At 31.6% G+C, this 51,108-nt stretch overlaps 4 protein-coding genes across 4 annotated transcripts; 2 read left to right on the forward strand and 2 right to left on the reverse strand.

Annotated features, from left to right (window-relative positions):
* Positions 1–498: 498 nt before the first annotated feature.
* On the reverse strand, positions 499–5,512 carry LOC129896717 (boron transporter 4-like). The gene is made up of 14 exons (XM_055972670.1): positions 5,225–5,512; positions 4,723–4,831; positions 4,115–4,197; positions 3,830–4,022; positions 3,599–3,737; positions 3,136–3,301; positions 2,882–3,048; positions 2,627–2,800; positions 2,430–2,525; positions 2,212–2,328; positions 1,697–2,025; positions 1,098–1,377; positions 858–992; positions 499–706 (listed from the first exon to the last, which is right to left on the reverse strand). Exons 2-14 carry the CDS (start codon positions 4,827–4,829, stop codon positions 671–673), a joined length of 2,022 nt encoding a protein of 673 aa, XP_055828645.1. The 5' UTR covers positions 4,830–4,831; positions 5,225–5,512; the 3' UTR covers positions 499–670.
* A 6,777-nt stretch (positions 5,513–12,289) lies between these two features.
* On the forward strand, positions 12,290–17,590 carry LOC129894139 (uncharacterized). The gene is made up of 7 exons (XM_055969681.1): positions 12,290–12,924; positions 14,398–14,533; positions 15,138–15,219; positions 15,865–16,040; positions 16,387–16,524; positions 16,624–16,763; positions 16,942–17,590. The coding sequence occupies exons 1-7, from the start codon at positions 12,807–12,809 to the stop codon at positions 17,220–17,222; spliced, it is 1,071 nt and encodes a 356-aa protein (XP_055825656.1). The 5' UTR covers positions 12,290–12,806; the 3' UTR covers positions 17,223–17,590.
* A 1,381-nt stretch (positions 17,591–18,971) lies between these two features.
* Positions 18,972–24,919, forward strand: LOC129894009 (BRAP2 RING ZnF UBP domain-containing protein 2). Its single transcript, XM_055969493.1, has 12 exons — positions 18,972–19,242; positions 19,841–19,956; positions 20,046–20,154; positions 20,268–20,382; positions 20,854–20,951; positions 21,787–21,893; positions 22,692–22,941; positions 23,076–23,129; positions 23,299–23,448; positions 23,588–23,652; positions 24,433–24,487; positions 24,590–24,919. The coding sequence occupies exons 1-12, from the start codon at positions 19,099–19,101 to the stop codon at positions 24,620–24,622; spliced, it is 1,296 nt and encodes a 431-aa protein (XP_055825468.1). The 5' UTR covers positions 18,972–19,098; the 3' UTR covers positions 24,623–24,919.
* Positions 24,920–25,249: 330 nt separating this feature from the next.
* On the reverse strand, positions 25,250–30,828 carry LOC129894008 (uncharacterized). Its single transcript, XM_055969492.1, has 7 exons — positions 30,175–30,828; positions 29,269–29,576; positions 28,306–28,983; positions 27,699–27,827; positions 27,209–27,412; positions 26,344–26,544; positions 25,250–25,629 (listed from the first exon to the last, which is right to left on the reverse strand). Exons 1-7 carry the CDS (start codon positions 30,440–30,442, stop codon positions 25,510–25,512), a joined length of 1,908 nt encoding a protein of 635 aa, XP_055825467.1. The 5' UTR covers positions 30,443–30,828; the 3' UTR covers positions 25,250–25,509.
* Between the last annotated feature and the right edge of the window lie 20,280 nt (positions 30,829–51,108).

A 51,108-nucleotide genomic window follows, 5' to 3' on the forward strand; every position in this document is an offset into this window, starting at 1 on the left:
CTATCACTAGATCCCACTTAAAAATGGTTTCATTGCAGTTTTGTTTGCTAATTTTACTACTCCCTAATTTAGTTGAAACAAACTTGTAGAACTTCAGCATAGTGAAACATAGTACATCCTATTTTTAAATAAGGATCTTGAGTTCAAACTCTACAAATTAAAAAAAATATTGTTGGGAACGCTCTTTCGGTATATGTGCAGAATAAGAGACGTTTTCTTATTAAGCGATAACTCATTATTGACAACACAAGATGTGATCAGACGAGAAACCAACTTTACAGATCGGTGGGGGAAGCATCAAATGCTATGCAACCTTTAAAATCTAGGCAATGATACATCAAAAATATTTTCGCATTAACATCCATCAAAGGATTATTTTTTTTTTACTTTTGTGCATGCGTACATTTTAGCTCGGAATTCTGACTTACAGCGGTCAGTCTGCGCAGAAATGACAAAGAATATCCATATTTGCTTATAATCAAAATCATCAAAGATCAATTCGACTATCAAACACTACACATTCTCAACCCAACGTCTGCTTACAATTGTAAAACACTTCTATAAAATCCATCCTACATTATAGTAGAGTACGAACTAGACCTACAATTTGTAATATTATACACTCTACATGTATGGATACAATACACTCTAGAACCAATGGAAATTTTGTTCACTCAGATTCTGTGTCTGCAGTTGGATGAATAACCTGCAAATTGGCATCATTAACATCCGTCAGCAGTTAAGACTCAACCAAAATAATTGGTTATAATTAATTTGTTTTAAAATATTGACCTCGCATTGCACAGGATCTAATAGTACTAGTAGTAGTAATCATGAAATTCAATGTCAAGGAGTACCTGTGGGCGCTTATCCTCACTAAAGCTGATTGTCCGGACTTTGAACTCTCCTCTGCTTGTTGTAAGTTCATCCAAAATCTCAGCATCACAAATTTCTATCTCACCTTCAATTCTAGGAACAGTTGCATCCGTTTCCTAATCACATTATTTGACAGTTCATTAGCTAAGTGTGCGTTGTGGACTTAACAAATGAAAATCTGAAAATTAAATGGACTTGACAAATGACAATTTAAGGATTACCCTGAAAGAGAAGCTAAGTGCTCGTTGTGGAGCACCAGCTATTTCCTCATACTCGACTGCATCAAGCTCTTGCAAATCACGAGGGTGTAACAACTTGGGAAGCAAATGTTGCCTTATGCTTATGAGGAGAAAAAAGGGCAAGGGGAAGAGAATGCCAGCTATAGGAATCCAAGTAACTCCAAAGACAACAAGTAAGTACACAAATTGGAATATTGTGAAAATTGCAATGTATCTGAACGGTACTGATTCCACAAAAGATGCATGAACCCCTTCAAGGACCCTGCCATAATGATCACTCTGGTTAGTTGAACAAGTCACAAGATATTGCCATATATGTAAAAAGTCAACAAGCATGTGATTGCGTTTGTGTCTATTAATTTGAAATCAAATTTGTGTCAAGGAGCCCTTTGGGTTAAAGTCCAAGGGGACAAAACCATGAGACTCCAACAGTTTGATCAGAGAGGACAATACCTTAGACAATTGAGCTTAAACCGTTAGAATAAGTTCCTCATTATTTGTAAATGCTAGTCAAAAGGAGCAAGACTTGATGATCTATTTACTTAATTACTTCAATGATCATATGGCACAAATGAACTTACTTAAATCTCCTGCCAGGGGCGATGAATAGAAGCAGCATTCTTTCCCACAGTTGATTTCCTGGAAGGCTGTCAATAGCCATGTAGGCAAAATATCCCCAAAGAAGTGAGGTTGGTATCTTTTTTATCACTGGCATAGCACCTACTGATGCTGCTACTAGTAGTGACTGCAATAGATTGCTGACTCTTTGTTCATTTACTCGAACGGGCAAGTAAGCATCAATGTGCTTCTCAGGATCAAATATACCATTAGACTTTTCACCATTTGCATTTTCACTTTCACGTTTCAATATTGCCTCTTTCAAGTGTTCCAACTCTTTAGCTACTGTACTCTACATAGTCAAGAATGATTGGTTTCATAAAGCTCAATATTACTCTAGATATCTCCAAAACAACACGTAAGATGTTCAATCTCGACGATGAAGTATTGTAAAAATTGACTCTGACTTAGCTTTATCCAACTCAAAAACAATGGTGCGATTTTGGAAGTGCTAAAGAAACTAAGAAAATGGACTTACAATAGGTGAACTATCTATCTCTATGAATGCAGCTTGCATGTTGCCGTAGATTTCAGAGTTGCTAACTTTTAGCCTGATACTCTCCTTTGCACTTTCAACCATCTTCTTCCGGATAAGCTAGTTAGCAATACATAAGTGTTTAGAATTCAATGTAGCAGCAGCAGAGGCAACACAGTAATAAGTATCATAACAATCATCGACAAGTAAATTATATTTACCTGTTTCTTAAGAACTGCCAAACTTTTAGTATGCATTGGGGACTGTGGCAGGACACCATTTGAAGGAGGCAATCCAATTAAACCACATAGCAAAGTCTGTGGACAGAAGTATCAACCCACATTGGTCTTGATTGTAGAAACATCTACATACATTATTAGAAAAAGTAGAAGAAATCCACAGATTATGGATATCATACCATAAATCCCAAGAGTAAGATATCATAATGATAAGCAGAAGGATTCTTTAAATTGAAATCTTTTTGTTGTGCCATCTGTGAAGCAACACTGTGATCGAAGAAATAGAGTCCGGCTATCATAGCAGCTGGTATTATGGCAGCAAATATGTATGCTGGAGGAACCTTTCCCATATCCTGCAGTTGAGGTATGTATTAAAGTTCCAAGATTTCTCATTAACTAATTAAAGAAAGGAACCTTGAACCAATTTTTTACACCTTAATTACAGTCCAGTGATATAAAGATGTAGATTCCCAAGGAAGGGGACTATAGAGCGTTCTTGGAACTCCAGATGGAACTTTGCTTGGCACGATAAATGGGAGAGCTGACCACACGAGAACCATTAAAGGAACTCCATAGTCGGCGATGAAACTTCTAATCCAGCCTGATATATGTAAAACGAAAGTTGTGAGACATATACTTTGATGAAGTGACAACCTATTGACACCATCGAAATGTTTGGATTACAAACCTGTGCCGTACCACCATGACCTTGCTTTCCTGCTCTTTAAGGCTGTGTAGAGAAGGCCAAAGGTGAATATGATTCCAAGAAGCCCGTTCGTGCAAAGCCAATGGAATTGATATTTCTCCGAACTTGGGTCCTCGGCTTTAGGAATGCCAAACTCACGCACTAATCCCTACAAAGTTACAATACAAATCCATTCTGATCAAGACTCTTTTCTTTCAGATGTCACCAGGAGATTTAGAGGAAAAATCAGGATTTTTTGTTTATGAGTTCTGGACCACAATTTGATTTGCTTACAGCTAGGTTCTAGCTAAGGTTTGTACATATCGAACAAATTTCATAACACAAATACAGGGTTTGAACCAGAGTTAATGCATTTTGACGACTCATAACTACTATTGTTGCTCTGCCCCTGCCAAGAGTTGAATATCTTATAAAAAGAATTTTTGTTTCTGCAGCTTAAGTGTACCTTAATTGCCTCTTGAATGAAAAGCACCGCGATAAGCATGCCAAAAGTTTCCCCAGCAATCCTTGTAAATTTACTTATGATAGAGCAGGCATTAAATATTGCTAGAAGAAGCAACATGAGAGCTGTCCAGACACAAACCCTGCAGTAAAATTTTATCATAGACATAAGATATCATGAATATTGTCTATCATCAAACTACCTTATACGAAAATTGAGCATAGTCTAACATACCATCCGGCCCAAGCCAAGTAAAGGGTCTGTCCTAAATCTTCTCTCCCTTTAGCAAACTTGTACAAGTAACTGTACATAATAATAGTAGGTTCTGCAACTCCTAGTATCATAAGAGGTTGCCCCCCGAGTATCGAGTGAATGATACCACAAATTGCTGTAGAAGCTAAAGTTTCCACAGTGCTGAGGCTTCCATCTAAAATGCAAATTCAAGTTATATAATAGGAAAACTAATGATCAGAAATGCCTTTAGAAAGCGTTCATCAAAAGTTTGAAATGCAAAAGAACCTGTTTCTCTGCTCAATTGTTCTCCAAAAGCAATCACTGGAAGAACAGATGCGAAAAATACGTAGGTAGTTGGAGCTAATATCCTGGCATATACATACAGAAGTAGCCGTTAGAATCTAAGTTGTGTGGACTCTTCACTTCCGATGTTGCACCCGTGTCAGATTCTCCAAAAATGCACTACTTTTGAAGAATCCAAAATGCACCCGTTGACATTTTTTAAGAGTCCAAGCAACATAGATTAGAATACAATCAAAAAACATATAACTTTAACTCATTTACAAAAATTGTTCAAAAACAACTAAGAAAAATGGCATATCGATAGACACATTAACTTAGCCTTTACTGACAACTGAACACACCAACTTTGAGGATGCACATCTAGATATCTCTATTTGTCTCTATTGTGTAAGTTGAACATTCCAACTTATAAAATAATCATCTAGACACCTCCAAAATTTATGTGTCAATTCATCATTGGGTGTCCATGAGATACGGTGGAGATGAGTTGAGGTATCTAGATGTCCATTGTCAAAATTGGAGTGTTTGATTGTCCGTTGGGGCCAAATTAAGATGTCTATCTATCTATTATGCAAGAAAAATTATATTACCCTATTCCAGATCTAATTCCAGCAATCCAATCCTGCTTGTAGCAAGATACTCGTCCTCGAATATCCTTTGAAATGCCTTCGAATGGGGCTCCGGGACGACTCTTCATATCTGGTGAACCACAAAAAATAATAACAGAAAATGTAGAATTTTAGAACTGTTACTACATACTATTAGTAGTATTCATTCATTTATCATGGGATTTCTTGACAGTATACAGGGAATGTATCACTTACTAAACTCTACAAGAATCGAAAACACGACATGCGTTAATCCTGTTCTTCACCGAGAGACTTGCTTTTGTTGTTTCGGACCAGAATTTAAATTTGATGGTTTCAACATTTACGTTCTTACCATTAATTAAATCCATATTCCGTGTCGAAAATGTGCTTAAAATGGAAAATAGCAGAACAAGAAGAATAAGAGCACTAGGGGGATGTATCTCAATAAATTCTAGTTCTATACAGGATTCAATGGAAGCCATATGAAAGAACCATTAGTTACCTGATATTTGGTCTCACTTTCCCAAGAAAATGGCTTGAAATGAGACTTATTTGTTGCTCAAACAAAAGTTCTCATTGGCTACTTATATAGGAATAGAGAGTAACTGTTGCTTGCTAGTAGGGCCTTAAAACAACCTTACCAAAACTTGTACTCTTGTGCCTGACCTGAGCTTTTCTGGGACAGAAAATCTATGCATCAATCGGCTAGCTGGCCACGTCTCTGAGAAGAAGAGAATTAAATTACTTTAAATTGAAAATTCAATTATTATTTTTAATCTAAAACAAAAATAATATATATCGGTATAGAACTCAAAGGCCAGACATGACTGTCTGAGCAAATTATTTTAAGTTTTCTCACAGATTAAGATAATGTTATGTATTTCTTTAATCTAATGCAATTGTTCGATAAAATTTGTAATAGAAAATCACATATGTATCAAGAAGTGAGGTTTTTTTGGAGGGAAATATTGCGGGTTTGGACAAAATGGGATAATATTTTATTAAGAATATCATTGAATTGATTTAGGTACGTAGCCCAACAACTAGTATCAAATTCACTGATATGGTATTATGGTTGGACAAATATGGTGATAGTAGAGCAATGGCGTGAAGCTCAATAGTTTACTACAACCTTTTAGCAAAAGTGAATCTCAACTAATGACAGGACCAGGCCACCAGGGATATTTGAATATTTATTAATATCATGTCGAATAATAAATACAGTACAATTTTATTTATAAGTACATACTTGATAAATTAAAAATACTTTTATGATTTATCTATTTTCTGGTCAACAACATACTAATGGCATAAATTGAAGCTGTTTTAAGAAAATATTATCTGAACATATGATTGGCCGGTTATTAATTCTAGAGCATTCTAAAATGACACAAGTATTAATACACATATAATATTCCATATGGTGACGAACAAGATCTTATTTATATCACCATGGATATTTCGTTCATTTGTTATTTATGAGTTGTACTTGCATGAAATTTATTTCCAAGTACTTGTGACTAGCACAACCGTACATAATACAACTTCTATTATTCTCCAAAAATTCTTGTTTTCTCTAGTTTGGTCAAACGTTTCCTTCTCTTTTTAAATAACCACCTTTTGCCTCCCAAAAATTTGGCCAACAAGCTATTCAATTTTTCGAAAAAGAAGGAAATATTAGCGTGACAATAGACAGTGAAGTTTTATTGATAAATTTATATTAAATTTTGAATTAAATCTTAAATTTATGATATGTTGATTGAGTCAAATTATTAATAAATAAAGTTGGATTGATATTTTAGTTAAAATTATATAACTTAAATAAAGTTCTAATTATATTTAAGTTAGTATGTTAAGTTCAAAGACGAGACCAACTCATGTTCTTCAACTCCAAGGTCCTTTAAATTACTTGGAGATCAAAATACCCCCAAAATCCTAACTCACGCCTATATAAAGGGGTTTTCATAAAACCAGAAACAGACACTGAAATACATAAAGAATCTTTGTTCTTCAATGATGAGACGCAAGTATTTCACCGATTCAAAAACAAAGCAAAGCTCTTGAGGTAACAATCGTGAGGAGAAGAATAAAAAGATTACATTGTAACCTTCATATAAATTATTGAAATCAAACTATAACTACTTGCCGCTATTTTTTCTTTCTTAATAGCTACTTTTCAGGAACGAAATGTAGAGCGATACATATGTTATCTTCTAATTTAAAACTTTTACAGCCGGGGACTTTGCTATCAGTTAATTAAATCAAATTCCAAATATATAAACGAAATAACAAGAGAATCAAATGTGAGCAACTTGAATGTTGATCGCTCCGGGGACCAGTTTCCTTTTTCAACTTAAGTCAAAAAACAAATTAAGGAGGGCCTGTTGATTCTTGTTCGAGACTATTAAGATTTTTTCTTATTAGTATTATTTTAAGAGACTCTAAGGGTTGATACTTGTTCTCTATTTTGCCAACCAAATTGGATAGACTAATTAGTGTGGATGGGAAAATTAGTTCTACATATGATTCTCCAGTTATGATAAGGAAGGCACAAGCATTTGCTTCCTCTCGTTTCTTGTTATTTATCATTATTGATGAAGACGAGGATTGAGTTATGATGAATGAAAACAGACAGAGTGTAGACTCGTTGGACTAGGACCCCTAATAATACTAGGAAGTAGGGGTGTTTACGGGTAGGTTTAGGTCGATCGGTTATTGGTCAAAATCGAAATCAAACAATTTAATCGATTTTTAAATTTCAAAATCAAACCAAATATATTATATATGCTTGGTTGTTGGCGATTTTGGTTCGGTTATTAATCATACATAAAAATAAATTAAATGATTCATTCAAAAGAAAAAAAGAAAATAACGATTCATTCAAAAGGAGATGAATTGTCTATGTGTCATTTTGGATCTTATTGTTATACAAGAACTCCAATTATGTTTAACTTCTTGCTTATATTGTTAGCTAATTCAATATACTAAACAACATAAATTGATTAATTAATGCATAAGATACCGATATTATCGGTTCGGTTTGTTATTTCTTCGAATTTTTTGAACAAAATCAAATCAAATTAAATATTATCAATTTTTGAAAATTTAAACCAAAAAAAATAATTTATTTAATTATTTTGGTTTGATTTTTTTATTTAGAACCATTTTTATCCAAACTGTGAATATTCTTACTAATTAGGAAGATGCATATTAGCACTTCAATTGTAAATTTATGTGGCAGTATTTGACTTACAAAAAATTATGAACTTCTGAAATTTATAGTTTAAAACAAGTTTTAGGCTAGTTGGCTATATAAAACTCATCGCATTGCTAAGAATAAAACAATCTGTATGATCGTACACACATGCACTCTTCAATTTTAAACTATTGTATCATCGCTGCATTTTGATTTGAATACTGAAAATTTAAATTCAAGAAGAAAAGATATCATTGAATAGAGGAATTAGTGTTGTTTAAAATGTTCTAATCTAAACTAAAAAGGTATGTAATACATCAAAAGTCTAGAATATTATCTCCATTTAGTGATGTTAAAAATAAAATGTAGTATATTTTAATTAAAAAATTATTAAATATAAGAATATGCATATATTTAAAAATAGAATAGAAAGAATAAGTGTAATGATTAGAAAACATATTTGAAATAACAAGTATTTGAAAAAACAATTTTCAATTATATTGATAAATGAATTAAAATACAAGCGACGCTAATAACGAAGATAACTGAAAAATGAAAAAACTGAAGAGTAACTCCTAAGCTAATAACAAAAATAACATAAAATGAAAAAATTGAATAGTAGATCTTTTACTCAATACATTTGCATAAATGGAAGAATAAGCAGAGAAACGATTGAGAATGAAAAAAATGGGAAGAATGAAAAGAATATATCAGTGCAAATTTGATGTCTCTTCTCCTCTATAATCTATTAGCCTGTCCGTATATTGTGTAATTGTATTGGTTGAACTGTAAAGCTATTTAATTTTAATTGTTGAAGCTCAATAACTCGTCATTAATCTTGATATTTCATGTGATAATTATTGTAACTAGATTTTGAATAATTCCTAACTCATTTTATATCAAAATTATCAGAACTTTGTCAACAAATAACTTTCAAGGCGAAAAACAAATCATTCAAAATAATGAGATGTATATTTATTACACGATTACTTTAAATCATATTAATTTACTATATTCGGGTGATAAATTAAGGCTCAAAGCAACATGAATTTACGATCTTAAACCAAAGAGGTATGTAATGCATCAAAAATCTAAAAATATTCGTTCAATTTAGATATCTTAAGAATGACATACAATATATTTTAATTTAAAAAATTACTAAAATAAAAGGATACATTTATGTAAAAAGAAAATAAATAGAAAGAAACCCATAATGATCTCAAAATAGATTTGAAATAACAAGTATATTTTGGGACAATTTTCAATCATATTGATAATTGAATTGAAGTACAAGATAAGCTACGGAAAATGAAAAACTTAAACAATAATTTTTAAGTTAAATAATGAAAATGACTGAAAATGAAAAAAAAAATTATACACTAACTCCTAAACTAATAACGAAAATAACTGAATGAAAATTGACTAACAACTCCTAAGCTAAAAATGAAAATAGCTGAAAATGTGAAAATTGAACAGTAACTTTGAAGTTAATAACAAAAATAATCAAAAATGAAAAATTGAACAGTAACTCAATAATCAAGAAAGAGAAGAGATTGAGAATGAAAAAATTGCGAAAAAATGAGAAGAATATATCAGTGAAAATTTAATGCCTTCTTTTCCCTACTAATATGTTACGTATATTAAGAAATTAGCTGAACTGTCAATCATAACTAATTTCAATCCTCGAATTTCAATAACTAGCCATTAATCTCTACCTTCCACGTGATAAATATTGTAACTAAATTTTTAATGACTCCCAACTCACTATATACCTAAACTAGCGAAATTTTCTCTCCAAATAACTTTCAAAATGAAATAAGAAATCATCCAAAATAATAATATATGGATTTTTTATACACGATTACTTTAAATCCTATTAATTTACTATATTCCGGTGATAAATTAAGGTGAAAAGCAATATTAATTTATAATATTCGAGTGACATATTAAGGCTAATATGAATATGATTTTAAACCAAAAGGGTACATAATGCATTAAAAGTTTAAAATATTCGCTCAAATTAGTGATCTTAAGAATGAAATATTAGTATATTTTAATTAAAGAAGTATTAAATATAAAATAATACATCTATTAAAAATAAACTAGAAAGAAAGGTGTAATGATCTTGAAGTAGATTTGTATTTCGGGACAATTTTCAATTATATGGATAATTGAATTGAGATACAAGTTAAGCTAACAACGAAAATAACTGAAAATAGAAAACTTGAACAATAACTCATAAGCTAATAACGAAAATAACTGAAAATGGAAAACTTGAACATTAAGCTAATAACAAAAATAACCGAAAATGTGAAAATTGAATAGCAACTCATAAGCTAATAACAGAAATAACTGAAAATAAGAAAATTGAACAGTAATTCTAAGCTCGATACATAAACGGAAGAAGAAGATACAAGATTTGAAAGAGATTGAGAATAAAGGATTTGGGGAGAAGAGAAGAATTTTGGGAAAGAAGATATTAATGCAAATACAATTTCTCTTCTTCCCTGTCATCTGTTGTGTATACCATGTAATTGAAATGACTGGACTAGTAAAACTAACTTCTCCCAATTCCTAAAAGCTCAAAAACTCATCTTCAATCTCGACCCTCCACGTGACAGTTATTCTAACAATAATAATAACTAAATTTTGAATAAATCCCAACTCATTATATATCTAAATTAACAAAACTTTCTCAACAAATTATTTTCAAGATAAAATAACATATCATTTCAAATAAGAAAGACGTCTATTTCTTACATGATTACTTCAAATTATATTAATTTATTATATTTGAGTAATAAATCGGGCTAAAATCAATATTAATAAATTATAAGTCAACAACAAATAATGTACAACTAGAAGGAAAAGTGCAATGATCTTGAAACATATTTGTATTTCGGGTCAATTTTCAATTATATTGATAATTGAATTGAAATACAAGATAAACTAATAACGAAAATAACTGAAAATGGGAAACTTGAATAGTAACTCATAAGCTAAATAATTGAAAATGTGAAAATTGAAAAGCAACTTGTAAGCTAATAATAGAAATAACTAAAAATGAAAAAATTGAACAATAATTCCCAAGCATGATGGAACTACGAAAATGGAAGAAGAAGATACAAGATTTGAAAGAGATTGAAAATGAAGAATTTGTGAAGAAGGAGAAGAATTTTGAAAAAGATAATATTAGTGCAAATTCATGTCTCTTCTTCCCTGTTATCTGTTGCGTATAATGTGTAATCGAAATGACTAGCAAATTAACTTCTCCCAATTCCTAAAAGCTCAATAACTCATCTTCAATCTCGCCCCTCCACGTGATAATTATTCTGGCAGTAATTATAACTAAATTTTGAATAAACTCCCAACTTATTATATACCTAAAATTAAGAGAACTTTCTCAACAACTAACTTTCAGGATAAAATAACAGATCATTCCAAATAATAAGATGTGTATTTCTTACACGATTACTTCAAATCATATTAACTTACTATATCACTAGGGCTAAAATCAATATTAATAAATTATAATTCTACAACAAATAATGTACATCTAGAAAGAAAAGTGTAATGATCTTGAAACAAATTTGTATTTCGGGACAATTTTCAATTATATTGATAATTGAATTGAAATACAAGCTAAGCTAATAATGAAAATAACTGAAAAATGAGAAACTTGAATAGTAACTCATAAGATAATGACAAAAATAACTGAAAATGTGAAAATTGAACAGTAACTCGTAAGCTAATAACAGAAATAACTGAAAATGGGAAAATTGAACAGTAACTCGTAAGCTCGATAGATCTACAGAAACGGAAGAAGAAGATACAAGATTTGAAAGAGATTGAGAATGACGACTTTGGAAAGAAGGAGACGAATTTGGGAAAGAAGATATTAGTGCAAATTCAATGTCTCTTCTCCCCTGTTATCTATTGCGTATACTGTGTAATCGAAATGACTGAACTAACAAAATTAACTTGTCTCAATTCCTAAAAGCTCAATAACTCGTCTTCAACCTCGACCCTCCACATGACAGTTATTCTGACAGTAATTTTAATTGAATTTTGAATAAACTCCAAACTCATTATATACATAAATTAACGGAATTTTCTCAACAAATAACTTTCAGGATAAAATAACAGATCATTTTAAATAATAAGATGTGTATTTCTTACACGATTACTTCAAATGATATTAATTTTTTACATCCGAGTGATAAAATTGAGCTAAAATCAATATTAATAAATTATAGTTCTAACAACAAATAATGTATATTAAACTATATGATTAATCTAAAAACAGTAGACATGACGAGGTGGGAGTAGGGGCGGGGGTGTGTGAAGAGACTATATTACATCCTTGTTGCCGCACTGTCTTCCCTGCGCTAAGCCCTATAGTTTCAGTATATTTTTATTTTTCTATGTTTTTTTTTTTAATTTATATTTCTTAATTTTGGCAATAATTCCGAGTTCTGATCTATCCTTAGGGCTTCTTTTGTGAGTTGATAGGGTTAGAAAGGTGTGGATCCATCAAAGAAACATCAAATCTCAAAATTAGGGTTTCCCACCTTTTACAGTCGCGCCAGTTCCCCATCTATACACATCTATCTATACATACATATATTTCTATATATCTGATTGTGATTTTGTAGATCTTTTGAAATTTCTGTTTTATTTCTATGTTTGTTTGATCCTTTTGATATCACAACTCTGTAAAGACAATTGTGCTTCAATTTTTGTTTCATCGGTCAATTGTCAGTTTCTTTCATTTGGGGGGACTTTTTTTTGTTGATCAATTTTCGTTCGGCGCTGGGTTGGGTTTCTCGTAGATATCATCATAATCTTAGTATTTTCTTGGATTTGATTTAGATTAGTATTGGGAGTAATGGATAAGAAGAAGGTTGTGGCACCGCTTGTTTGCCATGGGCATTCTCGTCCTGTTGTTGATCTGTCCTACAGTCCAATCACTCCTGATGGATTCTTCCTCATCAGTGCCAGCAAGGGTAATTTCTTTCCATTGATAAATGTTGTGCCTTTTTGATAGTTTTGATAATCCATTGAGTGAATTTGATACAGCTATGTTACATTCCGATTGTCATGAATGATCTTGTTCTAAATTATGGAACTTTTTTTTTTGTTAGTCCCTACTCCAGTATTTAAAGGTCATGCTAGTTACTTATTGCAAACTCCCTTAGATTGCCTGTGGTATTTACATCCTTAGAACCCCCACTCAACGTCATTTCTAGCATTTGATCTTTACCATATAAGTATGAGCTAGTCACAACCTTAATTATGTGAGATATTCTTCGCATAGTGGTGGTAACATTTAACTATAGTTTACCATTGCCTCTGTGCGTTCGTGTGTATTTTGGAGCAAATAGAGTAGCATCGTAGTTTCAATTGTAGGTGCTGCTGTTGAGCTTTAGGATTCATGCATTTGCTTAGAGATTGTGAAAAATACCGAGAAGTAGTAATCTAAGAAAGCCAAAGAAGATTGTTCTTCAATGTGAAGGGATTTCTATTCTCATAGAACTGAGGAAGACAATTGGAAAATGTTTCTGTATTTTTTAAAGTCTAAGTTGTTGGTGTGAAATGCATACTTCATTTACGTGCAGATGTTATCATACATTGTTAAAGCAAACCTTAATTCTTTTATCTGCATTCAATTCCATCAAATATATTACCAAGTTCAATGCATTTTATGGTAGGTGTGGGCATATATTATCGACTTAAGTATTTTTATGCCTAGTGTTTTCACCAAATGCTCTAATTGGTTGTAAATAGAACGATTGGCATGCTGCCGCACATGGTATATTTGTTGTCAGTAGCCATTGGGGTTTATTACTATGTTATCGGTGTTCAGGCAAGTTATCACACGTATGCTAACTGTTCTCACCTTATTCTCTAGCTTACGATGGCCTGAATGATAGGAGAAATCTCATTTGATTTCTCATTAGCCTCAGATATTTCACCACCATGCCACAAGAGCCTGGTAGCAGAAAATGATATAAACTAGGATGTTCTTTAGTGTATTACACCATTGTCGTTGCTCTTTTTCGCCTAATATTTGTTGATATAATGCTTTTGTTTTTCCGCCAAGTCCGCGCAGACTCAGTGAATGATAATGCACAATTAAAGAAAAAGATTTGTGTAGGCAATACCAATTAGTTGGGAGTATGTTTTAGTCATGTTAATATTCTTACTTTAGGTCTTATGCTTTTTAGGAGTCGGCCATACCAAAGATTCTTATGCAAGTAGAAAATATAGAGACCTTTAGTACTTCTATTTTTATTTTTGTTTTGTATATGTTGTCTCGAGATGAATTTAAATGGTGAAATATGGTCAGTGAGGATTCTTGTAGCCTTACATAACTTGTTTGGGACTTAGGCGTAGTAGTTGTGGTGTTTGTTCATTCGTTGCAATAAGTTGCATGTCATTACTTGTTCTTAATTTCTGAATTGTTTTCATCTTGTAAGATTCTACACCAATGCTGAGAAATGGAGAGACCGGAGATTGGATTGGAACTTTTGAAGGGCATAAAGGAGCCGTGTGGAGTTGTTGTCTGGATAAACATGCTCTTCGTGCTGCATCTGCATCTGCTGATTTCAGCGCGTATGTTATCTAACGACTTCACTTCACTACTTTGAAAATAAGAATTTAAGTGACTCTAGGCGTGCCTTTATAGTTGTGTTGCTATTGCCTTTGATTATCGCAGTACTTTGCTATAATTATAGCTATAGTTATTGATCGTGTCTTGTAAATTTTGCATTGCATTTATTTTTATTTATTTATTTATTTATTTTATGTTTTTTTTTTGCATTATGCTATATAGATTGTTTTTTTCTTGTACTTGGAACTGTGACTTTTGAGCCGAGGGTCTTTCGGAAACAGCTTTTCTACCTCCATGAGGTAGTGGTAAGGTCTACGTACATCCTACCCTCCCCAGACCCCACTTGTGGGATTTCATTGGGTATGTTGTTGTTGTTTTCTTATATGGTGACATCAGTCTATAAAAAAGTGATTTAGAACAATAGACATACTTTTTGGCATGTCTATTGCTGGTCGACTTGCATGTCATTAGCTACATATATTTATTAATAACTATCTTATAGAATATGGTTAGCAGCTTCATCATCCTTTTTTTAGAATTTTCCATGGCTTAATTTTGTCCCTTTTTTTTTCTTTCTATATTTTGTTTTGTGTTGGTTGTTTTCAGGAAATTGTGGGATGCATTGACCGGGGATGTATTACACTCATTTGACCACAAGCACATAGTTCGAGCATGTGCCTTTTCAGAGGTACCTTTACAACCCTATTTCCTTTACTTCTATTAAAGTTCCATTAGGTTAGAGCTTTATAACTTCACTTCAGTTGTAGTAACCAAGTTATGTGTTAATTTTTTTGAAACTGGGTTATGATGTTGATTTAATAAAATACCATTGCACTGACCATTTTTTTGACTTTGTTTGACACATTGTAAAGGGGCTAACAAATACACTTTTGTTCTTTTATAACTTTTCTTCTCCTTGATGCCTTAATAATAAAATACCTTCATAAAACAATAGAATACTGTGAATGTATATGCCCATCAAGGCTTATGCATATTGACTGAAATCACACTTCATTGACCAGCAGGCCACACTCTTGGGTGCTTATGTAATGTCCCATTTATTTTAGGTTGAAAAATAAGAGTCATGAGAGGCTACTGCTATTGAAAGGCAAAATCTTTCATTATTAAAACTAATATACATTGTTTCAGGTTTGAGTTAAATTCTCTAGTCAATTCTATGTGATGGGAACTTTCTTTTCATTATTGGTTCTCTTTTTTTCTCTCTTGATCGGTACAACGTGTCAAAGGGATTTCAGTCCATATTTATCTTTCCCATTATTAGCCTTTACATCTGATAATTTATATGAACCATTGTGTGATGATGACTTTGCAGGATACAAATCTGCTACTCACCGGTGGTTTTGAGAAAATTCTTCGGATATTTGATTTAAACCGACTAGATGCACCTCCAAGGGAAATTGACACCTCTCCTGGTTCAGTTAGGACCGTTGCTTGGCTGCACAGTGATCAGACTATATTGAGTTCCTCTGGAGATGCTGGTGGATTGAGGTAGGCTTTCAAAGTCTGCCGACTCTAGTTGTATAATTTGTTCTTTTTTCCTTGCTGGTTGTTGCATTATGATGTTGCTAGGGGCTCATGGTCACTTAGACTTCGCAAGTAATTGTACATGACTTGGTTAAATCTGTGGTTTATTATGATCAAAACTCAGATGGTTGTTAGATTGGATGCTCATTGTTTTAGCGAATACGATACTTGGATTTGTATATCAATTCATTGCGAATATACTGGATACTTGATACAAAGGCCACACATGTGGTTCATATTTCTGTCATGAACTTCACTCCCCTGTACTGTTCAGTAATAAATTGGTTTTGATTTAATTGTTGTAACCTAGGTTATGGGACGTGAGGAGTGGCAAAGTTGTTCAAATCCTTGAAACTAAGTTTCCTGTAACCAGTGCTGAAGTAAGTCAGGATGGTCGTTACATAACAACTGCTGATGGTTCTTCCGTCAAGTTTTGGGATGCTAACCAGTATGTATTGTTTTTCATACTTTACTGGCACAAAAATGTTTCAAATAATGAATTTTACCGCGGTTTACATTGCATTTTAACTTCTTTCTTTAAAAGCAGCTTTGGATTGGTGAAGAGCCACGACTTGCCTTGCAAAGTTGAATCTGCTTCCCTGGAACCAAAGTTCGGTAATAGGTTCATTGCTGGAGGAGAAGATATGTGGGTTCATGTCTTTGATTTTCACACTGGAGAGGAAATTGGTAGGTTGTGTGGGGCTTGTAAATATTTAGAAACTCTAGTTACTCTGATCAATGTCTTTGTTTATGTGTTCCTTTTTCTGGTTATTTTTTCCGGCATTTGTGTTTTCTCAACTTCTATTTTCGTTCAAGTAGGTTCAAGCTTTAACCACATGCTATATTCTATTTTTGAACAACATAGGATGCAACAAGGGACACCATGGTCCTGTGCACTGTTTACGGTTCTCTCCAGGAGGTGAATCCTATGCTTCAGGATCTGAAGATGGGACTATTAGAATATGGCAGCTGGGCCCTCTTGGTCAGATTGAGGACAATTCCACAGCAAACGGGTCTACTGCTGCAAATGCCAATGATGGTATGGGTGAGGTGACACAAAAGATTGACGAGTTGGTTGTTTCAGAAACAAAGAAGGCGGGAGAGACACAGGTCGATGGTGTGGTGGAGAAGGTAGTTGATGCCTGATTAGGAATTTAAGGGTTTTGTATGGTTTCACCTCTTGGAAAGCTGTAACTGGCTTGACTTCTGAGGTTTTTGCTTATGAAATAAGACTTAAGCTTTTGAGAGTGCTGGGTATTCTTTTGATTGCCCGCTATCTTTATATCAATTATATAATCTTTGGAGTAGTTTTCTCTGTAGAACTGAGACGTACACACCTACCTAGCTCTCTTCTCAGGTTCATGTCGTCCTTGGATTTGCAATTGCTTTTAGAAAACCAGTAAGGGGATGTCCGAACCAGAGTAGCCGCAAACATAGAGCCTTAATAGTATGAAATAGTAACTTTGTAACAAGGCTTAATTTCAAGGAAATGCGAAGTTTCTAAAGTTTAATTTTGTGCATGTTTGTTATCATGATCAGCAGATTTGATACCTAACTTTTTGAAAATGTGTTGGATTTTTTAATGTCGCGGGTCGAGTTTAGGATCAGGATAACTTATGAATGTCATGGAGCTTCTGAAGTTTAAAATAATCTCTAGTGGAACTACTATGGAATGGGTTGATTTCCAGCCAAGTTTCATCAAGGTTTGGTGATTATATATTACAATTTGTTTTGAGTGACCCTTTCTGTAATAAAACCTGTTTAGAGGAATGCCAATAAGCTGTGGTTCGATATGGTGATAAATATGTGCAATGCGCATATGTCAAGTGAATCAAAATGCTGGACTGCATATTGAGAGATGTTAAATCACAGACATTAACAAGGAAGCACAAAGTGGTCAGTCGCTGCATTTTTGCTTCACGAATGGAACAAGAATCTGTTATATATTAAAAGTAAATTATGCTTGCAATATAAATATATTACAAATGTTTTAAAATATATTATGCTTGTTTAAATTGACACTATGTATTATAAGCGTATTAAAGTGTGACAAATACATTATTAATGAATAAAATTTGAATTTTATATGTTTTATAAATTGTCCTTTGTAATATAATGTGTTATAAGTGTATTAAAGTGAGTGTCAAATATATTATTCATGAATAAAATTTGTATTTTATGTGTTTTATAAATTGCTCTTTGTAATATGTATTAAAACTGCTTTATAAGTGTCCAGTAAAAAAATATTATTTTTTTTTCTTTTTTTTACCCCCCATTTTGGAGGATTTATAGTGTTTCCACACTTCCCCTCCAGTGTGACTCAAACCCAGGACCTATCGGTCGTGGGTGGAGGTGCTTAACCAACTGAGCAAGTACTCCCTCCATATCTTTATAAGTTTTCCTTTTTTATATTTATATCCACCGCTAATTTTAAGTAATTTTCCATAAGCAAGTACTCCCTCCATTTCTTTTTACTTGTCAAACTTTAATTTGACACACCTATTAAGAAAACAATGATTGGTGTAATGAGTTATCACTTTACCGCTATTAATTGATAGAGTTTTAAACATATTTACTCATTACATTTTTTAAAGACATTAGCTCAATATTAATAAATTGATGGTATAATAGGAAAAAAAATTATTCTTTTTTGATTTGTCAAAATTGACAAGTAAAAAAAAAATTAAATTAGAAAATTTTTGACAAGTAAATAAGAACGGAGGGTGTATCACTTAATCTAAAGTTTGGTGGCTGGTTAGAGATGTGTAGAAATTAATTACACACAATTTAATTATGTAAAATTTGATTATTTATATATTAATTATTCGTTTTTTTACCGAAACAAATATTAAACTCATAACTTATACGTGTTTTATTTATGTAATACGGCCAGTTTATAGTATTGAGACGTCAAAATTGATGGTGTCAACTCCTGACAGAAGAGAGAAATTATCATAATCAGTTTCAACAAGTAGCGTGACGATAGGAATCGGAGGAGGACCTATTCAGGGCAGAAATCGTCATGGATTCCGGCGATTCTTCAACGTCCATGTCTAATTTGAGTCAGGTGTTTCATTTTTCTTCTGGAAACCCTCGTATCGAAGAAACCAGAGGCGTCATGCATCTCTTCTCCAACGATCTTCCTTCTTATTCATCTCACTTACCTGTAAGTATGCTTTCGCATTCCAATCCTTCAATTCTTTTGCTGATACTTATTCGTTTTTTCTTCCATCTGAATAGAAACTATAATTCTGACTCCTATTTTGGGGGCAATTGGGTTTGGGTCCGGCAGTTTTGTATTTGGCAGATTGTAACAATCGCTCTATTTTTCTTTTGACAAGTAATAATAATTGCAGATTGTAAAGGAGATCCAATTGCTGAACTAGAGCTCTGGTTTGATGAATAATAACTAGTATTAGTACCCGCGTGATGCACAAACAATATTTAAGAAATAATATAGATTTGCTTTTCATGCTCTAAGGCTCAAATTCAGCAACATTTTGACCATACATTCAAATTCTAGTAGCTTATGAACTTTGAATATTCTTGTTGCCCTTAGTATACATCATTTTAATCTTATTTTGTTTTTCAAAACTGTAGATCAATAATAGGTCTAAGTTTTGTAATTAACTAAAGGTCAATATCCGTAATAGATAAAACAACAAAAACACCTTAGGAATGACTATATGAATCCTCACCATCCATGTTGATCCTTTAGAAATGAATTCCAACAACTTATCAAGTGCCATTGCTATTGTCTCTAGGTGGAAAGAAAGCCTCTCCTCTGTGTGTTATGTGTTCCAAATCACATGACATATTCTGACTTTTGTCAGTTTTGTGGTTCATTTGTTCAACATATGTTGGAAATGCGAATTGTCAGGTACTCTCTCCTAGAATTAATGAGGTCATTATTTAAATGGTTGTTTGTGATTCCTCCTGAACTTTGGTATCTTATGTGGACTCCTCTAGGAATGATGGTATGGAAGATTGTTACAGTATATTGATCAGGTTTGATGAGCAGAAAGCTGCAGATACTTTTCACAAGCATTTTAATGGTAGAAGATTTTCATCTCTTGAGGTATGAGTGCTCAAAAGTTCTCTCTTGCTTTGGCATCATATTAGGTATATCATAACATCAATTACCAGCTTCTTTTCATACTCTGTTCTTTTTTATTGTTTCTTTGCTTGCAGGAAGAGACGTGCAATGTCTTATTTGCTGCTGATGTTCATTACACCGGTTCAATTGAGCACACACTGTCCATACCTGCAAGCTCTACAGAGCAACCATTCTGTCCTGTTTGTCTTGGTATTTTACCTAACTTCCATTTTAACATTTAAATGTAAAAGTTTACGTTTGCTATCAATTATAGCATGTGGTGATTTAGGCCATGAGAATATCATATTAGCTTTCTTTATCATATAGCTGGATAATATGATCTTAGAGATAAGTATTTTTTTGGTTTATTGTATCAATTTAGTTAAATATAGAATTCTAGTAGGTTTTAAGAGTTATAATACTACATCATCATTGAGTTTTCCACTAGAGAAAGGATTCGAGACTAGTATCAATGAGGAATTTTTTAAGAGTTCTATTTTATTTTTATTTTTTTGAGCACTCAAGGGTGTGACCTAGTGGTCAATGAAGTGGATTGAGAACCATGAGTTCTCGGGTTCAAATCCCAACAGAGACAAGAATACTAGGTGATTTTCTTATGTATCTTACGAAATTAAAAAAATGGGTTTCCTCTATGTATCTTAATTCTTGTGCAATTTACAGAGAGACTGGACCAGGATACAAGTGGAATTCTCACAACCATTTGTAATCATTCCTTTCATTGTTCATGTATTTCAAAATGGACAGATTCTTCATGCCCCGTAAGTAATACCGTACTTTTTTCTTTCCACCATATGTTTGATATATTCTTCATGTAACTTTTCGTTTGACGACAATGGTGTTTGGGAAAGCTTGTATACACCAAGACTATTTCGCCGGTACCGGCTACCTTCCACTCACACAAGTATCGGGTAACGCTACCCTCCAAGGCTTAGGCAGATGGGGCGAAATCACCTAGCTTTTTTGCCGTTGTTGATATTTGAACCCTCGCCTCCAAGGTTTTCACCCACGTCATTGATTACTAGGCACTCCCTTGGGTGCTTCTTCAGATATCGTTTGGCTTAGAGAATGATTTTCAACATTTTCCCACTATATCTTGATATCAATGGCCTGCATTGGTGCTTATTCTTAATGTATGTAGTTTCGTTCTCTTTAACTTAATGATGAACTTTGAATCAGGCGTGGCTAATAATATAGGGTTGAATTTTGATTTAATTGGCACTACAAGGTTTTAAAGTTCCAAGAGTTTTGGTTCTTTTGCAAGTTTTGGTGACTTGCTTATCCGAAAGTTATTTGGTAAATTAGCAATCAGATAATCAGATTAAGTTAAGACTGTTTGATGAATCTATATAACCCTGATGCTTAGTGAAGAAAAATCTCATACTTGAGAAAACGTATACAGCCAATCGCCGGAAACAGTATAAATAGGGTCACGTCACTTGATTAACAGTGAGGGAAGAAATTTTTTCCTTCAGTTTGTGTACCGAGAGTTAGGCTGGTTTTTAGACATCATATACCAGTATTAGTTAGAAAACATGTATTTCATTTGAAGTATTAGCAGAAATTAGCTGACTCAACTAAAACATATTCTCTCAGGTATGCCGATATTGCCAGCAGCAGCCTGGAAACTCAACATGTTCTATCTGTCAATCACCAGAAAATCTATGGATGTGTGTTATTTGTGGTTTTGTTGGGTGTGGAAGGTAATAATACTATCTCTCTTGTTATTTGACCAATTCTATTTGAAATTTGATCTTCTTATACCAAAATAATTTTGAGGGTGAAAATCATTTACATCCCCAACATACCTTTAAGAATCAAACTCCTCCAAGTTTGAACAGTAGACATTTCTCCCCTTATATCATAATTGAGTATTTTAAGTTTACCCTCTATATTATCAACATACTCTCTTTTCTTTTGCATTTTAAATATCATGATTTTTTCTCTTTTCTAAAATCTATGTTATGGACTTACCTATATAATAAACACATCTCTTTTTTTTTCTCAAGGGGAACATATCTCATTTTCAAAGCGAAGAAAACAAGAGTAGTAATCAAGCATATAAATTAATTACATTGAATAAGTAAAAAAAACTGAGCGGAATAAAAAAGATAGAATTAAATAATTTATTTGTATCAGTAACTTTAGTAAATAGCAATCAAAACTAGAAAATTTATTTACACGATTGAGAATAAAAGAGGATGAGAAATTTGTAAGCATATACTCATGCAAGTAATACAAAAATATAATTATTAAAAATGTAGATTTTATAACAAATTCGTAAAATATTATCTATTTAAACTTTAAATGAGTTTTAAATTATAACTTAGAAAATATATTTTAATGACAATCAAAACTCAATTTCTATATACATAATAGAGAATTTAAGAGAAAACGAGCTATATAAATAATTTTTAAGATCTAAAAGACAAATGATCTTTTTGACTGCCAGATAAGTAAGGTTTTAGTAATGAATGTTCATCATGCTGATTTTTCTATAGATACAAAGAAGCTCATGCTACAAGGCACTGGAAGGAGACACAACATTGCTATGCACTTGAATTGGAAACACGGCGTGTCTGGGACTACTCAGGGGATAACTATGTTCACCGTTTGATTCAGTCTAAAACTGATGGGAAGCTGGTTGAGCTCAACCACCATTGTCATCATGATAATGATGGCTGCTGCAGCTGCGAGTGTGGTACAGATCCTGGATTCAGTGAGACTATTTTAAACAGCAAAGTTGAAGCTGTAAGTCTCTCTTTATTTGTATTTTCTTCTTGTTTACACTTTTTCATCTAGTCAAATGCTTAATCTTTGGATTGCTTTGGTCATTCTGCTACTTAATTTGGAATCCTCGCTAATCTTCAAATTTGTAACTGCAGATTGTGAATGAGTACAATGAGCTCCTGACTTCCCAACTGGAGGACCAAAAAATGGTTAACCTTTTTACTTTTTAACTGTAGTAGAAGTTTTCCTTTGTTTGTTGATCTGAATGTCACAATGTTTTCTAGTCTGGTTACTCAGTTGAATGTAGAGATACTGATTGATAGTTTAGAACAATTACATTCTATTTACCATATTAACAGCTTCTGCTTTTGATCATAGTACTTTGAGTCCTTATTGCAAGAGGTTGAAGAAGAAATTGAAAGGGAAACTAAGGAATCTGTTGAGAAAGCTCTATGCCAGAATCCAAGGTTAATGAAGTTAAAAGTTCGTTTGGACAAATGCGTTGAAGAGAAGAAATTCCATGATGATGTGAGTACTGTTGAAGTCGATTAATCTTTATTGATCTCTAAGCTGTTACCAGTTTATCATCATTTAGTCCACATTTCTTTTTTACACCATTTGATTTTTGAGGATTTTGAACCTGAATCTTTTTGCATTGAACCTCTAGATCAATGATAATCTTACGAGAAACAAGGAGATATGGGAAGCCAAGATTTTTGAAATTGAAGAAAGGTATTATCTTTCCTTGGTTATCATGTGTCATATTTTGAGGTAATGGTAGGCAGTATATCTGTCAGAACTCTTTCGTCCCACCAACCTGCTTTTCTTCAAATGTTTGTTCTTTTATTTTCTACGCAACTGCTAGTATTTTCAAAATTCCTGCACAGGTGGATCACAAGAACTGTGATTTTGTACCTATTTACATCAACTTTGTTTTTGCATGTTTCTTCATAATGATTGTTTGAAGGATTCACTAACCGCGACTTCTCTGACTAGCAGATGAAATAGCAACATCACATCATATATTAATATAATAAGATATAAACTCCAGGACACACTGGGAGTTTCTTTCTTATCAAATAATCATATTCACTCGATGTTCCAAATCCTGTATTGGTAAAGATTGTTATCTTATAAAAAATTCACCTCTTACCATTCGACGAGGCTTTTAATAAATTTTCGCAAGAATTGCTTCTTTCAGATATGTATTAGTTTGGTGAACTTGTTTTTGTTGCTTTATGATAACTTCTCCTCAGAGATCTGGTTCTGAGAGAAGAATATACCACTAATGTAAAAGTCAAGATTGGTTTTGGTTTTCTTGCATTGTCATTTCTTATGAGGAAAAGCTGGACTCAGCGTAGGGCAGAGTTCTTTTTTCCAAGAGTTGTTGTTCATCTAATGGATGATCGAGTAATTCAGAACAACTTCACGTGCACTCATCCAGAACTCCTACATTACTTCCCAATCTTGTCATGCAATATTCTATTTTATCTTTAAACATCTAACTTTCAGAGAGAAGGCGGTGCTGAAAATGAAGGATGAGGAGATATCCGAATTGGAGGAACAGGTAAAATTGCCATCGCCTATCAGTTGGGATCAGTCAACTGGAATTGCATAATCTAGTTGTTGTCTATGCGTAAATGTGATTGCTCTTATGTTTGAGCTGCAGATTGCGACTTTGATGGAATCCATCGAAATATAGAATGCATTTAAAGGGATGACATAGCAGATGATGAAATGAGGACAAGATCACTTTTAATATCAAACAATTCCATCGGATTGACAGCCTACCTGGAGTGTAGATGCCTCTGCAAAGAGCAGTTCAGAGAGACCTCGAAGTCGAGTGTCAGGGAAAGCAACCCGGGATCTTATACAAGTAGTACAAAAGTGTAGATACATTTTTCGTCCTCCACAGTACGATATTGCAAGTTTGTTAAGTGAACTTGTGTTTTAAAACCTATTTTGAGGAATGACAATAAAGTGTATAGTTGTTCGATACACTGTCAGACATTTAAAAATCTCTTAATATCTGCAATGCGCATGTGTCAAAGATTAAAGTTCACAGCCAATTGGTTCAAGGATTCTTGACAATGATTAAAGTTCACAATGGGAATGAACAATGATTCTTGACAACTTTTTCTTCAAGAAAAATATCCTCCCGGGAAAACTTGGCAAATAACACAAGGTATGATCATAATAAGTGACCAAGTACATGTACCATCTTCTTGATGGAACAAATGCTGTGAAAACAACAATTGGCCTCTACTCAACCATGGTTTCTCAGGTAAAAGAACACAAATGAGGGAAGAGAGATGGAAAGGGATCCTCGTTGGAGAAATACGCTGCACTTTTCTGCTGAGAGAATGTACATAGAAAGTTATCTCCACTCCTTATGTGGGGGATAACATAACCAATGATAACAGGAACTAGTAAAACAAGCTTAAGAATTGGTGAAACTAATACTAAAAGCTCTAAAGCAGAGCTCCAAACTATCAGCAAGACTACCTAAAGATTGCGCTACCTTCTGAGTAAATTTTAAAAAGATACAAATAAATCCACATGATGCTGCTTGACTTGACAGAGAGAGCCCTATTGGTGTTGCAGTTGCTCAACTAAAATTCTATTGATGAAGGGTGACATAGCCGCTAACAATGCCTTGGGACACTCCTCATGCGGAAGATGACCACACCCCGATATTGCAACCAGTCTCTGCACGTTAAATAGACACCACAGTTAATAGCCTGAGACTAATAACTTTATGCTTTTATCTGAAGCAAGCTCGCAAAATGTTGTTTCTATTTCATACTCAGATGGTATATTATGTGCATAGTCTACACTAGTGAAACAGGATTTTCAACAGAATAAATATGTCATTCAGGTAATCAACATCTTTGGTGATTATCACCATATTGATAATTTTTTGGACATGATGGACTTTCAGTTTAATATTCTGCTTTATAGATCAATACAGGAGGTTATGGTGGCTTAATGTGAAGATACAGACGAAGCAGCTAAAGCCGAATCAGAATATTCCTCTGAAGCAGAAACGATAGGATCATAAGAAGAAAAAGGCTATACGCCGATCCGCCCAATTTTTATCAGTTGCTATTGAAGTAATTCCATTCAGTTTAGTCACAAACACAATAACTTTTTATAGTTCCCCGGTAGAGGGGTGTAATAGATGGAGTAAAATCATACATTAGGTAAGAATACTCATACTAGGTGGTGTTTGGTTTTTGAATTGTTCTGGATTTTGTAAGGAAAAACTAGTAGATTAATTAAGGGTATAAATCAGTTCCACTGATCTAGATCAAGTGACTCAGCTTCTATTATGGATACCAATCCGCATGACACACTGTTAAATAATGACATACAATAGACTACTTCTGCAGGTATGGAAATATTGAGATTGAGACAACTCACTGAATTTACAAGTTTTGAAGCCATAGCTTGAACAGATTTTAAAGGTACAAGTGCATCTTCAGCTCCTCCAATCACTAAAACTGGCAAACTATCAACTGCTTTTAGCAGTGCTGCTGCCTTTTGTGGGGAGAGGACTGTCTCACATGAGTGCTTCCCTATTTCATGGAGTGCTTCATCCCAACCTTCCACACATAATGGTGCCTGATTACATACACAAGCAGAAAGGATTAAGATTGGAATATGATACATTTTTTAGTGTAAAGATACCAAAAGAAGGGACCTGAAACCATTTTGCAAAAAAACTACTGGCATCTTGTATGCCTGGACGTGGAAAGTACTTCCATCTTGATGATGGCTGTCTATTACACATATATAAGGGAATCCTGAACTGTTTAGGGGGTGATGTTCTAAAACCTTTCCATATGGTTTCAGTTCATCCATATTAGAAGTTGAACCCTCATCACAAACACTATTCCGATAATTTATTGTGAGTAGAGGTTAGGAAGAAAAAGGGAAGGAGGTGAAGGGCAGATAACCACACATTGTAGAAGCTCCATGGGTATGAAAATGTATAATGAACTGGGCCATTTAATATGTGAGCAGAGCTAAAATTCACCAAAGAGAAGATCGATGAAACTGTTGTCTACCCTGCACTTCCTTTTCTTTTTCTTCCTAAACTTCCACTCAACAATAAACAATAACAAGTAGCACACACAAAGAGTCTATATTAAGGAGGGCTATGATATCATGCATCCCAGGATACAAAAAATGCAGATATGAAATTTATAGACAACCGATTTAGATGTTTTTTGTCAATCAAACAAAAAATTATCACACTCAACATTTCAAGAATAAGAACACATACCTTGTATAAGCTCAAAACCTCAGTTGTCAACTTCGTTGCGTCATACCATGCTCGTCTATTAACAACTTGAGTAATTTCTGTACGCAAAAGAGGCCGCACCAAGTGCTTTTTCCCAAGTGAAGTGCGTAATAATACTCTTGCGAAGGCAGGAACCAGTTCTCTTGACAGGCTAACACCCAATAATACAATCCCCTTGATCTTAACCTATTATAGAAGGCAAAAGTAGTAAAATAGTCAAAGCAATGAACAATTCTATAATAGATTGGAAACCATAGTTTATCAGTAATTGATATTCAAAACTAAGGGTATACAAGATTTCACAACACTCTTCTTCAACAAGGATACCAAATGTATAAGCATCAGCAAAAAAGTGGACTACTGACATATTTTCTCAAGATTGAATCATAATTTTACCAGTTACCAATTCATCCAGTGATGATAACACTAATGCCAACTAAAACATGTTAAAACACACACCCCGACCACTCACATTAACAAAATTTGTGGATGACTGGACTCTTTGTGCAGCCTTCAGTGCAAGCAATCCACCGTCATCATGGCCAACAAATACAACTGAAGTAAAACCCATCTCTGAACAAAAGGACAGAAGCAGGTCAACCTGACAAGTGAAATTTCAACTGTCAGAAAAGAAAATCCCAAGATATTTCAAAGGAAAACAATAGCCCCTATGATCATTACAATTTACAAGTATCTGTCTGAATGAGGGACAACTATAGGCCAACAATCAGACTCTCTAATACTAACTGAAAAGGATATTTCCAGATGCCATCTGTTCTCAATGTTAAAGAAATTTCCTACGTATATACAATGCATATGCATTACACATATATGCATAAACTCCTAGATAATAGAGCCCTGAACACTTTGTTTAACAATGTGCTAAAGTTTACAGACTCATTCTTCTGGTACTTGCAGCTTAAATGGGTAATTCAGTCCTCCCAACCCCACCTTTTTTTAAAAAAATGGATCGACAAATCCACTGTTATTTATTTTCAATTCATTACTGCCACCTCTGTTGTTTGGTTTCATGTTGAAGATGGTCCACTGAAACAAAAAATTGAAAAGGGAGACATTACCTGAGCATCAATTGTGTAGGGATTGGGCAAATGATTCTCCTCCCATTCTGTTCGGAAAGGCCTAGATGTCAATCCCCATCCTGGCCTGTCAAAGGCAGTGACTGCACAACCTACCTGCTGAGCTAGTACTCCCATCACATTTCTCCAAGAGAAGACACCACCACCAAAACCATGTACCAGAACAATTCCAAACTGACCAGCACCTTCCAGATCTTGTATAGGACGAGGAGACCCCGATCTATTAACTGCATCTCCCTCACCAACTTCATCTAGGTTGAGACGAGGCATTTCTTCAGACAGGATGGGGGAAGTTTGAAAACCATCTAACAAAGGTGTGGACAGACAGTTTGCAGAATATTGACTACTGTAGCTCCTCCGAATACAATAATCTACGTTTGATGAAAGATTTAGCGGCCTGTCTACATGGACTGTGGAGGACAAGGAACGGCAAGGTGATCCAGGCAACCTAAGTTTGTAATGAAGAGAAAGCCCTAAGCAAGAAATAAATAAGCTGTCAACATCAGCAAGCAGTTTGGCAGGGATTTCCCCGTCCTCCCGAGCTGATCCTGCAAGTTTCCTCCTCATTTCATTATCACATTTTGATACTTTCCCAGCAGAAGGAGTTGGAGATCGTGGTACTTTATTGTATGCAGAGAAAACAACTTTACAAGGAAGGACCTGTCATTTCCAATAAATCAATTGTTACAAACTTATAGGTTCCATTAAATTGGTTCTTCAGTCAATGAGTAAACCATTAAACTAACACCAGTGATTATCTTCACATGGTTAACATTTTCTTGGACAAATCACAAGTATTGCACTTAGATAGATAATTCTTAATCAGAACTCATTCAGTTGGAAAAGTTGTGAGCTTCTTTCAAAGAATATGCAAATCAGAACAGTCCAGTCCGTGTCAGTCCAAGAAGTTAAGGAAACTAGAAGGCGAAAAACATAATAACTTACAGCTTCAGGGTCAATTCGGTGAAACAAGAGTTTCCTCCTAGCTCGGCAGCTTGTTCTATAGGCAACAACAATATGTCCTACAGCAAAGACTATAGATGATAGAAACAACACTGGCATCACCCATGACTTGGTCAAATGAAACTTTTGCTTAGAGATAGAAGATGAAGCTTCAGCCTCCAAGTATGGATTGCCAGAGAAAACACTAGCCTTTACAGAAAGAAAAATAATGGATATAACCGAACAAAGTGTAGCAGTTCCGAGATATGGTCCATGTGAGAGAGCAGGTCCATCACACATAGAATAAACACCTATCATCAAAAACTAATATGGATTAGTTCCGGAGGCAAAAATAGCCAAGAAACAAAACCAATAAAAAGTACTATTCCCCTAAGAACCAACTTCAATTTGAATCATCAACATCAAGACATTTGTAGCTTAAACAAAAAATCAAGTAAAGAAAAGAATATATTAAATCTCCATAGAAGAAGGGGGGGGGGGGGGAATCTAGGCAAAAATGATATAACTTTTAGAGTTGATTTCTCAGATGGTTAGTATCTCAAAACCTCAGGTTTCTTCTTGGTTCTAATTTTTTTCAACAAAGAAAGTAACTTTATGAGATAAATACTATTGTATTAGTGGAATTAACTCTTTCAATTTTCAGCAACATTTTTCAGTATGTTGCAATTGGAGTTCCCAATTCGATTTACCAACCTAAAATACACATCAAACTCCAAGAGTATTTACATACCTAAAATTCCATCCCAAAGTGGAAAACTACAGTAGAAATAGGAAAAACTTACGAAAATGAGAAGGAGCATACATGAACTCGAGAAGACGCTCAGAATTATGTAAAATGCGCAGTAAGTAGGAAACAATTGAAAAGGGAAGCTGTAAATAAGCACGTACAGGAGATGATAAGAGATCTCAGGATCGAAACGAGAGGAATATCCATCAAGGAAGTTTTGAAATCATATCTGTGCAAATGCTCTTTAAAACTGTAACACCTTACGCACGTAAAACTAGAAATCAACACACTCGGTAGCAGAACATCCCCTATTGCCACCATCACCGGCGCCGATAGCACCAGCAGCGACACCAACATCACCATCATGAAATATATAGTCCTCAAACATCTCCTTACCTTCTCCAACCCTCCTTTCCCCATGGAAGCCATTCGTAATTCCAAGTCAAACAATGCGAATTAAAAAGAAAAAAACAGTTTTCCTCCTGCCTTAACAACTCATTTCGTACAATTCAGGTACATTTGGTGAATAAAATTAATAGATCACAGACGGAATGAAACAGGAGGAGATGGCGGCTCAACGGCCATCTGTCGCCGGGGAATAAAAACAGGTAAGTATGGATTCTTATAGTCAGTATAAGAATTGTTCGTGCTTAGGGTTTCAGTTGTTGAAAGCTTAAAGCGAGGATATGCAGAGTACAACTGTTTTTACTTAGCTAAGGAGCACAGATATTTAAACAGAGAGAGAGGCGGTCGCCGGAATTTTTCTTCTCACTCTTATTTTTCACTTTACCACCTTTTATTTTTGAGAAATAAAATTACGAGTCACCAACGTAGGTTGTGATACAATATGGCACAGTTTTATTTTTAGTGAGATGTTCGGTCTTGAATATGAAAAAAAAATATGAAAAGAGTCATTTCAAATGAATTTTATAATGCATAATTCAAATTTTATGAAGATTTTTAAAAGCGAAAAATCAATAATAAATAAATAAAATAACGAGTCTGCTTTGTTTGTAGCTTTTTTAGTATCTTTTTGGTCGGACTTTGTTTGTATCGGTCAGTATAAAATGCGTATTTCTTTTCCATTCTCAAAGTATTAATAATCTATTTTTTATGTTTTAAATTTTATAATTACGTATTGTTTCTTTAGCCCGATATATTACTATTATTTTTGTTGCTGTGTCTACTTGTTAGTGTTGCTTTATTTTTTCATCATTCATTCATTCAAGGGTGCACCAGAACTAATTTTCTACCTTTTTAAAATAAAAATAAGCTACTTTATTATTTTTATTTTTATTTTTAGTCGTTGAAAGTGAAATGGACAAGTCTAGTTATAAGAAGAAAAAAGAACTTCTTTTTCTTTTGACGTATGAAAGTTATTACAGTAAATAAGTTGAAGAAAACAAAAGAAAAAAAGTTTTTCTTTCCAATTAAAAATAAAATAAAATTAAAGTTGAAAGTGCTGGAATTCGTTAACGCTGGCCCAATTACCTGCCTGGCAGCTTTTTTTCCTATTGAATGAGTTGCCATTATCTTTAATCGTATCTTTTGTGAATTTCAAAGATTGTTTCTTTACAATTTTTCCCTTCAAGACCTCCTCTTGTTTTCTTTTTCCCTTTATTGCCCAGAATTTTCCAATGATTAGCAATTTAGTACTATATTTTTAAAGACAAAAGTTTTTAAAAAATCATAGAAAATGAAAGATATGTTCATCAAGATTTAATCTATAATGTGAGAAAGAAAATAATATTTTCATCACAAAACATATGTATTCTAAAATTTAAAACGCATAAAATTTAATTTAAAACAAAAATATTATAAGATGGTTTTATGTATGAAAGAACAAAAGAGTAAAAGCAATATAATCGGTTTCTTACAATGATATTCAGCTGATAAAGAAAAAGCATCTTGTTAGGTGATAAATTAAATAATCAAATATTGAGATAAACTACTTTTTTAATAGTATGTCAAGTGGTTTTTGTCTTTTATAAGTTTGAATAGCGACATTAATTAGATGCTTCAATGTGCATGTTTGGAAAACACACCAATTATTGTTTAAGAACGATTAGTCCAAGAATGTTTGTTAGTGCTTATCATTTGCCAGGCTTGCATGGATATATCACAGAGTAAGAAGAGAGAAGATGGAGGTTTAATGAAAAATAATTATTCATAACTGATTGAGAATTTGAAGTTTATATAACGATTTCAAATTAATATATAATATTCACTGACAGGTACAAAATTTAGATGTTTTTATTTCCATGAGTCCACTTTTTATATTGTGGATCTGCCCCTATTGCTAATATTTGTACCAAATCATAGTATTTAATTGTGATAAAGAATAATATTTTAAAAAATATACATTAATCAATCATAATTAAGTAACAAATTATGTATTCATTGTGAAGGTATGTTACTCACTAGTTATGAAATCATTTTTCCAACTTTAATTTTCTCACACTCTTCACAAATTATTTGATTACTAATTATGTTTACTTATATTAAACTTATTTTGTTTTTACAATTTTTAAATATATAAAATAAATTTAACGAAAAAATGTCAAATATACCCCTATACTATTAGAAATAGTTTAAATATGCCTCGTTATACTTTCGGGCTAAATATACCCCTCTTGTTATACTTTCGGTTCAGATATGCCCATTTCATTATACTTTGGTACAAATTCGCCCTTAATTTTAACGGAATAGCACTTGAAAAACTCAAAACTAAATAATTCATTCTCAATTTTAAATATCTGATTTTATAGGAATAAATAAAATTTTAAAGTACTAATTTAAGTTTTTTTTTCATTGAAATAACAATACAAAATGCATTGCATAATTTTAAGTACTAATACATAAAATTTCTAAATACTAATTTGATTTTTTACTAATTCCTTTTCTTCTCATTTTGTAAGAAAAAAATACTCAAATTAATATTTAGAAATTTTATGTATTAGTACTTAAAATTATGAATGTATTGTCATTTCTAGGGGGGAAAAAACTCAAATTAGTACTTTGAAATTTTATTTATTCCTAAAAAATCAGATATTTAAAATTGAGAATTAATCATTTAATTTTAAGTTTTTCAAGTGTTATTCTGTTAAAATTAAGGGTGAATTTGTTTCAAAGTATAATGAAATGGGTATATTTGAATCGAAAGTATAACAGAAAAAGTATATTTAGCCCGAAAATATAACAAGGAATATATTTAAATTATTTTCAATAATAGAGAGATATATTTGACCCTTTTCCCTAAATTTAAAGGCTTAAAGAATGTATGGTCGAGTTTACACTTAAATTTAGTATTGTGTTTTGACCTCAAATTATATACTACTAAGTACAAAGTATTGTGTTATCAACTTATCATGATGTGACGAAACATGTGAATAATAATTGTTTACAGGTGAGTTGAAATTCAAAGGTAGCGCCGTTGTAGAACGTGAGACCGTTTTTCTTTTATTTTCTAGCTGTGGTATTTGGTACATTATGAAACTAATCTTTCAAAACCTATGCTTTTAACGATCTGTATCGATAACGTGAGACCGTTAATTTTGCAGATGATGGTGGCTGGTCGGGACCAGAAATATGTATAAACAAATATTTTAGTGAGTCACGTCTCCATCGTGTCCCACATTTCTCTGCCACATTTCAATCTGTCCCGTAATAACGCCAAATTTCTGCACTTGTTTTACCACCTCAGCCCACAACGGCCATATCGCCTAACTTAAACTTTGGCTTCCTCTCTCTTTTTACCAATTTCTTTTTATGTTTCTTTACTAATACGGTATTGTTATAAAAGTAGTTAAAAATGAATGTTTATGGATCCACTTTTATGATAATGAATAATATCTTTTATTAATTTGCTAAATTAGTTTTTTTTATAATACGTTATCAGCACAAATCTTCATCAAAGACTTTGAGTTACTTTAAAAAGATAACAAAAGGGTAAGAATTTTATTTTATTAAAATATCGAATATCTCTAAACTTGAATTTATTACTCTTGATATATCTGGAACATGCTAATCATCGTATGCACTAGATGTCGAAATACACATAGAATCGGTGGGTCAGACAGACACCATCAAAGATGACAATATGGCATCTAGTCAAGACCGTGTCAAAACCATGATATTTCTCCCCATTAAAATTACAGTACCTCACATTAAAAAAATCTCTTAAACTATGGAAGAATCTAAAAGAAAGATATAACCACCTGAAGTTGGTCATCCTTCCACAGGCACGTCATGATTGGCTCAATCTGAGATTAATGTATTTTAAAAATATAATTGAATATAATTCTGTCTTGTTTAGAATTATAGCACAATTAAATTTATTTGGAGAAGAAATCACTAAGCAAGACAAACGTGAAAAAATATACTCCACATTTTCAAACATACTCCACATTTTCACCCGCGAATATGCTCCTACAACAGCAATATCGCAAAAAAGTTTTTAAAAATATTCTGAATTACTTTCTCACCTTCTTATTGCTGAACGCCATAACGAACTATTAATGAAAAATTATGATAATCGATCCGTTGGTTCTTTGTCACTCCCTCAAGTAAATCAAGCAAACTATAACCAACAAAAAAGAGGTCATGGCCCCAGTCGTGGTCGTGGTCCTGGTCGTAGTCGAAAAAAAATTATAATTATGACACTCGGCTGACATCGAGAAATGATCAGCAGTATAAAAAAAAGAGTGAAAAGCAAGAACCTATACAGTTGAAAATTCATAAAGTATATGTCATAGATGTGCAGGTATGGGTTACTGGTTCAGCTATATCATGCATTTTTGAATAGGACAGAAAATAATCTAGAGACAAACTTTATCTCTGAAGATAATATTGAGCCTATGCATCTGGATGTGGCTTATTTTTTCAATTTTCCAAAAAAAAATATGAATATTGATAATCCTGATAATATTTAAATAATTTTCTTTTCCTTTGCTTGTAGTAAATAATATGTTTATATTTTTCTAATTCATGTAAATAAATAAAATTTGTATAATGAGCCATATTTTAATTAAAATATTTACTTTATTTTTATTGAAAAATAATATGGATATAACTCAAATTTTATTTGCATCAATGATCAATAACAAGGATATTTGTATAATTGATAGTGGAACTACTCATGTCATTTTTAAAGACGGGAAATATTTTTTCTACTTGCTTAAAGGAAAAAAATATTACTACAATTTCTGGTAATTAAAAATTATTGAAGGCTTCGGAAAAGCTACTATATTTCTGCCTAAGAGATAAAGATTGTTATAAAAGATGCACTGTTCTCTTCTAAATCTCCAAAAAACATGTTAAGTTTTAAAGATATTCGCAGAAATGAATATCATGTTGAGACACTAAATGAAATGAATACTAATTACCTTGGTATAACCAAGAGTGTCTCAGACCAGAAATATATTTTGGAAAAATTACTAACTTTGTCATCTGGCCTATATTATACAAAAATTAGTGCAATTAAAACACATTTGATCGTAAACCAAAAGTTTATTGATCGAAATACATTTGTGCTGTGGAATAATCGAATAGGTCATTCTAGATCAATAATGATGAGATGAATTCTTAAAAATTCAAATAGACATTCGTTAAAGAACCTGAAGATTCTTATGAATGATAAATTTTCATGTGTTGCTTGTTATAAAAGCAAATTAATTGCTAGATCATCAACCCTAAAGGTTGACATCGAATCTCCTGACTTTTTAGAGCGTATACATGGGGATATATGTGACCTATTCATCCAACTAGTGGATTGTTTAGATATTTTATGATCCTAATAGATACATCATCTAGATGGTCTCATGTGTGCCTCTTATCATATCGCAACCTGGCGTTTGTGAATTATTGGCACAAATAATAAGATTAAGGGCGTAATTCCCAAATTATCCAATTAAAGTTATTCGCCTTGATAATGCTGGAGAATTTACATCCCAAATTTTTGATGATTATTGCTTATCAATTGGGATAAAAATTGAATATCCTGTTACTCATTTTTATACTCAAAATGGCCTTGCAAAGTTATTTATTAAGCATCTACAATTGATAGCAAGACCACTACTTATGAAACAAAATTATCGATTATTGTTTGGGGTCATGCTATCTTACATGCAGCATCACTTGTACATCTTAGATCGATAAATTATAATAAATATTCTCCACCACAATTAGTATTTGGTCATGAGACAAATATAGTCAATCTACGAAGGTTGGACATATATGTTGGGTTTGACTCACCCTCTATAATTTTGCTACCTTGAACCGTTGACAGGAGACTTATTTACTGCTTGATTAGCAGATTGTCGATTTGATAAAATAACTTTTCCGTAATTAGAAGGAGAGTAAAAAGAACCCGAAAGAGAAATTATGTGGAAAGTTTTATCACAATCTCATTTTGATCCGCGTACCCACACATGTGAGCAAGAGGTCCAGAAGATCATCCACTTATAAAAAATAGAAATTCAAATGCCAGATGCATTTACTTATTTGAAACAAATAACTAAGTCTCATATCCTTACATTGAATATGTCTATCCGGATTGATTTCCAAAAGGACCATCTACTAGTATCATAACTTCTGAATCTCAAACACGCCTGAAGCGTGGTAGATCATTGAGTTCAAAGGATAAAAATCCTAAAAAAGAAGCGTGAAAAATTATAAAGATGATACTACAAAAGAACATCTTGAAGAAAGTTAGAATTTGAGTAATCGTGATATTCCTGAAGAAATCCGTGAATCCAAAACTCAAGTGAATGAAGAACTTTCAATTAGTTATAACGGTGATGAGATAAATTTAGATTAATCGAAAATCACGATTGATAATGTTTTTTCATATAATGTTGCACTTAATCTCATGGAAAATAGTTAATTTTGATCCTAAATCCGTCGAAGAATGTTGACGTAGATGTGATTGGCCAGAGTGGCAAAAAGTAATTCAATCAGAAATAAACTTACTTGCTAAATGTGAGGTTTTTGGACCTGTAGTCCAAACCCCTAAAGGTGTAAAACAAGTTGGCTATAAATGGGTTTTCGTGCGAAAATGAAATGAGAAAAATGAAATTGTAATATACAAGGCACGCCTTGTTGCACAAGGATTCTCTCAAAGACCCTAGGTCAACTATGAAGAAACATATTCACCTGTTATTGATTGAATAACTTTTCGATATCTCATCAGTTTATCTGTACAAAAAAAACTTGAAATACATCTAATGGATGTAGTTACAGCTTCCCTCTATGGTTCACTTGATAATTAAATTTACATGAAAATCTCAAAATAATTAAAATTGCCTGAAGCATGTACTAAGTCTCGGGAGATGTACTCAATTAAATTGCAAAGATTATTATATAGTCTAAAACAATCAGGCCGTATATGGTATAATCGCCTTAGTGAGTACTTGATAAATGAAGGTTATATAAATGATGTCATTTGTCCATGTATTTTTATTAATGAAAACGGAATCAGAATTTGTTATACTCGCCGTTTATGTTGATCACATAAATATCATTGAAACTTTGAAGAGATCCAAAAGGCGATTGAATATCTAAAGAAAGAATTTGAGATGAAAGACCTTGTAAGACAAAAATTAGTCTGGGTATGCAAATTAAATATTTAGCAGATGGGGTCTTTGTCCACCAATCTGTCTACACTGAGAAAATCTTAAAATGATTTTACATGGACAAAGCACATCCATTAAGTACTTCAATGATTGTTCGATCACTTGAAGTGAAAAAAAGATCCATTTCGACCTCTAGAAAAGAATGAAGAACTTCTTGGTTCATCCCCAACACAAAGACATTGGAACGGGATCAAACATATTTTGCGATACCTAAAGAGTATCATTAATATGGGTTTCTTTTATACTATTGGTTATGCACATCCATTCAGTAGCTTTAGTTCAAATCGTATATTTACATTTAAATCAATTTACTATGGATAAATTATTTATCAAAAACCCAATAAAACTATGTTTTTTAAGATTCAAAACTTATAAATTTAAAATTTTAAGATTCAAATCAATTTATTATGCATAAATTATTTATCAAAAATCCAATAAAACTATATTTTTTAAGATTCAAAACTTATAAATTCAAAACTTTAATTCCATCTAATGACCGCTTGTAGCCACATGTACAGAGAGGAGATAATATTGGAGACAGATAAGGATTTAGCTGGGACCAAATGCCAGCTGATAAAATCATTATTTGGAGAATCTGATGGGTAGGCCCTCCTCTTTAGTCTTTGTATTGCTTCACAAAAGTGAGACCACCAACTCCACAGTGACTCTTCTCAGTTTGTTCCAATGAGAAATATTAGTCGAGTTATTTTATTTCTCTACAACTATACATGCACATTGATAAAAAGAATGATATATCTATTTAGAATTGATATATTTCTTATTAAAAAGTGACTCACATATATATATTTTAATATAAATGACTTAAATATAACCTTTTTGACTGATAAAAGTGTGAAAAATTATTTTAAAATTTATCTTTTTGATTTTTTATTAAAATAAAATCAATATAGGGGTCTATTTAGTTAGATTTTTCTCGTAAAGTTGAAGGGTATATACTTAGTATGCCACCAACCACATAATAATAACAAAAGAAAAAAAATTAATTCTCTCTGTAGCCATGAATTTTAGTGGTTGACTTTCTAAGTGATTAAAAATATTCTGAAGTTTGTTTTTGCGTTGCTTGGCATATACTGAGGCGTGAGAGTTTTGTTCAGTGTTCAGTTTCTATCGTCATCTAAAAAGGTTCAAATTTTGAACTTTGGATCAGATTTTTGGACTTTTTCCAAACAGTTTCTTCTTGAGTGTTTCAAGGGAACATTATTCCTATTTCTTGGTTTCTTTTCTTTCCAATAGATCGTAAAAGTGAAGGGAAAATATAAAATATTTGTCGGATAAAATGATGATAAGTAATGATCATCATTTTTTACTTTGATTTTTTATTATTTTTTCATCATCTTTATTAAAAAAATTAAATAACAACGACGAAATTTATTATCAATGTAATGCAAAAAACTTCTCTTTGTCGCCGGAAAATGTTTTTTCACCGAATAATTCTATTGGTTTCATGGTTTTGTAATAATGAAAATCCTCACTTTTTGAAATCACCAATTTGGTGGTATCCCCTTGTTTACTCTATTTTTTTTTCAATTATACCCTTAATTAATTTTAAATAATTCTAATTTATCCTTTATTAAGAGAATTTTCTTAAATTTATCAGTTATGATACAGTACCATACAGTCAAACCAAACAACAAAATTATCATCAAACAATATCAAATCATACAATCTATCCTAACATAGTATTATACTGTACAATACAATATCATACCATACAATACTGTACATTATGAAATAATGAAAAACCAACATCCAAGCATAGTGTTAATGTGCTTCAGATTTAAAATTTTATACTCTGTCCGTCCATTTATTTCTTTGGTATTGATTTGACACTCCTTTTAAAGAACAATAAATAAAATGACAATTTTAATAATATCATTATTTGAATATAATAAATTTAATACTTTGAAAGATGACTATAATTATTAAAATATAAATAAATTATATCTTGATTTTCTAACTTAAATAAATAAATATTTATTTTTTAATATAATAAACAAATAAAATTGAGTGTTTGTGAACATCCAGACCGCGTGAGTAGTAATAACAATAATAAAATTGTCCATTCGGCGGTATATAATATAACGGCTATCAATTGTATAGGGTACCTAGTCATAAGAATTCAAATGTGAGATTGTTAATAATAATAATAATAATATCTTGAGTTAATTTATCAAAATAATGCTTTTAAAATGATGCTATTATTAAATAATAAAGCAATGTAAAATCAATGACTTCTACCTACCACGCATGACACCTTCATTTCATATTTTTTGTTGTCTCGAAGATAAAAGGTAGTACTCCACTTTAATAGACTCTTAATAAAATTGGGTGGTAAATGTGCTAAGCCTATCTTTATAAATAAAAAAAATTGGTCAAAAAACAGAATAAACTGCCTAAAGTTCTTACTGTTAGGACCGAAAATAATTAGGTGTCATGCGGAAGCTAGCAAAGCAAACCTTGAATGACCATGAGTAAGAAGACAAACGAGAAATATACCATAAGAGACACAAACATTTAACGTGGTTCGGTCAACTGACCTACGTCCACAAGAGAAGATGAGCAATCCACTATAAATATGAGAGTACAAATAATCGAGAGAAATAACCTCACACAATTCGCTCGGAATAAAAAGAGGTTCACACAAGTGTTAACGTAACACTTGTGTCTCACCGTTTCTCCCCCTACACAAAACTCTCAAAGCCCTTTAGGACTACATTGTGAATGCTACTAAGTTAGAAGGAATAAGCCTCTATTTATAGAGTCATTAACATTTTCCTATAAGAAAAAGAACTAGCCAATTATGGAGACATTGTGTTTTCCTTTTAGGAAAAGGAAAACCTAATTATACTAGGAAAGTTAGGGCAAACACCCAACAATTCTCCCCTTGGCCTGAATTTCTGACAAAATAAATTTGCTCCACCTTCTTCACATAATCTTCAACAAGTTGCATCTCCGTCTTCAAAATCTCCTCTGCAAAATCTATGTCTCGGCACAGAGAACTTCTCTGAAAAATTTCTCCAACAAAATCTTCATTACTGTCAAAAAGTTGCAGCTAGAACTGAACCCGTCAAGATGAACACCCATTTTTAACCTCGCTCTGATACCACTTGTTAGGATCGGAAATAATTAGGTGTCATGCGGAAGCTAGCAAAGCAAACCTCGAATGACCACGAGTAAGAAGACAAATGAGAAATATACCATAAGAGACACAAACATTTAACGTGATTCGGTCAACTGACCTACGTCCACAAGAGAAGATGAGCAATCCACTATAAATATGAGAGTACAAATAATCGAGAGAAATAACCTCACACAATTCACTCAGAATAAAAAGAGGTTCACACAAGTGTTAACGTAACACTTGTGTCTCACCGTTTCTCCCCCTACACAAAACTCTCAAAACCCTTTAGGACTACATTGTGAATGCTACTAAGTTAGAAGGAATAAGCTTCTATTTATAGAGTCATTAACATTTTCCTATAAGAAAAAGGACTAGCCAATTATGGAGACATTGTGTTTTCCTTTTAGGAAAAGGAAAACCTAATTATACTAGGAAAGTTAGGGCAAACACCCAACACTTACTTCAGTTACTAATTTTAAACTCTGAAGAACTGCTTGCTCAAATTCGAATTTAGTCAAACTTTGGTGCGTGTAATGAACATTAGGTAAAAACTAAAGAAAAAATAAAATTAACGATAGAAAAAAAAGTGAAATAAATTAATTAAAGGAAAATGCATAAATTTCTTTCTAAAGTTGTACCGAAAAGTCAGTTATATATTTAAACTATAATGGCAACCTATTGCACACATAAACTACCTACAAGTGAAATTATTACCCCCTACAACTGACGTGGCAAAAAAAAAGAGAAGAGCGTCAGTCAGATACAAGTACGTTAAAAAAAAAATAAAAAAAAAAATCACCCATCCCACATCCTTTCCTCTTCACACCCACCTCCATTTATTCTCATTTTGAATCTTTATTGTTTTTCATTCAAAACCCATTAAAGTAAAAAAAATTAAAAAACAAAATCACCCCCCCCCCCCCACGTCCTTTCTTCTTCATACCCACCTACCCTCTTCTTCTTTACACCCATTTCTATTTACTCTCCATTTTGAATCTTGATTTTTTTTTACCTTTCAAAACTCATTAAAAAGAAGAAGAATTCTTCTCCCCAGAAGACAATTGGGGTTATTTTTTTAGGGGGGATGGGGAGGGGATGGGTGGTTAATAATTAATTAGGAGTTAATTAGTATAAAATATAGTTAATAAACAAATTTAATTATTAAAGAAAAGAAAAAAAATATAAAAAATCGGATGGGTAGTTAATAATTAATTAGGATTTAATTAGTATAAAATATAGTTAATAAAAGAAAAGTTAATTAATAAAGAAAAGAAATATAAAAAATCAGATGGGTGGTTAATAATTAATTAGGAGCTAATTAGTATAAAATATAGTTAATAAAAAAAAGTTAATTAATAAAGAAAACAAAAGAAAAGAAAAAATATAAAAAATCGGATGGATAGTTAATAATTAATTAAGAGTTAATTAGTATAAAATATAGTTGATAAAAGAAAAGTTAATTACTAAAAAAAAATATAAAAAATATAATTTTTGACGTAATGATGACGTTGCGCAACGTGGTAGTATTACACTCATACTATGAGAGTGATGTTTTGCGTTCAGATGTGTAATAGTTTCACTTTTAGGTAGTTTAGGTGTATAATAGGTTTCTATGATAGTTTAAGTGTGTAACTGATTTTTCGGTACAACTTCAGAAGAAAATTTATGCCTTTTTCCTTAAAATTAATAAAATATTGATCATATAATAAAAATAAATAAAAGTGTTAATCAATAGGCGATGCGTAGATAGTATCTAATTTCGAGAATGCATTGGATGCGTTTAGTATATTTAATCGGCATTGACAAAAGCTGTCCAAGATTTGAAAACAAGAAAAAGGAGAGCCAAGAGAAGTAGATAATTAGTCTTATTTTTAAGTTGGAAATATCACATTATATGGCGACCTATTTGTAAATATCATTGAAATGATTTGACTATATAATTATTATTTTTACATTAACGATATACATAATGTAAATTCAATTATTATTTTTAGTGAAATTTTCTGCTCTTTTTCTCCTCGTGAGTGAAAATATCCTCTGCGGGATTTCGCTTTCTATATTTGTCACTGCAGCTTTAACTATCCTTCTCAATATTTCTGTCAAATGAATGGAAATAAAACCAATAGTTTTGATTCCTTGCAGATGTATGCAGAGTGTCCTTTTTTTCTCTTTTTATTGGAACTACTTTATTATGCAACCTATAATGACAATGAAACCTATAATACGAGTTTTAAATATTGTTTGGATGTAAAATTAGTATGATTGAATTTCATTAAAGTATTATTTTTTCTAGAATAAACATTAGGGACCTATAATAGATTAGCTAGGTCCAGCGAGCAACCTTCATTATCAACTAACCAGTTTGGGAAAACAGTTCAAAGAGAAGTCTTTAATAAGTGAAACACGTTAATTTGCTGCTAATTATGATTAGTAGGATATAATTCAAAATTTAATAAGCCTAAGTTCACCAACTTACCTAGTGTTTCTCCTTTTTAGCCAACCACCTAGTGTTGTCACGTCCATCACACTGTTTTAAATTTGTCCCAACTTCACAATTAACTCAGTAGTATAAGTTGAAGTAAAAAATAAATTAGAAAGAAAACCTACATACAAATTATAATTAAGTTTTCTATTGTATTTAACTATATGGGGCAAACTTCAGGCTTCTTCGAGTTGCTATTGCTGCTTCTTTTCTTGGACATTTTAAACTATCCAAGTTTAAAGTATGAAGTTTGAACTGCAAAATATCCGAGTTTGAAACTTCAGACATCGGGTTTGAAGTTTGATTCGAAGGCACCTAAATATTCCTATTCTTTTTCAAATTGCAAAAATTCCCTAAATTTGATGAAATTCGGATACATTCCAAAATATCTTGATACATGTATCCGATGTCATGATATATTAAGTAAAGCAATGTATCCGAGAATAGGAGAGAGTATAGATTTTTATAATTTTTTCAAATGGTAGGAAATTTTAGAGAATATAATAAAATAAGTTGTGTATTTAGATAATTTTTTATTTTTTTTTAAAATTTTACATAAATGAACTCTTTTAGATTAATAATAATCTTTTTAGGGTACTTTTTTTTATTACGGTTTATACCATATTTATCTTAATTAATAACTAAAATCATCCATTACGCCCCCCTCTCTGACCCCTTTCTCTTGCTTCTTCTTCTTTTTTCCTATCTATTTTTTTCTCTTTCTTTTTCTTTTTCTCTTTCACCCATTTTTTTGTAAAATAATAATTAATTATATTAATTTAAAATTGATTTTAAATAGTACTAAAATATTTGAAATTCACATATAATACTTATAATATATTTGTATTAAAAATATTTTAATTATGTATTCACCACATTTATTAAAAGATGCATATAATATATATCATAAATTGATTTCAAAATGTATTATAATTATTATTTATTTATTCTTTTATTAATGATGCTAAAATATATTATTGTATTATGAATATTTTAGTTATTTATTCACCGCATGCATTGAAACATGCCTATAATATAATATATTGAATTCAAAATCTATTATAATTATTTTTTCTCTTATTAATGAAATATATTATTGTATTAAAAATATTTTAGTTATATATTCACCCCGTGCATTAAAACATGCCTATAATATGTATAATATATTAAATTCAAAATGTATTACAATTATTGTTTATATTTATTTTCTTTATTGTGTTAAAAATGCATTATATATGTATTTAATTTAAAAAATATTAAAATCATCATTTTCATAATATCCAATCCAAAATTAAATTTAAATTAGAATAATTAATTATTATTTTTAAAAAAGAGAAAGATAAAGAGAGAGAGAAAAAAGGGGGGAAATGAGAAGAAGGAAGGAGAGAGAGAGGGGGTGGACGGGGGGAGGAGGAGAGAGAGAGAGAGAGAGAGAGAGAAGGGGAAACGGATAAAAGGAAAAAAAAAAGGAGAGAGAGGCGGGAAAGAAAGAGAAAATTTGTTTTTATTCTTTTTTTACTATTTCGAATTAAAAAAATACTGTTATTTTTGATAAAGTTAAAATATATACTAAAGCTCATAATTAATGTTATATACTATATTATTTAAGTAAATAAGCCTATTAAATACTTTCTAAAATTCGACTATGTTTAAATAGCGGTTCTAAGAGAAAATAGAGGTCAGGCCCAAGTAGGGACTAGATGTTTTCCTATATAAATCTGGTAAATATTTGGGCCTGTTATGTTCAAGAGGCAAACTTCTTTTGGGCCTTATCATTGTAGTTTGAGCCATAACCAAACGGGTCATTCGCAAGAATGTCCCAAAATGGGGTGATCTTTAATTTTTGCTTTATAATATTTTAAGTAATAAGAATGTAGGCAAAACTACCTCTAATGTTTTTAAAAAGGAAATTCAAAGGCAAAAAAAATAAAATAGTTAGGCACAAGCTATGATGCCCTATAGGGCTGTACAGGGCAAACTGATAAATCGCATCAAACCGACAAATCGAACCAAATCGAAAAAAAAATCCGACTAGTGGTTTGGTTTGACTTGGTTTGGTGTTTGGAAAAAAAACCCGACCATTATAGGGTTGGTTTGGTTTTAACTAAAAAAAGTCAAACCGAACCCAAACCGACCCGATTATAGATATACTACTTTTAAATTATGTTATACATAAAAATATTTATTAAAATGTAATTGATAAATATTTTTTAAATTTTTTTCATAATTTTTATTTTTTTTCTTACATTTAGATTTGGACTTGAGAAGCACATCTAAATAATATACAAAAAAAGCCCATCTTATAAAGTTATATTATAAAGTTAAAACTTCAAACAGTGTTCTGCCTCCATCTTATACGTTGATATTTTGTACTAGAACTCTTTTTAAGAAGCACTGCCCTGTGCTTTTTATTAGATACTATGAAAAACCCGAGAAACCCAAAAAAACCCAAAAAACCTGAAAAACCCGAGAAAAATTGATATCGAAAAACCCGACTTTATTGGTTTGGTTTGGTTTATAGATTTAATAATCCGACACAAATGGTTTGGTTTGGTTTGGTTTGTAAAAAATCCAAACCAACCCGATCCATGTACACCCCTAATGCCCTATAAGGAATAAGTTCAGTTTTAGAACAATATACGTTAAGAAGTTCAATTTATGTCTTATAAGGCAATAACATGTGGCTTGAGAATTTATTTTGTCTTAGACACAACTTGTGCCCCGGTGCATATATTCAATAGTATGAACTTCTTAAGGCATAACTTGTGGCTTGGGGCATAGGTTTAGTCTTAGAACATTATGTCTTAAGAAGCTTATACAGTGAACTTATGGCGACATAACTTATGGCTTGGGGCATAAATTCAGCGGTATGAACTTGTGACTGGTGATTTTATTTTTCATATTAAGGATAAATGTCTACTTTGCGAATTCGATAGCATCGAAATTATTCCACAAGGGCAAACATTCTCTAAAAAATACTGCTTAACGAAACTAAGTCGTAGAGGTAGTTGTTGCAAAAACTTGTACCCAAACCAACAAAGCTAGACAAAGTTGGGCCACACTTATAAGAGCCCAACTTGGATGAAATTTCACAAACCGAGCTCAAGGTCGTTTCATTTGGGAATTTGGGCTTTTGATTCCATTCTTTGCTTCAACGAAACATGTAGTAATACTTTCTATTTTAAAACACAAAACATGAAAATAGCTTCTTCTTTTTTACTGCTTATTTTTAGTAATACATTTTGAAGTGGAATTTTAGAATAATGGTAAAACTTTTCATCCTGTGATTTATAACTCACGAATTGAATTATGGATTATGTTATCGACACTTCTCGAGATAAACTGCCTATATCATATATTTTTTTTGGGTGCGACCCTTCTTTGGATTCTGCATGAATACATAATAATTTATGCGTAGAACTGTCTTTTATTCCACTTGAATATGTTTGGGTAGAATATGGGGCCACTTTCCTTCTATGTGTTTCACTTACTTTTCTTATGTATAAAAGCATCTTAATGTTCTAACTGCATAATTTAGAAAGAGCGATGTTGACTTGTTGAATTTGCATTTACACTACCATGTCTAATGAATACTTTGTACGTAGGACGCGTATTCTTTTATTTTGTGTGTTATTTGTATGGAAATTATAAATGTTAATTAAAATCGTTCATACTTCTTTTTCAAATCATATAATTATGTTGATTTATACTCCTCACCTACCAATGTTTTTTCATAATGCCCTATTAGAAATGAGTTCCAGATTCCATTGCACATTTGGTAGAGTTCAAATTGTTTAAATTCCCCACATATAATTGTGTCGCATAAATAAACGAAGGGGAGTGTATAATTATATGAGAAAATAAATAAACATAATCCTTTATAATTTATTTATATATAATTCCATTGCACGAAATTTCCACTTATCTCAACTCCTATACCCAAAAAAGGTAAAATGAGAGAGAGACTAATTTCAGAAAACTCCAACTTGTATAATCTCAAAAACATAATTAGAAATTGAAAAAGACTAAAGTTGCAAGTTAAAAAATATAAATCACCTTATTGTCAAGGGGCAAATGTACTTTTCTTATCTTCTCCGCGTCCGTTAATTTTCTCGTTTTACGGGTTATTTTATTGGTGGAATAATAATAATTTGAAAATAAAATGTGGATTTTTTTTATTATGTATTAAATTAATAGAACAGATAATAATCTCATGAAATATATCTATCTGTATTATATTAAAAGCATAAAGATCCTTAAAATATTGATTGAACTCTTTATCCTTTATTAAAAAAATCGCTTTAAATAAAATTATCTTTTCACTTTTTTATTTAATTAATATACTATTACTTTAATAATATTAAATATTATCTATAATAAATATAATAAAAAATAATAACTAAAGAAGATTTTCATGCTTAAATTCCTACCCGAAGAATACTTTCCCAACTAAAACAACAACGTGTAAGAACACGGAAAACATGTCAACAAAATTGTAATAAAAAATCCAAATCCAATTCCATATAAAATAGACATTAAACAGGTCAAAAAAATTGTAAAAAAAAAAAAAAAAAAAAGTAGTAACAACAACGTGTCAAGAACACGGAAAACAAGTCAACAAAATTGTAATAAAAAAATTCCTAATCCAATTTCATATAAAATAGTCATTAAACATGTCAACAAAATATCCTTTCTGGTTTAGGATTGCTCTACTTCTGTAAAAAGTTTTTATATTTCATAAATTTATTCATCAATATTTCCTACAAGTTGTTTCAATTCATCCATCGTGTCTTATTCCACAATTTTGGTTTAAAACTTTGATTCAATTTTTAGGTTTTCTTTATTTTACATTATATCTTTTCTATTTTTTTTTATCTTCTTCTACCGTTGTTTTTCTATATTCTTGATTTGGAGAACAATATTTATTGCTATGCCAACTTAAGTTGTTTAATTCAAGTTAGATCCTGTAATTATTTGCGTTGGTTGAGTCTATTATTGACATGCTCATGTATTCATAATATCTTATAACTAACATAGTCATATATTCACTACTTTCATCTATTCAGGCAAAGTGATGTTAGCAGAAAGACCCGTTATAGCATTCTGTGATGTTAGAAGTTCACCATATCAAGATATTATATTAGTTATTGTGTTTATAACAAATTCTTTATCTTTTCAATGCACTAACTTTTATTTAATTTACTTGCTCGATCTTTACTTTTGTCCTTTTGATTTCAAATTTATTATTAAAAGTATTGAAAAAATTGGTCTTATATCTTTCTTAAAAAGTGCTCATCAAATAATCATTTTTTGGTAGGCAGGTTGGTTTTGAAGAAAAATGTACTTATCATGTTATTAAGAAATTTTGATGCTTTCAATAGCTTATGTAGGTACAAGGATGATATGTAGACTATTTGACAAAAATGTCATACATGCATAAATAATGATGGGTCAAAATGCTTTCAAACATGTGTTTATTTCAAAAATCCAACTATCGCCTACTGAAAATGAAGATTACCCATTCAAATTCATTAGAAAATAATTTTTGCTGCGATTATGCTTTTCAATGATGATAAATAAATCACAAGGACAAACAATACCAAATGTTTGAGTTTTGGCCATTTCTATATTTTACTAAAATTCATTACTTCGGATATAAAATAAAATACATTAACCATAACTTTTATCAATAAACGCACGATACACGTGCTACTCTAAACTAGTATACTAAAATAATTAAATTAGCTATTCCATATAAAAGATGGAATATCTTTTTCTATCTCATCTCACTAACCAAACGACCTCTTAATATATGTGAGAAACCTTTTTGTATTTGAAAACTATTCTCTCAATTTATGTTTAGTTGTCATGATTACTAAAAATATTTGATCTAAATTATTTATAATTTTAAGAAATTAAAATAAATTAATTCATTTAAATATTTTATCCTTAATATTAATTATATTTAAAAGTAAATAATATCATTATATAATGTAAAGCACACTGACAAGAAAATAAAGATAACTAGTCAAAATATACTTCTTATTTATGATTTTTAAGAAATGTGTAACAAAAAAATAAAAAATCTGACAATTAAAAAGAGATGAAAAAAATATGAAACTATAACACACACATATATATTATAGCATGTTTTAATTAAGAAAGATGAAAGTGCATATAAAACGTTGACATATTGTTAAAAAATACTGATAGTATAAGTAATTAAAGGTTTCTGGCCTGAGTCCTGAACATCCAAAAATCCTTGCTAAAAAGTGTTTCTTCAAAATAGAGTTCTACCCATTGCAAGGTCAAATTATTCAAGCTCCAATGGAGATATTAAAAATGGATAAGTGAAAAAAATAATCATATTGGGAGCGTCATTTTTGAATGAATCTTGAAGTGCACACAATTTAAATTTAATTAGAGCTTCAATGCAGATTTTTAACACCGGATAAAAAAAGGGGAATAAATATACAAAATGAACACTTTAAATAAATTATTTATCATTAAATAATTTCTTTCTATATCCATTTAGCCTAAAGTAATTACCCCTTATACCCCCTTTAGGCTTAATTTGCGTTTATGATACCATCACAATTTATATATAATAATAAAGTTGAATAATAAAAAGTGAGGTGGCATATCTCATTAGGCAGGATCACTATTTATATTTTTTCTCATAGTTTTGAACTTTCTGTTTAATCTTTTTGACCAAAAAACTTTTAAACAATAATTTTCTCCCTCATTAATAATGACATTTATTTCATTTCTTCAAACCAAAAAATGACTATATCCTTCCTCATTAATGCCATTTATTTCATTTCCTTAAATGTCTTCTTCAATCAATCAATTATATATTTTTTTCACTTTTTGATCTTTCCTCTAATTTTCTCTTAATTTCTAATTAAGATAATATATATAATTTCTCTTTATATACATGTATAATAAAGCTAAACATACACATGGTTATGTGACACCTCCCTGTGGCCTAGATTACTATTTATATTTTTTCCTCATTAAAACATTTCCTGTAAAAAAAACTCAAAAAAACACTCATTTAACTCTCTTAATTTGTTATTTTTCCAAAGACAAACATTTAACTAAAAGTTATTAACTTTTTTTCTCTTCCAAAGAAAAATCAAATGTTACGTGCTTCCCTATTTATTGTGAGCAAATATCAAAAAAACGTTTCAAACTTATTTAAAGCCTTCACTATAGTTTCAATGTTTAAATTATCCTCTCCCTTTATAATAGAAGGATCCTTATTTTTCTCTAAATAAATTCTTATAAGTTACAACATAATTCTCCATTACTTAATCATAGAATTTGAAAAGTTTCTACACCATTATTAAACTTTAAATACAACTATATAAATAGGCATACAATATGTATTGATCACCATCTCAAACTTTATGCAGTGTGAATTTGCAGATATAGGTAAGATATAAAGAGAATGAGGCCAAGGATAAAGCCATTACAATCCAAGATTATTTTGTAAGTACAAAGCATCAACACTGCTATTATCTTTATGCTCTTATAGTAGTGTTGGATCAACAAAATATTATATGAATAATTATTTCTTGATCACCTTTTAAGATATCGAGACATAAAGCAAAAACTATGAAAAAAATAAAAAGGAATGCTAAAGATTTGAATTTGATTGTATCATTTACTTTTTGTAGTTTTCTATTTTTCATTTTTAGTTCATTTCATATTATATAAAATTCGTATAAATAAAAAAAATGCTTGGATGCATACAAAATTATTACTGTAAGGAATTAAATTCAAAAAATATATACTTCACAAAATTTATAAGCATCGTATTATAGCATTATATATA

The sequence above is a fragment of the Solanum dulcamara genome, chromosome 7 (assembly GCF_947179165.1).
Source record: "Solanum dulcamara chromosome 7, daSolDulc1.2, whole genome shotgun sequence".
In the NCBI taxonomy this organism is placed as follows: Eukaryota; Viridiplantae; Streptophyta; class Magnoliopsida; order Solanales; family Solanaceae; genus Solanum; species Solanum dulcamara.

What these genes read in the sequence shown, in the direction of transcription:
- LOC129894009 (XM_055969493.1), top strand. Translation starts at nt 19,099, where the DNA reads ATGGATTCCGGCGATTCTTCAACGTCCATGTCTAATTTGAGTCAGGTG. An exon ending in GGTTTTGTTGGGTGTGGAAG is followed by an intron (nt 21,894 to 22,691) that starts GTAATAATACTA and finishes ATTTTTCTATAG; the next exon opens with ATACAAAGAAGCTCATGCTA. An exon ending in TAAACAGCAAAGTTGAAGCT is followed by an intron (nt 22,942 to 23,075) that starts GTAAGTCTCTCT and finishes TTGTAACTGCAG; the next exon opens with ATTGTGAATGAGTACAATGA.
- LOC129894139 (XM_055969681.1), top strand. Translation starts at nt 12,807, where the DNA reads ATGGATAAGAAGAAGGTTGTGGCACCGCTTGTTTGCCATGGGCATTCT. An exon ending in GCATCTGCTGATTTCAGCGC is followed by an intron (nt 14,534 to 15,137) that starts GTATGTTATCTA and finishes GGTTGTTTTCAG; the next exon opens with GAAATTGTGGGATGCATTGA. An exon ending in GAGCATGTGCCTTTTCAGAG is followed by an intron (nt 15,220 to 15,864) that starts GTACCTTTACAA and finishes ATGACTTTGCAG; the next exon opens with GATACAAATCTGCTACTCAC.
- LOC129894008 (XM_055969492.1), bottom strand. Translation starts at nt 30,442, where the DNA reads ATGGCTTCCATGGGGAAAGGAGGGTTGGAGAAGGTAAGGAGATGTTTG. An exon ending in GAGATCTCTTATCATCTCCT is followed by an intron (nt 29,577 to 30,174) that starts GTACGTGCTTAT and finishes TTTTGATGATAG; the next exon opens with GTGTTTATTCTATGTGTGAT. An exon ending in CTTCAAAACTTGTAAATTCA is followed by an intron (nt 25,630 to 26,343) that starts GTGAGTTGTCTC and finishes TTTAACGTGCAG; the next exon opens with AGACTGGTTGCAATATCGGG.
- LOC129896717 (XM_055972670.1), bottom strand. Translation starts at nt 4,829, where the DNA reads ATGAAGAGTCGTCCCGGAGCCCCATTCGAAGGCATTTCAAAGGATATT. An exon ending in GGAATTAGATCTGGAATAGG is followed by an intron (nt 4,198 to 4,722) that starts GTAATATAATTT and finishes TGTATATGCCAG; the next exon opens with GATATTAGCTCCAACTACCT. An exon ending in TCTTACTCTTGGGATTTATG is followed by an intron (nt 2,526 to 2,626) that starts GTATGATATCCA and finishes TTCTGTCCACAG; the next exon opens with ACTTTGCTATGTGGTTTAAT.